Source organism: Pristiophorus japonicus, chromosome 19 (genome assembly GCF_044704955.1).
Source record: "Pristiophorus japonicus isolate sPriJap1 chromosome 19, sPriJap1.hap1, whole genome shotgun sequence".
NCBI classification, from domain to species: Eukaryota; Metazoa; Chordata; class Chondrichthyes; family Pristiophoridae; genus Pristiophorus; species Pristiophorus japonicus.
The window spans coordinates 78,333,582-78,389,165 of NC_091995.1; the positions used below are offsets into that span (position 1 = coordinate 78,333,582).

General features: G+C 43.8%; 1 protein-coding gene across 2 annotated transcripts; it reads left to right on the top strand.

Annotated features, from left to right (window-relative positions):
• Positions 1 to 11,093: 11,093 nt before the first annotated feature.
• LOC139229978 (WW domain-binding protein 2-like) lies at positions 11,094 to 53,174 on the top strand. Of its 2 annotated transcripts, XM_070861674.1 has the most exons (9): positions 11,094 to 11,200; positions 31,203 to 31,311; positions 37,147 to 37,282; positions 39,099 to 39,191; positions 40,868 to 41,101; positions 47,890 to 47,988; positions 48,906 to 48,982; positions 49,893 to 49,951; positions 51,656 to 53,174. In XM_070861674.1, exons 1-8 carry the CDS (start codon positions 11,142 to 11,144, stop codon positions 49,938 to 49,940), a joined length of 855 nt encoding a protein of 284 aa, XP_070717775.1. In that variant the 5' UTR covers positions 11,094 to 11,141; the 3' UTR covers positions 49,941 to 49,951; positions 51,656 to 53,174. The 2 variants fall into 2 exon arrangements, with proteins under 2 accessions (XP_070717775.1, XP_070717774.1); XM_070861673.1 differs by having other exon boundaries at positions 49,893 to 53,174.
• Positions 53,175 to 55,584: the final 2,410 nt, after the last annotated feature.

The following is a 55,584-nucleotide window of genomic DNA, read 5'->3' on the forward strand; positions in this document are numbered from 1 at the left end:
CCGGTTCTACATCTACAAAAGATCTGAAGGCCAGGAAGTGGCGAGTTATGTTGCCGAGCTAAGACGCCTTGCGAATTTGAAGGACATTTGGAGCACATGCTCAGAGACTTTTTTGTACTTGTCATTGGCCACGAAACCATACTTCGCAAACTTTTGACTGTAGAGACCCTAACTTTGAGTAAGGCCATAGTGATAGCCCAGGCGTTCATTGCCACCAGTGACAATACCAAGCAAATCTCTCAATCCACAAGTGCTGCTACAAGTACTGTGAACAAAGTGATGTTGTTTTCAAATCATAACGGACAGGGCAGGTCACACATACCTGCAGCTTCACGTCCACAGATGTCTCAGAGTCCACCATCAAGGGTGATGAATGGAAGGCCATTAACACCTTGTTGACGCTGCGGGAGTGATCATCGTTTCCATTCATGCTGATTCAAAGGATACATTTGCAAGGGCTGTGGAACAATGGGACACCTCCAATGAGTGTGCAGGCGAGCTGCTAGGCCTGCTAAACCTGCAAACCACCACGTTGCAGAGGAGGACAGATCCACGGAGGATCACGACGAAACAGAACCTCTGATAGAGGAGGCAGAGGTACATGGGGTGCACACATTCACCACGAATTGTCCCCCGATAATGCTGAAGGTTGAACTAAATGGACTCCCAGTGTCAATGGAGCTGGACACGGGCATGAGCCAGTCCATCATGGGCAGAAAGACTTTCGAAAGGTTGTGATGCAACAAGGTCTCAAGGCCAGTCTTAACTTCAATTCGCACGAAACTAAGAACTTACACGAAAGAACTGATTCCTGTAATCAGCAGTGCTACCGTAAAGGTCTCCTACGATGGAGCAGTGCACAAGCTACCACTCTGGGTGGTACCGGGCGATGGTCCCACGCTGCTCGGCAGGAGCTGGCTGGGAAAGATACGACGACATCTGAGCGCTATCGCCCGCTGACGACACTTTGTGTGCACAGGTCTTAAACAAATTTCCTTTGCTGTTCGAACCAGGCATCGAGAAATTCCAAGGAGCAAAAGTGCAGATCCACCTAATTCTGGGGGCACGACCCATCCATCACAAGGCGAGAGCAGTGCCATACATGATGAGAGAAAGGGTAGAAATCGAGCTCGACCAGCTACAAAGACAGGGCATCATCTCACCGATCGAGTTCAGCGAGTGGGCCAGTCCTATTGTCCCAGTCCTCAAGGAAGACGGCACCGTCAGAATCTGTGGCGATTACAAAGTAACTATTAATCGTTTCTCCTGGCAAGACCAATACCCACTTCCAAAAGCCGACGACCTCTTTGCAACACTGGCGGGAGGAAAGACGTTCACAAAGCTGGATCTGACTTCAGCCTACATGACGCAGGAACTGGAGGAATCATTGAAGGCCCTCACCTGCATCAACACACACAAAGGTCTTTTTGTTTATAACAGATGCCCGTTTGGAATCAGCGGTGGTGATATTCCAGAGAAATCTGGAAAGTTTACTGAAGTCGGTCCCGCACACCGTGGTCTTCCAGGACAACACCTTGGTCACAGGTCAGAACATAGTCGAGCATCTGCAGAACCTGGAGGAGGTTCTTAGTCAGCTCAATCGCGTGGGGCTCAGGTTAAAATGCTCGAAGTGCATTTTCCTGGCGCCTGAAATGGAGTTCCTGGGAAGGAGGATTGCGGCGGACGGCATCAGGCCCACCAACGTGAAGATGGAGGTAATCGAGAACTCACCGAGGCCACAGAACATGACGGAGCTGCGGTCGTTTCTGGGACTCCTGAACTACTTTGGTAACTTCTTACCGGGTCTCAGCACCCTGCTAGAACCACTGCATATCTTACTACAAAAAGGGGACGAATGGGTTTGGGGCAAAAGCCAAGAAAATGCCTTTGTAAAAGAGAGAAAATTGTTATGCTCAAACAAATTGCTTGTGTTGTATGATCCATGTAAGCGTTTGGTACTAGCATGTGATGCGTCGTCATATGGTGTCGGGTGTGTATTGCAACAAGCCAATGATTTCGGGAAACTGCAACCGGTTGCTTATGCATCCAGGAGTCTGTCTAAGGCCAAGAGAGCCTACAGCATGATTGCAAAAGAAGCGTTAGCATGTGTTTATAAGGTAAAGAAAATGCATCAATACCTGTTTGGGCTAAAATTTGAATTGGAAACTGACCATAAGCCACTTATATCACTGTTTTCCGAGAGCAAAGGGATAAATACTAACGTATTAGCCCACATCCAGAGATGGGCGCTCACGTTGTCCGTATATAACTACGACATCCGCCACAGGCCAGGCACAGAAAACTGCGCCGATGCTCTCAGCAGGCTGCCATTGCCCACCAAGGGAGTGGAAATGGTGCAGCCCGCAGATCTAGCCATGATTATGGAAGCATTTGAGAGTGAGCAATCACCCGTCATTGCCTGGCAGATCAAAACCTGGACAAGCCAGGACCCCTTATTATCTCTAGTCAAAAGCTGTGTGCTTCACGAGAGCTGGTCCAGTGTCCCAGTGGAAATGCAGGAAGAGATAAAGCCATTCCAATGGCGCAAAGATAAAATTTCTATACAGGCAGACTGCATCATCAATGACCTCCACAGTACCCAGCCAGGCATTATAATGATGAAAGCGATAACCAGATCCCATGTGTGGTGGTCCGGCATCGATGCGGACTTAGAGTCCTGCATTCGCAGATTTAATACATGCTCGCAGTTAAGCAATGTATCCAGGGAGGCGTCGCTAAGTTTATGGTCTTGGCCCTCCAAACCGTGGTCCAGGGTACACGTCGACTATGCAGGCCTGTTCTTGGGTAAAATGTTCCTTGTGGTTGTAGACGCGTATTCCAAGTGGATTGAACGTGAGATAATGTCGGCCAGCACGTCCGCTGCCACCACTGAAAGCCTGCGGGCCATATTTGCCACACATGGCTTACCCGATGTCCTGGTGAGCGACAACGAGCCATGTTTTACCAGTGCTGAGTTCAAAGAATTTATGACCCGTAACGGGATCAAACATGTCACATCTGCCCCGTTTAAACCAGCGTCCAATGGTCAGGCAGAGAGAGCAGTGCAAACCATCAAGCAAGGCTTGAAGAGGGTAACTGAAGGCTCACTGCAGACTCGCCTATCCCGAGTCCTGCTTAGCTGCCGCACGAGACCACACTCACTCACTGGGATCCCACCTGCTGAACTGCTCATGAAAAGAGCACTTAAGACAAGGCTCTCGTTAGTTCACCCTGATCTACATGAACAGGTAGAGAGCAGGCGGCTTCAACAAAATGCATACCATGTTAGCGCAAATGTGTCACGCGAGATTGAAGTCAATGATCCTGTATTTGTATTAAATTATGTGCAAGGTCCCAAGTGGCTTCCCGGCACTGTCGTGGCCAAAGAAGGGAGCAGAGTGTTTCGGGTCAAACTTTCAAATGGACTCATTCACCGGAAACACTTGGACCAAATCAAACTCAGATTCACGGACTATCCTGAGCAACCCACCTTGGACCCTACCTTTTTTGATCCCCCAACACACACACCAGTGGCAACCGACACCACAGTTGACCACGAAGCAGAACCCATCATCTACAGCAGGCCTGCAGGGCCGCCATCACACCAGGCAGCCCAGCAAGGCCAGCTGCACAGCAGCCCAGCGAGGGCCCAACAAATGACTCAACACCAACCTTTACACCGAGACGATCAACCATGGCAAGAAGAGCCCCAGATCGACTAACATTGTAAATAGTTACACTATTGACTTTAGGGGGGAATGTTGTTATGTATCTGGACTTGTATATACTCTGTACAGCCACCAGAGGGCTCATTCCCCCAAGTCCCAATCCCTTGGGAGCACAGGTATTTAAGAGTGCTTCAGAGGTTGGAGAGGCACTCTCGACTCCTGCAATAAAAAACTAAGGTCACACATTACTTTGAGCTCAGTGTTCAGTCTGACTCTACAGGGATGAGTTCCCATGTGTTTCAATGAAAGACCTAATATTCCAGGTCCCAAACTATGTGTTGAAGGGTGGAAGATGCCTGAGCGTGGATTTTTTTAACATGTGGTGGCCGTTGCACACCAGCCACCACACGGGCTTGACAGAGCTAGGTCTTGGTCCAGTGGCAAGGGTTAACCAGGACGACTGGAGACCAGCTCTAATGCACGGACCTAGTGAGCACACACATATCGCAGTGTGGGCCCGTGCTGCCCCTGGGCCCTCGCCTCTCCTGGGCCCCGATCACATCCCTGTATTGTATAGATACATACAAATAGTTAACATACAGATAAATGACCAGCTACTCATTATCCTGAAATCAAGTCTCACTACCATAAATCGACTCCCACCATGAAGTACTGTAAACACACAGGTGACCAGATATAGACACACTTCAATGGCTAAATGGCTCCACATCGTCTAGCAGTCTGTTTTGATTCAAACATTCTGTTTTAATCTAAACTTCAATCTTCAACTTTGAACCCTTTTGATATCTCCAGACTGCGCCTAAGCAAAGTGTTTCAGAAATGCGGGCTTGTGCTCCCACAACAGCAGCTTGAACTGGGGGATCCCATTAACTTACACTGATATCAACTGGACCTTGGAAAAGCCAAACTTCTCGGCACAGAGATCGCGAGATCTTTGTCGGAAGCTTACCTCGGGACCAGTGGCAAACGCCTTTGCTTCGTCGCTGACTGGAGCGCACGCAGCAAGGCCGCCACCCAAGAGCTCTTCCGAGTGGTTCTGGCCATCTCGCTGCCTTTGTCGATGGGACATTCCATGCCGGATTCTCCCGGCTCCCAGCAGACCTGGGTGCACTCTATTTAGGGCCCTCATAATTTTATACACCTCAATAAGGTCACCCCTCAACCTTCCCTGAATTACCGAATTCACTAGGCAAATTTTGACCTATGACTAACAGTAACGGTGACTCACTTCCAATGACTACATAATTAAAAAAAAACTTCCCTTTCTTCAACAAGGCTCAGCAAAAATCAGTGCATTAATCACAGACGTTGATGTGCTTATTGTACAGAGCGATTTGTTTATTTAGAAGCCGGCCCGAACTCGTTTGACGCACACCACCAGCCTCGGTAAATGCGGGTCTACTTGGTGATCTTCACGCTCAGCACTCCCCCGTGGTGGGGGCAGCCAGCCCACTCTACACTGCACATGTGGCGGCAGCCCTCCGCTCCCACCTCCCACCTCCCAACAAGCCAGCCAGGAACAACCAAACTGACTGCTCACTCTTGCAACTCCCTATTGAAGGGGCAGAGAGCGAGGGAGGTTCTGTTCAATCTGATTGCAATGCAATTCGCTCGGCCAAGGTGGCCATTAACCGGTCCAGGCTGCGGGCGGACGAAGGGGGGGGGGGGGGGGGTCATTCAGCCCGACTGCCTGCCTCTCATCCGTGGTTACATCCGAGCCAGGGTGTCCCTGGAGATGGAGTTCACGGCCTTCCGCGAGAGGTGGGAGCCGGAAGGACTGGAGTGCATCATCACCCGGCAACCAAATTTTAACTTGACTGTTTATTGTAAAAAGTTTAATTTGTGAATTTGTCCGTTCTAGTCCCCCTTTTAAGGGGAGCACTTGATTTATAGTTTTACTTTAAAATGGTTGCTGTGCAATTTGCTGCTATGATCTGTGTAAAAAAAAAAATTATTGCATCAATCTTTATTTTAAAACCATGGCTTCAGGGGTTCCCACCATGTCATCGTCTACCCACCTCCCGCCCCACTGTTTTTTTTAAACCTCAATTTCACAATTTTTGAAAAAGCTGGAGACATTGTTCAAAAACAGTGTTGCAATACAAAATAAAAACAGAAAATGCTGGAGATCTCATCAGGTCAGGCAGCTGTGTCTGTGACCTGAGACGTTAAAACTCTCCCTCTCTGTCTACAGATGCTGCCTGACCCGCTGAGATTTCCAGCAGTTTCTGTTTTTATTTCAGATTCCAGCATCCGCAGTATTAGCAATCCCAAAATAATAAGAACATAAGAAAACTTAGAACAATGCACATTCAAATTCACTTCTTCTACAAAACTGTCAGAGTCTTAAACTCTCTCTTGCCCAAGATCTCAGTAAAGAACTTGCATTAATATAGCGCCTTTCACGACCTCAGGACGTCCCAAAGCGCTTTACAGCCAGTGAAGCACTTTTACATTGTAATCAATCTTGTAATGTAAGAAATGCAGCAGACAATTTTTGCACAGCAAACTCCCACAAACAGCAATGTGTTATTAACAAGATTATCGGTTTTCGTGATGTTGGTTGAATGATAAGTATTGGCCAGGACACTGGGAATAACTCCCTGGCTCATCTTTGAAATAGTGGCGTGGATCTTTTGCATCTGCCAGAGAGAGCAGACAGAGCCTCGGTTTACCGTCTCATCCGAAACAGCACATCCAACAGTGCAGCAATCCACTGGAGAGTTGGCCTGGATTATGGAGCTCAAGTGCATGGAGTGGGATTTGAACTCACAACCTTCTGACACAGAGGCGAGAGCGCTACCCACTGTGCCATTGGCTGACACTCTGTCATCTAATTGTTGATCAGTGGCCCTCTAACTGAATGGCAGAGCAAGCTCGAGGGACTGAATGGCCTCCTGTTCCTATAGCTCAAACAGATTGTTTCTACATAGCTCTCTCTCTCAACCCCCTTTCGATCCAGTATCCTTTTTCAATGCTGCTGCTGTGGGACCATATGGTGCACCATCTCCAATAGCCATGAGATCACTGGTTACGTTGCAGTTTTATTGGTTGTGCCCCTTTAAGAGGTGTGGGGGGGGGGGGCACTTGCTGTCTCCTAATTGGTGATGGCACCTGTCATCAATTAAAGTAACCAACCAAGAAGAAGTAGTCCGACACCCAGTCCTGGATGAGCAGAAATTTTCTCCAATTGAATATTGGAAACATAAGAACATAAGAATTAGGAACAGGAGTAGGCCATCTAGCTCCTCGAGCCTGCTCCACCACTCAACAAGATCATGGCTGATCTGGCCGTGGACTCAGCTCCACTTACCCGCCCGCTCCCCATAACCCTTAATTCCCTTATTGGTTAAAAATCTATCTATCTGTGATTTGAATACATTCAATGAGCTAGCCTCAACTGCTTCCTTTGGCAGAGAATTCCACAGATTCACAACCCTCTGGGAGAAGAAATTCCTTCTCAACTTGGTTTTAAATTGGCTCCCCCGTATTTTGAGGCTGTGCCCCCTAGTTCTAGTCTCCCCGACCAGTGGAAACAACCTCTCTGCCTCTATCTTGTCTATCCCTTTCATTATTTTAAATGTTTCTATAAGATCACCCCTCATCCTTCTGAACTCCAACGAGTAAAGACCCAGTCTACTCAATCTATCATCATAAGGTAACCCCCTCATCTCTGGAATCAGCCTAGTAAATCGTCTCTGTACCCCCTCCAAAGCTATTATATCCTTCCTTAAGTAAGGTGACCAAAACTGCACGCAGTACTCCAGGTGCAGCCTCACCAATATCCTATACAGTTGCAGCAGGACCTCCCTGCTTTTGTACTCCATCACTCTCGCAATGAAGGCCAACATTCCATTCGCCTTCCTGATTACCTGCTGCACCTGCAAACTAACTTTTTGGGATTCATGCACAAGGACTGCTCCTGGGCACGGCCAAGGGTGCCATCAGCCGGTCCAGGCAGCGGGCGGTCGAGGGGGTCGTTCAACCTGACTGCCTGCCTCTCTTCCGCTCTTACATCCGGTCCAGGGTGTCCTTGGAGATGGAGCACGCGGTGTCCACCGGTACGCTCGCGGCCTTCCGCGAGAGGTGGGCACCGGAGGGACTGGAGTGCATCATCACGCCCGGCAACCAAATTTTAATTTGATTTTACGTTTTAAAGTTTAATTTGTTTTAATTGCCGGTGTTTTTAGTGTCCCCTTCCCTTTTATAGGGGGCACTGGGGAAAAATTGTGATTTTAGTGCCCAAAAAAAACCCAAAAAAAGGAAAAAAAAAAACCAAAAAAAGGAAAAAAAGGGCCTTGTGAATGTCTGGTGTGTCACCCAGTTCGGGTGGCACGGTTTAATGTGTTTTGTTTTGCAGATAAGCTCCAAAAAGAGCTTCATGCACAAGGATCCCCAGGTCCCTCTGCACCGCAGCATGTTGTAATTTCTCCCCATTCAAATAATATTCCCCTTTATTGTTTTTTTTTCCAAGGTGGATGACCTCACATTTTCCGACATTGTATTCCATCTGCCAAACCTTAGCCCATTCGCTTAACCTATCTAAATCTCTTTGCAGCCTCTCTGCGTCCTCTACACAACCCGCTTTCCCACTAATCTTTGTGTCATCTGCAAATTTTGTTACACTACACTCTGTCCCCTCTTCCAGGTCATCTATGTATATTGTAAACAGTTGTGGTCCCAGCACCGATCCCTGTGGCACACCCACCAACCACCGATTTCCAACCCGAAAAGGACCCATTTATCCCGACTCTCTGCTTTCTGTTAGCCAGCCAATTCTCTATCCATGCCAATACATTTCCTCTGACTCCGCGTACCTTTATCTTCTGCAGTAACCTTTTGTATGGCACCTTATCGAATGCCTTTTGGAAATCTAAATACACCACATCCATCAGTACACCTCTTCCACTATGCTCGTTATATCCTCAAAGAATTCCAGTAAATTAATTAAACATGATTTCCCCTTCATGAATCCATGTTGCATCTGCTTGATTGCGCTATTCCTATCTAGATGTCCCGCTATTTCTTCCTTAATGATAGCTTCAAGCATTTTCCCCACTACAGATGTTGAACTAACCGGCCTATAGTTACCTGCCATTGTTTTTGGTCCCTGCCACAAACTTCCTTCCCTAGCCACTGACTCCATCCCGCTCCCCAACTCCTGTCTGAGGCTGAACCAGAATGTTTGCAACCAAATGAGCTTTCGACCACATATCCGCAGCTGAAGCTCTCATCCATGCCTTTGTTACCTCTAGACTTGACTATTCCAGCGTATTCCACTTTGGTAAGAAAAATAAAAAAGCAAATTATTATTTAAATGGGGAGAGATTACAGTACAGAGAGATCTGCGAGTCCTTGTACATGAAACTCAAAAAGTTAGCATGCAGGTACAGCAAGTAATCAGGAAGTTGGCCTTTATTGCAAGGGGGATAGAGTATAAAAGCAAAGAAGTCCTGCTACAACTCTACAGGGCGTTGGTGAGACCACACCTGGAGTACTGCGTACAGTTTGGTCTCCTATTTAAGGAAGGATATACTTGCATTGGAGGCAATTCAGGGAAGATTCATGAGGTTCATTCCTGAAATGAAGGGTTTGTCATGTGAAGAAAGGTTGAGCAGGTTGGGCCTATACTCATTGGAGTTTAGAAGAATGCGAGGTGATCTTATTGAAACGTATAAGATTCTGAGGGGGCTCGACAGGGTAGATGCACAGAGGATGTTTCCTCTCGTGGGGGAAACTAGAACTAGGGCGCATAGTCTCTGAATAAGGAGTCGCCCGTTTAACACGGAAATGAGGAGGAATTTCTTCTCTCGGAGAGTCATGTATCTTTGGAATTCTCTACCCCAGAGACCTGTGGTTGCTGGATCATTGACTATATATAAGGTGGAGATAGACAGATTTTTGAAAGATAAGGAAGTCAAGGGTAATGGGGAGAGGGCAGACAAGTGGAGTTGAGGCCAGGATCAGATCAGCCATGATCTTATTGAAGGCCGGAGCAGGCTCGAGGGGCCAAATGGCCTACTCCTGCTCCTATTTCTTATGTTCCTATGTTCTCCTAGCTGGCCTCCCACATTCTACTCTACGTAAACTAGAGGTGATCCAAAACTCAGCTACCCCCTGTGTCCTAACTTGCACAAACTCCCACTCACCCATCACCCCTATGCTCGCTGACCTATATTGGCTTCCGGTTAAACAACGGCTCAATTTCAAAATTCTGATCCTTAGTTTCAAATCTCTCCATGGCCTCGCCTCTCCCTATCTCTGTAATCTCTTTTAGGCCCACAACCACCTCCCCGCCTCACCTCCGCCGCCCTCCCGTGAGATGTCTGCGCTCCCCTAATTCTGCCCTCCTAAGCATCCCTGATTATCACCGTTCAACCGATGGTGGCCGTGCCTTCTGTTGCCTAGGCACCAACCACTTTGACAAAACTTTTGGTCACCTGCCCTAATTTCTACTTATGCGGCTCGGTGTCAAATTTTTAATCTCATAATACTCCTGTGAAGCTCCTTAGTGCCTTTAATGTAATGAAACGTCCAATCATCATCATAGGCCGTCCCTTGGAATTGAGGAAGACTTGCTTCCACTCTTAACATGAGTTCTTAAATGGCTGAACAGTCCAATCCGAGAACCACAGTCTCTGTCACTGGTGGGACAGATAGTCGTTGAGGGAAGGGGTGGGTGGGACAGGTTTGCTGCATGCTCTTTCTGCTGCCTGCGCTTGATTTCTGCACGCACTCGGCGGCGAGACTCGAGGTGCTGTATAAATATAAAGAAAGACTTACATTTATATAGCGCTTTTCACAACCAACGGATGTCTCAAAGCGCCAATGAAGTACCTTTGGAGTGTAGTCACTGTTGTAATGTGGAAATGCAGCAGCCAATTTGCACATAGCAAGCACCCACAAACAGCAATGTGATAATGACCAGATAATCTGTTTTTGTGATGTTGATTTAGGGATAAATATTGGCCCCAGGACACGGGGGAGAACTCCTCTGCTCTTCTTCAAAATATTGCCATGGGATCTTTTACATCCACCTGAGAGAGCAGACGGGGCCTCGGTTTAACGTTTCATGCAAAAGACCACACCTCCGACAGTGCAGCACTCCCGCAGCACTGCACTGGGAGTGTCAGCCTAGATGTATGTGCTTAGGTCCCTGGAGTGGGACTTGAACCCACAACCTTCTGACTCAGATGCGAGAGAGTGCTACCCACTGAGCCACAGCTGACAAGTTGTTGTTGTTGTTGTAGCCAAGTGTCGTTCGAGGCACGAGGGACCGAACGGCCTGCTCTGCACGTGACGGAGACTCCGTCCCCTCCATTGTGTGTCACCGGTAACCAGGGGAGACAGCTCCTCCCGCCCCTGCTGCGCGCGGTGTATTTTTAAATAAAGCGCGTGACGTCGGCCGCAACGGCAGTCGTCGTCTGAGGGGGGGGAGGGGTGAGAAAAAAGATGGCGCTCAATAGGAATCACTCGCAGAGCGGCGGCGTCATCATCACCAACAGCGAGAGGTAAGGGAACCAGGTTCGCGCTCACCGCCGCGGGGGAGGGGAATATTGCCGCCGGCTCCAAGCCCCATTTTAACCCGCGTTCGGGCCCCCTCTCCCGGGCGGCGAGGCGGGAGAAACGGGGGAAAGGTTTTCAACTGCCGTCGGGCAGGTCCTGTCAATCAACCCGCGGAGCCGCCCCCCTCCCCAATCTCCATTGGCTGGTTTCGCACCCAGCCGAGCTGCCATTGGCGGAGGCGGCCGTCGATCAGAGAGGGACCTGTCCGTCCCACCGCACAAAGATGTAAACATCATATGGGGCATGTTGTCATCAGGCTGGTGTTTGCGAGAGTGGCTGAGGGCCATCCTAATCGGATTTTATTCTGGCATTTGCCAAGTATTTTGTTGCTAAATGAAAGGATTTTGGACCTGGTGATTTTCTTTTCACCTTGGAAGTAAATTAAATATTTAAGGAAGGATATACTTGCATTGGAGGCAGATCAGAGGAGGTTCACTAGGTTGATGATTTTTTAAATTTATCTAGCGCCTTCATTATAGTAAAACATCTCAAGGTGCTTCACAACAGTGTTACAGACAATCTGATACATTTGACACTGAGCCACAGAAGAAATTAAGGCAGATGATCAAAAGCTTGTTTAGAGGTGGGTTTTAATGAATGTCTTAAAGGAGGAAAGAGAGCTTTAGGGAGGGAGTTCCAGAGCTTAGGGCTCAGGCAGCTGAAGGCACGGCCACCGATGGTTGAACAGTTATAATAAGGGATGTTCAAGAGGCCAGAATTTGAGGAGCGCAGACATCTTGTGGGATTGTGAGGTTGAAAAAGATTAGAGATAGGGAGGGGAAAGTCCATGGAGTGATTTGTAAGACATCTTGTGGGATTGTGAGGTTGAAAGTGATTACAGAGATAGGGAGGGGCAAGTCCATGAGGTGATTTGTGAACGAGGATGAGAATTTTGAAATTGAGGCGTTGCTTAACCAGGAGCCAATGTAGGGCAGAAAGCACAGAGATAATGGGTGATCTTGACTTGGTGCAAGTTAGTTCATGGGCTGCTGAGTTTTGGATGACTTCAAGTTTATGTCGTGTGGAATGTGGGAGGCCGGTCAGGAGTGAGTTGGAGCAGTCAAGTCAAGAGGTAACAAAGGCATGAATGAGGGCTTCAGCAGCAGAAGAGTTGAGGCAGACAACGTTACGAAGGTGAAAAAAGGCGATTTTTAGTTATGCTGTTAAGTGATTAGAAACTAATTTCGGGGTCAAATATGACACCTAGGTTGCGAACAGTCTTGTTCACCCTCAGATTGATGCTAGGGAGAGGGATGGAGTCAGTGGTTGGGGAATGAGGTTTGTGGTGGGGACCAAAGATAATGGCTTCTGTCGTCCCAATATTTAATTGGAGAAAATTTCTGCTCATCCAGTACTGGATGTCAGACAAACAGTGTTACAATTTAGATACCAAGCAGGTGTCGACAGAAGTGATGGAGAGGTAGTGCTGTGTGTCATCTGCGTACATGTGGAAACTGACTCCGTGTTTTTGGATGATATCGCCAAGGGGTGGCATTATAGATGAGAAATAAGAGGGGACCAAGGATAGTTTCTTGGGGACACCAGAGGTAACGGGTGGGAAGAGAAGCCATTGTTTGAGATTTTCTGGGTACGATTAGATAGACACGAATGGAACCAGACGATTGCAGTGCCACCCAGCTGGACATTGGTGGAGAGGTGTTGGAGGAGGATGGAGTGGTCAACCGTGTCAAAGGCTGCAGATAGGTCCAGAAGGACGAGGAGGGATAGTTTACCTTTGTCATAAAAGATGTCATTTGTGACTCAGAGCAGTTTCGGTACTTTGACAGGGGTGAAAGCCAGATTGAAGGGATTCAAACATTGAATTCATGGAAAGATGATCTCGGATTTGGGAGGCAACAACACGTTCAAGTACTTTGGACAGGAAAGGGAGGTTGGAGATGGGACGATAGCTAGCAAGCAAAGTGGATATGATTCTGGAGATGAGGGGGTTGACTTATGAAGATAGTTTGAGCAGGTTGGAGTTCAGAAGGATGAGGGGTGATCTTATTGAAACATATGATAATGAGGGGGCTCGACGAGGTGGATGCAGAGAGCATATTTCCACTTATAGAGGAAACTAAAACTAGGGGGCATAGTCTCAGAATAAGGGACTGCCCATTTAAAACTGCGATGAGGAGGAATTTCTTCTGAGGGTTGTAAATCTATGGAATTCTCTGCCCCAGAGAGCTGTGGAGGCTGGGTCATTGAATATATTTGAGGTGGAGATAGACAGACTTTTGAGTGATAAGGGAATAAAAGGTTATGGGGAGCAGGCGGGGAAGTGGAGTTGAGGCCAAGGTCAGATCAGCCATGGTCTTATTGAATGGTGGAGCAGGCTCGAGGAGCCAAATGGTCTACTCTTGCTCCTATTTCTTATGTTCTTAAAATTATACAGAACAGGAGGCCATTTGGCCCATCATCCCTCTGCTTGTGAAAGATCTGTCCAATTTGTCCCTTTCCCCACAGCCCTGCAAATTTCCCCCCTTTTCAAGTTTTTATCCAATTCCCTTTTGAAAGTTACTATCAAATCTGCTTCCACCAGCTTTTCAAGCAGCACATTCCAGATCGCAACAACTCTCTGCATCCTTTTGAAAACAAAGTTCATGCACTCATAAACTGTAAATACCAGTAACATGAAAAAAAGTCTCTGAATGTTTTGCAAATCTCTGGTGGTACATAGTTTGGAAACTGTCCCCCTTGTAGAAACTGACTGCAGTTGGGTGTTAGTAAGTAGTGTTTGGTGAACAATAATATTTCTGTCCACTATAATGTTTATGCCTTGTTGAATACCCCAGTCTGTTTTTGATTTTGCATTTAATTTCTTTGATATTATACATGTCTATTTTATTAGATGCAGTAAAAACTGACTCGGGGGGGGGGGGGGGAGAGAGAGATAGATAGATAGATAGATAGATAGATAGAGGAATTGTAGAGTAGCGACAGGAATGCTGCATATTGGAGCAATTCTGAAAAACTAATTTGGAGTTTGCAATTGATACTGGAAGTGATGTTTTAGGCTCTGAAATAGCTTTTCATTGCCTGCCAAACTTCATTGCAATAGATTCATCTAACCAACCCCCCCCCCCCCGTGTCCAAGGGCTAGTTAACATACTGAATGGAGACAATGAATGTCAGTAGGTTGTTTGAACATAGAGTGGGGATTCACAACAAAGCCCAACCCTATCCTCAACTGACATGTATACATACACTTTCTGACTGGGGCTGGCCACTGGATAGCTTTTGGGATCAGGAACCATAGCTGCTGCTGATATTTATATATAAACGATCCTCCATTACCTGCCATTATCTCCATTCTGCTTGTCGTTAATGGCAATTGACATGGTTGAGAGTGGCCAGATTGATATGCACATATGGGTTAACAATACCTAGATATGGAATGAGGCTAATTCAATAGAAATAACATGAACTGAATTGAATCTCTCTCAGGCCTTGAGGTTGATTTATGTTGGGTAAGAGGAGCTTGCTATTACCGGACTGTGAAATGAGATTTTCACTTATGCAAGGCTTTATCCTCCAGAAATTCTCGGAGAGTAACTGAAGCATTGATAATGAACAGTTTTACTGTACCATATTGTATAGGAATTTACGTTGGGGTTTTGAATTTTTGTTTGGTGTGCAGAATCCTATTGCCATGCTTGAAAAGTCTCCAATAAAAGCTAGTGCAAAATTTAGACGTGAGCTACTGTTTTCCCAATATGGAGTAATCTTTGGCAAATCTGCATTAATTGCCCATCTCTAGTTGCTGTAAGAAGGTGGTCATGGTGGGCATTCTGAATCGCATCAGCCCTTGTGTTGATGGCATTCGTACAATGGTGTTGGAAAGGGAATCTAGGATTTTGACCGAATAGTAATTCAAGAATGGTGGTATATGTCCAAGTTAAGATGATGTGTGACTTGGAGGTGATGGTGTTCTCATGATCTTGCTGCTCTAGTCCTCTTTGGTGGTAAAGGTCAAGGGACTGGGAAGTAGTATATTGCATTCTACAGATAGTACATATTGCAACCACAGTCTGCCAGGGGTGGATATGGAGTCAAGTAATGGGGCACCAATCAACTGGGCTAATCAGTTCTGAAAGGTCTTGAGTGTTGATGCAGCTACACTCGTCGAGGCGAATATTTCATCACTTGAGCTTTGTGTTGAGTGCAAGGAGGTGAGCCACTGGTTGGCTCTATTCAGTGGTGACCCCCCGGGATGTTGATGGTTATGTCAGACTAAACTAGTGAGGAGGTCACTAGCATGGTGTTTAGGTGAGTGTCTGTATGGACTTCCAGGAGGCACTTGATAATGGTTCCGCACACGAGATTATTAGCAAAGCTGAGAGCACGCCGCATTGTAGGTAATTTTGTGAGATGGGTTGGTAATTGGTTGGGAGTTAGCTGATAGAGATCAGGGGTTAAGGGGTTATTCTCTGATTTGGCAGGATGTGACAAGTGGGCCTCAACTTCTGACTATATTAATGACTTGGATGGCTGAATAGAGAGTTGTATATCTAAGTTTGCAGATGACACTAAGTTAGGAGGCGCAGTAAATTGTGCAGATGTGAGCAGGAAGTTACAAAGCGACATCGAGAGACAAAGTGAGTGGCCAAAACTATGGCAGTTGGAGTTTAATGTGAGGAAGTGGGTGTTTATCCACTTTGGATCTGAGACACAAATTGGAATAATTGCCTAATGGCGAGAGGAAAGGGCTTCAGGTGTCCATGTACACTCATCGCTAAAAGCAAGTGCACAGGCACAAAAAGTACTAAAATAGGCTAATAGGATGTTGGCCTTTATCTCAACGGGATTGGAATACAATGAGGAGGAAATGATGCTGCAGTTGCATAGAACCTTGGTCACATGCTATCTGGAATACTGCATTTATTTTGAGCATCACACCTCGGGAGAGATGTATTGTGCCAATTCACCAGAATGATTAAATTATGAGGGCGGGTTGTATAAACCTGCCTTGTATTCTCTTGAGTTTAGACGGTTGCGGAGTGATCTAATCAAGGTCTTTAAGATTATAAAAGGGATTCGATAGCATAGATGCAGTTGAACTATTTCATCTGGTGAGGGAATTGGAGCTAGCCCATTTAGAATTGAATTCAGAAAGCAGTTTTTCGTATGACAGAGTGACTGCTGTCAACATAGAAACATAGAAAATAGGTGCAGGAGTAGGCCATTCAGCCCTTCGAGCCTGCACCGCCATTCAATATGATCATGGCTGATCATTCCCTCAGTACCCCTTTCCTGCTTTCTCTTCATACCCCTTGATCCCTTTAGCCGTAAGGGCCATATCTAACTCCCTCTTGAATATATCCAATGAACTGGCATCAACAACTCTGTGGCAGGGAATTCCACAGATTAACAACTCTGAGTGAAGAAGTTTCTCCTCAACTCAGTCCTAAATGGTCTACCCCTTATCCTAAGACTATGTCCCCTGGTTCTGGACATCCCCAACATCGGGAACATTCTTCCTGCATCTAACCTGTCCAGTCCCATCAGAATTTTATACGTTTCTATGAGATCCCCTCTCATCCTTCTAAACTCCAGTGAATAAAGGCCCAGTTGATCCAGTCTCTCCTCATATATGACAGTTCAGCTATCCCTGGAATCAGTCTGGTGAACCTTCGCTGCATTCCCTCAATAGCAAGAACGTCCTTCCTCAGATTAGGAGACCAAAACTGAACACAATATTCCAGGTGAGGCCTCACTAAGGCCCTGTACAACTGCAGTAAGACCTCCCTGCTCCTATACTCAAATCCCCTAGCTATGAACGAATCAGAAGCATTCTGTGTATAACTGTCGGGTCCCAAATTTGAAAAAAATAACGTTCACCACAACTGACTGAGGATTTGAGACGTGCTACGCCACAAATAAAGGTTCATTAACGTTGGTGTTAATGTTACTATGGTTGGGTTAATGTTACTATGGTTAGTTTGATGAATGTTACTAGGTTGGGTTAATATTACTGGTGATTTTTCCAGTTGAAGAACTGCTGTCTCGACGGACAAACAACAACTTTTAAAAATAAGCTCACAGTTCGAATTTTATTTAAAATAAACGGTTCTGCCAGAATTCTCTAAATCCATTTCTTTCTTCCTCATTTTGGGAAGTCCGGCAACACACACAAAAAAACCCACTGGAACTGCGCATGCACAAAGACTTCTGGTTTGCTGGCAGCGGTCGCATCATTCATATAAAGCGTAGTGGAAATCTAGAACTGTCTCCCCCAAAAGGCTGTGGATGTTGGTGCTTTCAAGGCTGCAATCGACAGATTTTTGTTCTGTAAGGCTATCAAGAGATTATGAAGCAAAGGCAGGTGACCTGGATTGAGGAACAGATCATCCATGATCCAATTGAATGGCAGAACAGGCTCAAGGGGCTGAATGGCTTGTGTTTCTATGATGGAACATCAATGTGCAAGTTGACAATATCCATGGCTTAGGGACCCCACATCTGTGCAGGGATACTGTTGGAGTTTAATGAGCTTTTTAAAAGCATGCAAATCTACGCAGTTTTCCCTTTATGCAACAACTCCACCTCACAGCTTCTTATGTAGATAACGAGAGCTGGAGTTCAGTTGATGTAATGAAAGGAAATCTTGGATCAGTTTTGCAATGTCACCCGACCTTGAGCAAGTTACGTAATCTTTATACGAGGTAAAGTTGCAATGTGTAGGGCTGGTTTATTACGATTGTGGGTGGCAGGTGGAGCAGAGTGAGACGGTGGACAGTCTTGGATATACCCTGCAGTGATTATCTGACTTTTTCCACTGCTTGCATATTTGTATTGATCACAATAATATAGGCTGCGTATGCTCTTTAATAGAAGAAGTTGGAAACAGGTGTGGCACCTTTGGGCCCCTCTCTGCATGTCAATCCTAATTCCTTGCCCTTCTCCATATTTCTTAATACCCTTACATCCCAAGTACATATCTATTTTCCTTTGAAACACCTCCATTGACATTACACCTATACCCTGCTCGGTCAGTGCATTCAAAATTCTCAACAATTTGTGTGAATTTGCTTTTGGATTTTTTTTTAACTGGCTAAGCTAGTAAGATTATTCTGGATTCTCCTTCTAGTAAGAGGTTGTTTCCTTTATATGCTGTCAATCCTGTTCATTATTTTAATGACATTGCCTGACCTGCTGAGTGTTTTCCAGCACTTTCTGTTTTTATTACATCGTTTAAATACTTCAATTCGATCGCCCCATCTGTCTCCACAAAATGTAATCCAAATCCATCCACAATATAATCCTGGTGAATTGTCTCTGGACCTTCTCCAACGCCAGGATATCCTTCCTAATGTGGGGCGCTCCGAACTCCACACTCCCACTGTGGTTTGAATAACGCTCTGCATACAGTAGTACCTTGATTTTATGTATTCTAAACTGCGTGTGATGCATCATGTTAGCCTTTTCTGATTGCTTTTTGCACCTGTAAAATAGCTTTTGATAACATGTATACCTGGACCCATAAAAAAACCCCACTGTCTGTCTCATTAGATTATATTCACCTGCCAATTTTGCTTGCAAAGTGTATACATTATGTTAAACTGCATCTGGCATCATTCTGCTCAATTAATCTAACTGTCCCTTTGCAGGTTCTGGATAACTCTCCCTATGAACTATACTTACTGGTACAAAGCTTGTCTGGCTGCAAAGCCTCACTCCATAAGTCGGAGGTCAAAACCTGTGGCGTTGCTTAGGAGCCAAAGGGAACAGCCGCACTTATCGAGCATTTAAAGAACATAAGAATTAGGAACAGGGGTAGGCCATATGGTCCCCCAAGTCTGCTCCGCCATTCAATAAGATCATGGCTGATCTTTGACCTCAACTCCACTTCCCTGCCCGCTCCCCATTACCCTTGACTCCCTTATCATACAAAAATCTGTATCTCCATCTTTTAAATATATTCAAAGACCCAGCTTCCACAGCTCTCGGGTAGAGAACTCCAAAGATTCACGACCCTCTGAGAGAAGACATTCCTCCTCATTTCTGTTTTTAAATGGGCGACCCCTTATTTTGAAACTATACCCCCTGGTTCTAGATTCCCCCACAAGGGGCAACATCCTCTCTGCATCTACCCTGTCAAGCCCCCTCAGAATCTTGTGTTTTAGTAAGATCCCCTCTCATTCTTCTAAACTCCAGGGAGTATAGGCTCAACCTTTCTTCATCTAACAACTCCTTCATCTCTGGAATCAACCTCATGAACTTTCTCTGAACTGCCTCCAATGCAAGTATATCCTTCCTTTAAATAAGACAAAACTGTACGCAGTACTTTAGGTGTAATCTTAACAATGCCCTGTACAGTTGGAGTAGGACTTCCCTACTTTTATACTCCATTCCTCTTGCTATAAAGGCCAGATTTCCATTTGCCTTCCTGATTACTTGCTGTACCTGCACGCTAACCTTTTTGTTAGCATGCAGGTACAAGAACCCCCAGATTCCTCTGTTCTCATCTCATGGGTAGTCCCTCGAATTGAGGATGACTTGCTTCCATGTAAAAAAGTTCACGGGTGTTTCAATGATGGACCTAAAATTCCAGGTCCGAACTAAATCTTGAAGGGTGGAAGATGTCTGTGCATGGATTTTTTTTTAACGTGTGGTGACCGATGCACATCAGCCACCACACAGGCTTGACCGAGCTAGGTCTTGGTCCAGTAGCCAGGATTAACCAAGACAACTGGAGACCAGCTCTGCTGCACAGACCAAGCACGCACACATATTGCAGTGTGGGCTGGCCCGTGCTGCCCCTGAGCCCTCGCCTCTTCTGGGCCCCGAACTCACGCCTCTGCTGGGCCCTGATCATGTCCCTCTACAATCTCTCTCCGCTCCTTTGCCCCGACCTTGCCGCTCCTGCTGTACCTGCACACGCTCCAATCACCGACCTGGACCTTGGTGATGTCCCTTTTCACTGCCGTTGCTCTCCTGCTCCAGCACGTGGTGCTCGCTGGAGTGGTATGCTGCCACGCTGCTCCTTCTGCTCCCCTGCCTACTCCGATGGTGCTCGCAGGCCGGGGGCCGCTCAGACTGCTGAGTTAGGCTGTACTACAGCATTTTGTAATCACACTCCATTTAAAAAATAATTTGCTTTTTTATTTCTCCTACCAAAGTGGATAACATCACATTTTCCCACATTATAGTCCATCTGCCAAATTTTTCCCCACTCACTGAGCCTATCTATATCCCTCTGTAGATTATTTGTGCCCTCCTCACAACTTGCTTTCCTACTTTTCTGTGTATCATAAGCAAATTTGGCTACATTACACTCTGTCCCTTCATCCAAGTCATTTAATATAGATTGTAAATAGTTGAAGCCCCAGTATTAATCTCTGTGGCACCCCACTAGTTACAGTTTGCCAACCTGAAAATGACCTATTTATCCTAATTCTCTGTTTTTTTTTTCCTGTTAATTAGACAATCCTCTATCTACATTAATATATTACCCCCAACCCCATGAACTCTTATGCAGTAACCTTTTGTCTGGCACCTTATCGAATGCTTTCTGGAAATCCAAATATACGACATCAATTGGTTCTCCTTTATCCATTCTGCTCATTACATCCTCAAAGAACTCCAGCAAATTTGTCAAACATGATTTCCCATTCATAAAACCATGCTGACTCTGCTTGACTGCATTATGATTTTCTAACTGTCCTGCTGCTGCTTCCTTAATGATGGATTCCAGAATTTTTCTCAATGACGGATGTTAGGCTAACTGGTCTATATTTTCCTGCTTTCTGTCTCTCTTTCTTAAATAGTGGTGTTACATTTGCGGTTTTCCAGTCCGCTGGGACTTCTTCAGAATTAAGGAAATTTTGGTAGATTACAACCAATTAATCCACTATCTCTGCAGCCACTTCTTTTAAGACCCTAGGATGCATGCCATCAAGTCCAGGGGACTTGTCCATCTTTAGTCCCATTAGTTTGCCTAGTTCTTTATCTCTAGTGATAGTGATTGTCTTATGTCTTCCCCCCCCTCCCCCCCCCCCCCCCCCCCCCCGCAGTAGCTCCTTGATTATCAATTATTGGAATGTTTTTAGTGTCCTCTACTGTGAAGACTGATACAAAATATTTGTTCAAAGTCTCTGCCATTTCTGTTTCCCATTATTAATTCTCGAATTTCACCCTCTAAGGGAGCAACGTTCACTAGCTACTCGTTTCCTTTCTATAATACCTGTAGAAGCTCTTGCTGTCTGTTTTTATATTTCTTGCTAGTTTACTCTCATATACTATCTTCTGTCTTTATCATTTTATTCCTCCTCATCTCAGTCTTAAATGACCGGCCTCTTATTCTGAGACTTTGACCCCTAGTTCTAGACTCTACAATCAGAGGAAACAGCCTCTCAGCATCTACTGTCAATCCCCCTCAGAATCTTGTCTGTTTCAATGAAATCACCTCTCGTTCTTCTAAACACCAGAGTATCGGCCCAAGCTACTCAATTTCTCCTCGTAGGACAATGCTCACATCCTGGGAATCAAACAATTAACAGGTGCTTTCTTGTTACCATTTCATGTTTTTTATGGAACTGTGTTTCCTGTAAATGGAATTGATCCTCTGTGATCTGCAAACTGACCTTACTGGGGATGTATGCCCCAGGGATTTACAATGATCCTACTTGCAGTAATCTGCTTACTGGCTTTAATGTAGTCTCACACAATGCTATTCAATCAATGGATATTAAAGACTAGGGGCCCGAACTTGGTGGTAGCTAAGTCCCACCCAAAGCACCACCGATATATCTGATAGTACTTTGGGTGGGAGTTTTGTAAAAATGTTCCTGAGAGAACGCCCAGTGACAAAAAAGGGACTTGTGCCGTGAATCTGGGCGATAGCGGGCAGGAGCTCCCAATCTCAGCGGCAAATGCAATCCTTGCCAAAGTGCCGCTGAGGTTTGAGTCAGGCCAGGGAATAAAAATTCACGCAAAAAAAACCCCACTGGAAGACCTTCAGGAGACCCCATTCACCTAAATCGCTGGGGAAAAAAGTCACTAATGTTTTTTTTGCAGGTCTTCATACTTAATGTTGGGGTTAGACCTCCCTCCACGCAGCAGTCCTTCCCCCTGCTGTCACCGACTCCCGTCCAGAGGAATCTGCCAGCTCGGAGGACACTTGCACGCTAGCGTGCATCAGCGGGCGGTTCCTAGCAGTCCTCCCCCTCCCACCGGCGCTGACGGGAGACCACCCAAAAAACTCGGCGGCAGCGGGCAGTAAGACCACCAAATTCGGGCCCGAGGTGGCTTACAGACAAAAACAATTAATATATTACAATTAAGTAGCGATTTTATGAAATTCAGCAAATACTACTGCAGATATATATGTCATCTTCTGGACAAAACATTTTGGATGGAATAGAAAGCTCCTTTATTTTCAAAAGACAGTGTTCAGATTATTAACCTAGAAAGAAAGACTTGCATTCATATAGCGGCTTTCACGACCACTGGGCTTCTCAAAAAGTTTTACAGTCAATGAAGAACTTTTGCAGTGTTGTAATGTGTAAGGGGGTGGTCTCTATGAGGGGGTCAGATTCCCTTGTGACAAACTTGAGCGGTTCGAATCGCTCCCACTCCCTTAGGTTCTAGACTCTGGATTTATTTGGGGGATGTGACAAAGTGCAAAGGGCACTGGTTTAATGCAAAAGAACTTTGATTTTATTACAATCAAGAAAATTACAAACTTATAATTACTCTAAAGAAAATACAATGTCAAAACTTATTCAAACTTAGTAAAGAACAATACCTTACACATCCAGAGGGGGTTACAATAGCTTATAATGACTAATAGAGAACAACGCATTACATTCAAAGGGGGTCACAGTAGAATTACACCTCCAATACCTAATCCAAGCTAGGTTAGACTTCAGGGCAGGCAGGGACTATGCTTACCAATCCTTTTGCCAGTTAGCGGTAAATCGCGGTTTCGGGGTTCACTGGATGAGGTAGGGTCTGCTTGCTGTACCCCGAACGTCGGAGAAGACTTCTTGCTGCGCAATCTTCAGTTGGGTTGAGTCCGCTGATGCGATAAGGCGCTTTTTGTATCTATGGGGTAAGTACCTGTTTTCTTTGGCTAGAAATAGGTTTCTACAGTCTTTTAGGTAATGTTTTACCCGTTAGTAGGTCAGGATTAGATTGTAGAGTGGAAACTTTTCGATTCTTCGTTTTTTTCCTGTTGGAGTTTTGTTTCGAGTTTGGTCGATTGCGGTGGTTTTCCGTTGATACCACGTTGGTGGTGGTCGGTTGCTGCTGCGATGGTGATATTCTTCCTTCAGGAATTCGAGGCTGGAGAAGTTAGTTTACAACTGTCGTGTTGGTTTCTCTCCTTGTCTTGATGGCATACTCACAGTATAGTACCTGGTGTAGTATTTTTTTTACATCAGAACATCTTTACTGGCATTATTTTAGTATGACAGGCATTCCACTAACAGGTAACAGACCTAACAGTATTTAAGCAGCATTTTGTGGTTTGTCAGCTGAATAAAAGTCTCCTAATTACTGTTAAAATACACTGAATATAAACCAACTAATAAATAAATGGTCACCAAAGATGACAAAAATAAAATAAAATCATAGCAAATGGCCCGTTTAAAAGAAAATGCATCTCTATTCAATAATAAAACAATTGCTTTCAGCCAAAAATAACTTTAAGCAATAATTAGTCATATATTACCATTATGGTCAATTGATTGCCCAAATCCAAAATGGATATCTTCAATTAAACAAAGTTCAAAATCCATGCAGCAGTATATTATTTTCAGGTCAGTGGTACCAGCTTCCCTCTTCCACTGTCAATGCTGCATATTCCTGAAGCTTTTGCTCAGAAGCACTTTCCTTCAAGTTTATGTCTAGGTGGCAACTTAGAATTTTCCTTTCCATGATTGTAACTTTGTTCCAGGCCTAATTGGTCTGATACCGACTCTTCAATTTCCTCTCCTTGGCTCTGGTGACTAGTGGCCTGCTTCCCTTCTCCACACACCTGGCCTGGCCCATTACCCCCATGTCCCACCCGGCTCCCTAGTAACTGAGTTCCCTGGTTACCCGGCTCCCTCCCACGCTCGCTCAGTGCGAGGCGCCTTCCAATGGCCACCGTTGCCGCCTCGCTCCAAAAAGCTCGATCAGTTCCCAAGTACGGTGTAGTATGGCATCTTTTTTTATTTCAAAATATACTTTATTCATAAAAAAATCTGTACAGTACATTCAAATGCATTTCAATACATTTAGTTGCGGTCAGCAATCCCGTACACTATTATTTGGGTGCTGACGGCAGTTCCGTTCGTTACATTTCCTTGTTTTCCAGTTCAAGTGCAATTCGGTCCAATACGGGATACATTGTAATACATTCAAACAAATTACATTTCATGTGTCACTATACAGTACACGGAATGGGTGACGGTATATTGACATTTTTCTTTTCAACATGCATTTCGCAACAGACCTTGCATTGTACATGGCGCTACAATACGGTGTAGTATGGCATCTGAGGTAGTAGCAACCTTGCAGCTACTTAGCAACCCAACCGCTGTTGAAAACAGGGGCCAGTTATACGATTTCAATGGTTCTAATCTTGGCGCCAAATCTGTTCAGAATTCTTTGTTTAAATTTGGCGGGCTTGGCTCCTCTTTGTAATATTTTAGCAGGCTCGTTAAAAGTTGATATGTTTTGGGTGGGTTGATGTTCGAAAACTGTTTCCTGATTGCAATTACCAAGCTAATATTTCCATGTCCTTTTGTGCTTGGTTTTCGCATACAGGGTGGCTTGAGCCTCTTTTGTGATGTATATGCTGAAATGGTTTTCCAGATTCATGTTGATGGTTAGCTATCTCTGGGCTATTTGTTATAACGTTAATGTCTCTTGTGGAGAAGGATTCTCAAATACCCATTTCTCCAGACAGGTTACTTTAGACCTCACACCCAGGTTGTCTCCTGTTAGTTCTCTAGGCCTGCCCACAGCCTTGAATTTGTCTTGTAAAAGTTCAAAATTCTATTAAAGTTCAAAGTTTCTTCCATAAGCACTTTAGGGTTCCAAACTTTTCAGTAGATAGTCCCAAATTAAATTTCCTTTCGAATGAGCCCAAACACAGGGGAGGTTCTTGTGAATTTTGCACCCTTCAAATGTGGGAAACTCAGCAGCCAATTTGCGCACAGTAAGCTCCCACAAACAGCAATGTGATAATGACCAGATTATCTGTTTTTATGTTGATGAGGGATAAATATTGGCCAGGAAACCAGGGATAACTCCCCTGCTCTTCTTTGAAATAGTGCCATGGGATCTTTTACGTCCACCTGCGAGAACAGACGAGGCCTCGGTTTAACATATCTCATCCGAAAGACGGCATCTCTGACAGTGCAGCACTCCATCAGCTCTGCACTGGAGTGTCAGCCTAGTCTCTGGAGTGGGACTTGAACTCTCAACCTTCTGATTGATAAGACCATAAAAAATAGGAGCAGGAGTTGGTCATTTGAGCCCTCGATCCTGCTCCGCCATTCAATAAGACCATGGCTGATCTGATTTTGGCCTCAATTCCACTTCCCTGTCTGCTCACCATAACCCTTGACTCCCCTATCGTTTAAAAATCTGTCTATCTCCTCCTTAAATATATTCAATGACCCATCCTTAGCAGCTCTCTGAGGTAGAGAAGAAATTCCTCCTCATCCCCATTTTAAATGGGTGACCCCTTATTCTGAAACTATGCCCCCGAGTTCTAGATTCCCCCAAGAGAGGAAACATCCTCTCTGCATCTACCCTGTCAAGCCCTCTCATAATCTTATGTTTCAATAAGATCACCTCTCATTCTTCTAAACTCCAATGAGTTTGCTCAACCTTTCTTCATAAGTCAAACCCTTCATCTCAGGAATCAAGCTAGTGAACCTTCTCTGAACTGCTTCCAATGCAAGTATATCTCTCTTTTAAATAAGGAGACCAAAACTGTACGCAATACTCCAGGTGTGGTCTCACCAACGCTTTGTATAGCTGTAGCAAGACTTCCCTACTTTTATACTCCATTCCCCTTGCAACAAAGGCCAGTATTCCATTTGCCTTCCTAATTACTTGCATGCTAACATTTTTTGTTTCATGTACAAGGACCCCCTGATCCCTCTGTACCGCAGCATTTTGTAATCTCTCTCCATTTGAATAATTTGCTTTTTTATTTTTCCTACCAAAGTGGATAACCTCACATTTTTCCACATTATACTCCATCTGCCAAATTTTTGCCCACTCACTTAGCCTATCTATATCCCCTTGCAGATTCTTTGTGCCCTCCTCACAATTTGCTTATCTTTGTATCGTGAGCAAATTTGGCTACTTTACACTTCATCCAAGTCATTAATATAGATTGTAAATAGTTAAGGCCCCAGCACTAATCCCTGTGACACCCCACTAGTTACAGTTTGCCAGCTTGAGAATTACCTATTTATCCTGACTTTTGTGTTCGTTAGCCAATCTTCTAATCATGCTAATATATTACCCCCAACCCCTTATGCTCTTGTCTTGTGCAATAACCTTTTATGTGGCATCTTATCGAATGCCTTCTGGAAATCCAAATTCACCACATCTACTGGTTTCCCCTTTATCCACCCTGCTCGTTACATCCTCAAAGAACTCCAAAAATTTGTCAAACATGATTTCCCTTTCATAAAACCATGCTGACTCTGCTTGACCTGTATTATGATTTTCTATAAGGCCCACTACTACTTCCTTTAATAATGGACTCCAGCATTTTTCCAATGACCAATGTTGGGCAAACTGGTCTATAGTTTCCTATTTTTTGTCTTCCCTCCATTCTTAAATAGGGGAATTACATTTGCGGTTTTCCAATCCGCTGGGACTTTTCAGAATCCAGGGAATTTTGGTAGATTACAACCAATGCAGCCACTATCTCTGCAGCCACTTCTTTTAAGACTCTAGGATGCAGGTCATCAGGTCTAGGGGACATGTCCACCTTTAGACCCATTAGTTTGCCTAGAACTTTTTCTTCAGTGATAGTGATTGTTTTAAGATTTTCCCCCTCCCTATAGCCCCTTGATTATCTATTATTGGGATGCTTTTAGTGTCTTCTACTGTGAAGACCAATACAAAATATTTGGTCAAAGTCTGCCATTTCCCTGTTTCCCATTAATTCTCCAGTCTCACCCTCTAAGGGACCAACTTTAGCTAATCTCTCTTTTCTTTTATATAACTGTAGAAGCTCTTCCTGTCTTTTTATATTTTTTGCTAGTTTACTCTCATAATCGATCTCTTTAATAATTTTTTTAGTCGTCCTTTCTGGTTTCTAAAGAATCCCCAATCCTCTGGTCCAGCAGTAATCTTCGCAACATTGTATGTCTTTGTTTTCAATTTGATACCATCCTTTACTTCCTTAGTTAGCCACGGATGGTTCATCCTTCTCTTGGTGTCTTTCTTTCTCTCTGGAATATATATCTTTGTTGAGAATTATGAAATATCTCCTCAAATGTCTGCCACTGCTTATCTACCATCTTGCCCTGTAATATATTAACCAACTCTGCCTTCATACCTTTGTAATTGCCTTTATTTAAGTTCAGGATACCAGTTTGAGACCCAGGTTTCTCATCCTCAAACTGAATTTGAAGTTCTAACATGCTATGATTGCGCTTCCTTAGAGAATCCTTTACTATGAGATGATTCATTAATCCTATCTCATTACACATTTCGATCTAAAATAGCCTGCTCCCTGGTTGGTTCCACAATGTACTGTTCTAGGAAGCGATCCCGAATACACTCTGAACTCTTCCTCAAGGCTACCTTTGCAATATTGATTTGTCCAATCCAGCGAGTGTGCTACCCACTGAGCCACAGCTGATACGTCGCAAGTTCAGATGGTTTTATAATTTTGGAAAACGTTCCGTAATGATGTGATGCATTGTAACGTAACCTATATGTCACAATGCATCAGTCAGGCTAGGACAAGCATGGAGTTATTTGGTATAAGCACATACCAACATTTTGGAAAGAAACGTTAAAACTAATATAAACTCCTGGTTGAAGTCATCCAGTGTGAGAAATCTCAATTGCTGCATTTCCCAGCGCAGACAAATGTTCAAAGACTTGTTTGCATATTTACAGTGCAAACAGTAATACAGCGAGCTGTTTCTTTATTGTGATGGAAGAATTATTTGAGCTCAGTGGGAGCCCTTTAATTGACTTGAGAGGAGAAAAATCAGCCCTGGTTCCTAATTACTAACTGATGCATTGACAGGTTCAGCACCAGCTGTGATGTTCCCTCTGTTTCTCACACGCACTTGAAAAATGGAGACCAGGATAAGATATTGAAAGGTGGTTAGTGCCCATGGATCTGGCTCCAGTAAGAATCAGTGCTTTCATGAGAGGAAGGGGGGAATAAAATGAAAGACTTGCATTTACAGAGCACCTTGCACAACCTCCAGATGTCCCAAAGCATTTTACAACCAGTGAAGTCACTGGTGTGATGTAGGAAACATGGCAGCCAATTTCTACACAGCAATGAAATAAATGACTGGATAATCTAGTCTTGGTTGAAGGATAAATGTTAGCCAGGATACTGGGAGAACTCCCCTCTTCGAATAGTGTCATGAGGTCATTTACACCAATCTGAGAATGCAGATGACCTTGGTTTAACATCTCTGAAAGACAACACCTCTGACAGTGCAGAACTCCCTCAATACTGCACTGGAGTGCCATTCCAAATTTTGTGCTAAAGTCCCTAGAGTGGGACTTGAACCTTCTGACTCGGGCGAGAGCAATACCCACTGAACCAAGCCTGGTGGAGGAACAATTCAAGAATTCGGAGCGAGGAGAAGCTTGTCGATAAACTGTAATGCAGGGAAGCAAGTGTGCAGAGTGGTGACATGTAGTTAGGGAAGTTTGGTGGGTGTGGACTGGGGGTGAGATGGAACAGTCTTTGATACAGCAGCAACCAGTAATTTGTGGAGGAATAGTGTTTTCCATAGATAAACTGGAAAAGGAATTGGCGTTGCAGGAAATTCGCTTCAGTTACTACAAGGTTAAACTTGCTCTGGTCTAATGGGAAATGCTCCGATTCTCTCAAGTCTGGTTAGAACGGTGTCTTTTCATGTCGGGGTCCAGAGGCCAACAAGGTCACTTTTTTTTTTGGAATAAATTATTTTCTGTCTTGCAATGAATGTGGGAACTCATCCAACAAATCCACTCTCAGAATATCTAACTGCAGGTAATTGGTATTACTGCGATACCAATAAAAAAATTTGGCTCTCGAAGAACCTCTACTCTAGACTGATATAGTTTGTTGTTTCTCTTTTCCTTTAAATTGACATCTGCCAGTCAGAGAATTACCAATACTTATGATTTTAAGAACAAAAATACAACACAATGTTAATATGCGTAATGGATTGAATTTATCAAATTTGATTCACTTCCCACATTTTGAAGGACTTGAACTGACCTTTTTGGATTGGCACTAGTTTAACAAGAATCACCAGTAAAGGTTATTTCAAATTCAATACCTTTTCTTTCTCTCTCTCTCCCTGCTCCCCCCATCCCTGCATCACACATGGCACTCCTTTTGCTAATGTATGTGGAGTCTGGCAGTATGTATAACCAGGAGTGTAGATTAAATTCTGGCTCAGACCAAGTAAACTCCAGCCTGTCAGTGATTCCATTTTGTGCCCACCTACTCCATTACTAACTAGGGAAATATATAAAATAGATAATTGAAACAAAAGTCTGCAGTTACAGATGCAAAATTGCATCTCTAATTTTGATTTTAAATTGTCATCATTGGTAGATAGGCCAGAGTAGGAAGGGGAGCTGTGAGGAGTGAGCAGTAATTCCTGTAGTAGAGTTTCTGCAATTTCTAAATGTGAAATTAGCTCAATATAGATGCTTAAATACTCAGATTGAACCATTACAATCAAAATCCATTGGATGCATTGTTTATCCAGTGAGTGAATCCAACAGGATAACCAGCAAATAGTGTTTCAATGAACCATAGTCCGTCCATGATGACCAAGGATTCCTGTTTACTGTGTGATGATTCTTGTTAATGTTGTCAATAATGAACTTCTCATATGGAAATGGGTGTTGCTTTTTAGATTTGTTGACGTGGGAGGCCTGGGGAGAATGTTGTCTGACTAAACAATTTGGAATTTAGTTGTCTGAATTTGTATGTCCATAGAGCCAAACAAGGGTATTATTGAGCCAAGTCTTTTAAGGTGTTAGTTGGCTAAAATATGGTCCAGTTTATTTCCAGTTGCCTCCCTGTCTTTGCAGGAGGCCCTGTCCTTTGCAGAGCTATCATTGCATGAGTACCAGCAGCCCTCTGATGCCTTGTCAACGAGATCAGCCTTCGTCAGTGAGCCTGAGCAATGGCTCTCCAGAAGCTTTTTGACTGTGGACGCTATTGAGGCTGAGCCTGATGCTTTCTGTGTACACCCCCTCCAACAGTGGGCACACAAGCATGGGTACCATGGCTGATTCTCACTCCCTCCCACCTCCTCCCCCCCCCCCCCCCCCCCCCCCCCAACTCACTTACCATCTCCTGCCTGTTGCCATTCTAGACGGGGTGTGGGGGCAAACTGTAGTTCTTCTACTGCCGCTCTGTCTGAGATCAGGTAACTTAGCGCAGAATGCTAATCAAACACTGTCTTGGTTTCATCCATTAGGCTATTGGGGAAAGAAAATCGAACGTCTGTCTCTGTGCACTGAGGCAGTTGGTCCCTCTTGGAGTAACTTTTATCTGGTGCTGTGCAGTCACAGTGGAACATCCCATCTTGCACTTCCCACAAGGTGCACTTCCCAGTGGATGCCACCAAACGCAGTACTGTATTGGCAGAGGCCATGGGTGGTTGGGAAAGGGGTGGGTAGATCAGTTTAAAAGTTTGAGAAGATTAAATCTCTCTCTTTACATGTGGTATTTGTTGGGTCTTTGAAGTCAAATGTATGTTTGCTCATTCTTGTCTTGTTTTGCAGCTTTTTAAAGGAGTGCAAAGATGTGGAGCTCTCGTTCAGTGATTTGGCTGCAAAGTCTGATTTCTTTAAGGGGACCAAGAAGGGGTCGCTGTATTTGACGCCATACAGGGTAAGGCCCAAAGAGTAATATTCATAGAGTAACTGTCTCTATTGCAGTGCTCACAAATAACTGGTCTGCCTGCACAGTGTGCTTCACAAAAACTCATTTACAAAGCGAATGACAATCTGGCCATTGGCATCTGTATCCACTGTTGCTCACTTCAGGTACAATGCAATTTAAATGCAACGTAAAGCTCTTTTCTAATCTGTCGAACATGCTCCTTAAATATTCTTGTTTAAAAATGGCTTCACAACTCCTTGATTGGGCAAATGAGGTCGAGCCATTGTGTTGTACTATGTCGAAATCTCGACTCTCAATATAAGACTCTAACACAATCCGCTCCGGTAGATGTTCCTTTAAGTTTTACTTGCAGTATGGAAGAGTCTCACTCAGTCAGAGGCTAAGCGGAGACTCCCAATAGGGTGTAGATTCACAATGTATTTATACAGTAGAACAACCAAGTTATGGTTCCATCCTGTATTGGTTCTGCCTTTGCAGTCAGCAAAAACAATGAGTTCTCCAATCAATTAATGATTTCCACATCCTTGTCTGAGTCTTTTACATATTTCCAAATGTTTCCTTTGTCAGTATTTTTGGTGGGCTAGCCAGCAGTAACTCGATTAGGATGTGATAATGTGCTATCACTGGTTTTGCGTTGTTTTAGGATTGTCCAGTTTTCTGGCCATCTATTTGGGCCCATGATTTCCATAGTGGTTGATTGGGTAATTGGCTGCTTTCATATGTTGGATGAGTTCTGTAGTTTAGATAATGGCTGGTAATTTAATTTATCTCTTAGGGGGTGAATTGGTGCTGCATCTTTACAATCTTTATCTAGCCCTTCTAAGGTCTGGCATAGCGACAGACTATTGATAATACAGAGGAGCACAATGGGTGGTACTTATCTCAGCAGGACAGTCTTTCTGTTGTCTGGTGGTTATTAATCAGCTATCAGCAGTTTCAGTCAAGGTTAGCATGTTTATGCAAACACTGTTTTCTGCAGAAGCTTCTGGCAGGACTGGGACTCCATTTTGTTTTACTGCAAAAGGGTACAAGAAACAGCCTGTGCAACTTTAAGAGTACATTTCCACAACTATTATTCATAAGTAGAAGTTTTATTTTTCTTTTCTCAAAAATAATACAAATAGCAAATATATCTCGAATAGATGCTCCGTGGCTGGCAGCAATGGAATGCCGAAAGTTAACGCAATAACTTAACTGATGCGAAGAGGTTAGCCGTAGATTGAGTCCATACAATATGTAGTTAGCTGCCATATGTTCTTTTTGTATGTGACGATGTAAGAGCACAGGTTCCTCCCCAGTCCCTTGTCCCCGGTTTACATAGGATTACATATATGGTACAGAAACAGGCCATTTGGCCCAACCGGTCCATGCTGGCATTTATGCTCCACTCGAGCCTCCTACTGTCTTTCCTCATCTAAATCTATCAGCCTAACACTCTATTCCCTTCTCCCTCATATGCTTTTCTAGCCTCCCCTTAAATGCATCTATACTATTTGCTTCAACCACTCCCTGGTAGTGAGTTCCACATTCTCACCACTCTTTGGATGAAATGGTGGCTGCTTGTGCCATGTGATGATTAGGCTAGCTTCTTTCAAGTGCTCTAAGGTTAGGCCTTGAGTAGTCCTACAAACATACAAAAGAATAGGAAAGGACCAACTGGTCCCATTCAGACATAATGTAGTCTTATTCAACCTCCCCGTGCCCCCACCCCCCCAAGTCATGCAGTCATCTGGAAGATGCAGAACAACCGTGGGGCAAGTTAGGGACATTTAGCCCGGGGCAAGTTAGGGACATTTAGCCCAGGCAAAATTCCTCTCTAATCCCTGAAGACAATTAAGCAAGCTCCACAGATTGCAGTAAACCATAAATAATTATAGATACCGTTCACCTGATGTCTTCTGCTCTCAGAACTCATCCAGATTCCTTTTGACGGCTTTTGTATAAATATAAAGAAAGACTTGCATTTATGTAGCGTCTTTCACGACCACCGGACGGCTCGAGGTGCTTTACAGCCAGTGAAGTACTTTTGAAGTGTAATGTGGGAAACGCGGGAGGCAATTTGCGCACAGCAAGCTCCCACAAACCGCAATGTGATAATGACCAGATAATCTGTTTGTGATGTTGATTGAGGGATAAATATTGGTCAGGACACCAGGGAGAACTCCCCTACTGTTCTTCGAAATAGTGCCATGGGATCTTTTACGTCCACCTGAGAGAGCAGACGGGGCCTCTGTTTAACATCTCATCCGAAAGACGGCATCTCCAACAGTACAGCACTCCCTCAACACTGCACTGGAGTGTCAGCCTATAGTTATGTGCTCGAGTCCCTGGATGGGGAATATAGTCAATGGATACACATCTTTCTGTTCCTGGCATGAAGACATGTGCTTTTTAAAGAAAGCATTTCCCCACCTTGATCAGTTAGTCATAACTAAACTCCCTTTGTCCTTCACATCTGTAGCATTTTATTTTAAACAGGAACTGCTGTGTAACTGAGTCTTTACAATTCAGCTTTGTTGCATTGACAGATCCTTGATGGTAAATTATCCTTAGGCAGTTGAGTTAAAAGCTTGGGAGACAGAATCGTTGATTTGATTCTAATAATTCAATCTCAATAACTTGTTTAGTATTGCTAATTACTAGAGATATTTATGTAAAGTTAACCATAATCCTTTGCAACTTGTGTTTGATTTTAAAAAGAAAGGTCTCAGTGATGTTTGGCCCAAGTCTTCACTGATTTCAGCTGGAGTAATACAATTGCCCTCAGCATTTTCAGGCTAATGGGGGTGGAATTCAGACTGGATTCCTACTCCGATTGCAGATCAGTGATCTCTGCTGGAAACACACATGTATAGACATGGGGAGGACAGGATCAGGTTCCGCTGTGATGCGCGCCACCCATATGGCCGAATAATCCACCAGTACTTGCGTTTAAAATTATGCTAAACCTATATGAAACACTAGTTCGGACTCGGCTGGAGTACTTTGTCCAATTCTGGGCACCACACTTTTTAGGAAGGATGTGAAGGCTTTGGAGAGGGTACAGAAGAGATTTAGGAGAGTGGTTCCAGGGATGAGGGATTAGCTGGATAAGCTGGGGTTGTTCTCCATGGAGTGGAGAAGGCTAAGAGGAGATTTGATCGAGGTGTTCGAAATCATAAACAAAAATAAACTGTTTCCAGTGGCTGAAGGGTGGATAACCAGAGGGCCCAGATTTAAGGTGATTGATAAAAGAACCAGAGGCAACATGAGGATTTTTTTTACACGATGAGTACTTGGGATTTGGAATGCACTGCCTGATAGGGCAGTGGATACAGATTCAATAGTAGCCTTCAAAAGGGAATTGGATAAATACTCTGAGAAAATATTGAGGGATCTGGGGAAAGAATGGGAGAGGAGGACTAACTGAATTGCTCTTCGAAAGATCTGGCACAGACTCGGTGGGCCAAACTGGCTGCCACCTGTGCTGTACAATTCTATGATTTTATTTACTGGCAGGTCGTGCACTTGAAGAATGGGCACTTAAGCAAATTACTGGAGAATTGCCTGTACCTTTGGTACTGTACCCAGCAAGAACTTGTGCCTCCAGGAGAGAAAATAAGACGTGGGAGTTTCAAAATTTAAAAAAAAAATCTGAGACTTTTTGGTTTCACTGTTTGTATAATTTGTGTAATGAGAACAAAGTAAAGGTGTAGGGGCTTAATATGGACACTGAATGCTTGCAGGCAACTAGTGCTGTACCCAAGTGGCCATTCTTGCAGCGTGAACTGAGGCAGGAAATGCCAGCAGGTTATTGAAGCATCACAGCTGAGCCGGACCCTGTCCTGTATCCTTACAGTGGAGAGCTTTTACTGATATAGAAAAAGGAAAAGAGTGACTAAAGTAAATGTTGGTCCTTTAGAAGATGAGAAAGGGGATTTAGTAATGGGAAATGTGGAAATGGCTGAGACCTTAAACAATTATTTTGCTTCGGTCTTCACAGTGGAAGACACAAAAATTGCTGGTCACGGGAATGTGGAAAGGGAGAACCTTGAGACAATCAATATCACCTAGGGAGGTAGTGCTGGACAGGCTAATGGGACTCAAGGTAGACAAGTCCCCTGGTCCTGATGAAATGCATCCCAGGGTTAAAAGAGATGGCAGAAGTTATAGCAGATGCATTGGTTATAATCTACCAAAATTCTCTGGACTCTGGGGAGGTACCAGTGGATTGGAAAGCAGCTAATGTAACGCCTGTTTAAAAAAAGGGGGCAGACAAAAGGCAGGTAACTATAGGCCGGTTAGTTTAACATCTGTAGTGGGGAAAGTGCTTGAAGCTATCATTAAGGAAGAAATAGCGGGACATCGAGATAGGAATAGTGCAATCAAGCAGACGCAACATGGATTCATGAAGGGGAAATCATGTTTAACTAATTTACTGGAATTCTTTGAGGATATAACGAGCATGGTGGATAGAGGTGTACCGATGGATGTGGTGTATTTAGATTTCCAAAAGGCATTCGATAAGGTGCCACACAAAAGGTTACTGCAGAAGATAAAGGTACGCGGAGTCAGAGGAAATGTATTGGCATGGATCGAGAATTGGCTGGCTAACAGAAAGAGAGTTGGGATAAATGGGTCCTTTTTCAGGTTGGAAATCGGTGGTTAGTGTTGTGCCACAGGGATCGGTGCTGGGACCACAACTGTTTACAATATACATAGATGACCTGGAGGAGGGGACAGAGTGTAGTGTAACAAAATTTGCAGATGACACAAAGATTAGTGGGGAAGCGGGTTGTGTGGAGGACACCGAGGCTGCAAAGAGATTTAGATAGGTTAAGCGAATGGGCTAAGGTTTGGCAGATGGAATACAATGTAGGAAAATGTGAGGTCATCCACCTTGGGGGGGGGGGGGGGGGAAAACAGTAAAAGGGAATATTATTTGAATGGGGAGAAATTACAACATGCTGCGGTGCAGAGGGACCTGCATGAATCCCAAAAAGTTAGTTTGCAGGTACAGCAGGTAATCAGGAAGGCGAATGGAATGTTGGCCTTCATTGTGAGAGGGATGGAGTACAAAAGCAGGGAGGTCCTGCTGCAACTGTACAGGGTATTGGTGAGGCTGCACCTGGAGTACTGCGTGCAGTTTTGGTCACCTTACTTAAGGAAGGATGTACTAGCTTTGGAGGGGGTACAGAGACGATTCACGAGGCTGATTCCGGAGATGAGGGGGTTACCTTATGATGATAGATTGAGTAGACTTTACTCCTTGGAGTTTAGAAGGATGAGGGGTGATCTTATAGAAACATTTAAAATAATGAAAGGGATAGACAAGATAGAGGCAGAGAGGTTGTTTCCACTAGTCAGGGAGACTAGAACTAGGGGGCACAGCCTCAAAATACAGGGGAGCCAATTTAAAACCGAGTTGAGAAGGAATTTCTTCTCCCAGAGAGTTGTGAATCTGTGGAATTCTCTGCCCAAGGAAGCAGTTGAGGCTAGCTCATTGAATGTATTCAAATCACAGATAGATAAATTTTTAACCAATAAGGGAATTGAGGGTTACGGGGAGCGGGCGGGTAAGTGGAGCTGAGTCCACGGCCAGATCAGCCATGATCTTTTTGAATGGCGGAGCAGGCTCGAGTGGCTAGATGGCCCACTCCTGTTCCTAATTCTTATGTTATGTTCTTATGTTATGTTGGAGTCCCGAACGGCGATCTAAATGCCAGGATGGACTCCACTCCATTTCATCTTCTAACGTCCTCGTGTTCTTTGCGTAAAGAAGCTGCTGAAAAGCTTGGGGGCAAGGTCTGCCAAACCATTGCTAAATCCTCCTGTTTGTTCCAGATGATCTTTCTGGTGAAAGGGAAGGACCCTATGCAGTCATTCATGATGCCCTTCTATCTTGTGAAAGGATGTTCCATCGAGCAGCCTGTCTTCTCTGCTAATTATATCAAGGGGACGGTTCGGGCTGAACCTGGAGGTATGTCACATAATTCTCATTTCAGCGCCGGAAAGGATTGTGATGCACAATGTATTTTTTGGTGAGGGAGGAGAAATTGTAGGACATTGAAGTTGAAGGTAAAGTTACCCATTTATGTAAATTAATAAATCTGAAGTTCTAAGTGACTGACTTTTAGTCACTTATTCATGTTTCAGATAAACTGACTTGAAGAATAAACTCTGCTTCTTTCCCCATCTCAAAAGTAAAATTGTTACCTGAAACTTTATAAAAAAACATATATTCCATATAAGTATAAGATGGTCACTAACAAATCCAATAAAGAATTCAGGATAAACCTTTTTACCCAGAGAGTGATTAGGATGTGGAACTCGCTACCACAGGGAGTGGCTGAGGCGAATAGTATCGATATATTTAAGGGGAAACTAGATAAGTACACGAGGGAAAAAGGAATAAAAGAATATGTTGATAGGGTGAGATGAAGGAAGGTGAGAGGAGGCTCTTGTGGAGCATAAACATCAGCACTGACCAGTTGGGTCAAATGGCATGTTTCTGCTGTAAATTTGATGTAACTCTAGTTATGCTTGAGTCATGCACCTTATCCAGGATAGAAGAGTGGGTGGCAGGTGAGGTGTGCCAATGCCATGCTTGGTCTGAGCATGAGAAGGTACATGAGACTTGCTGGTGTTCCATGTCTGGAGAAGCGAGTGATCAGCTTAGATGGAGGAGCGGTGTTAGTGGGTGGAGATGAGCAATGTTGCAGAGTTGAAAGTAAGAGGTCATGTTGATGGATAGCATGTGGGGTTTAAAGCTCAGCTTGGGGTCAAGCTAGACACCAAGGTTGCATACAATCTGATTTAGCCGAGAGTGGTTGGGAAGTCAGTGGATTCAGCAGCAAAGCATGTTTTTGATGAGGGGGCCGGAGAGTCTGGCTTTGGAGAAAGTTGTGACTCTTCTAGGACTTTGGAGAAAAACATTCTCCATTGCAAACTGTAGATTGTTCCTCCAGTGGTTCTGTAGGTAAATGCAGTGTGTAACATTAAGGCATACAAAACCACAACTTAAATTTAGATAGCACCTTTTGATGTAGTAAAACATCCCAAGGCACTTCACAGGAGCAACTCTCAACCAAAATTTGACACCGAGCCACATAAGCAGATATTAGGACAGGTATGTTTAAAGGAGAATCTTGAAGGAGGAGAGAGAGCCTTAGGGAGGGAATTCCAGAGCTTAGGGCCTAGGTGGCTGAAGGCACGGCCACCAGTAGTGGAGCGAAGAAAATCAGGGATGCGCAAGAGTCAAGAATTGGAAGAGTGCAGAGATTTGAAGCCGATGGGGCTGGAGGAAATTACATAGATAGAAGAGAGTGAGGTCATGGAGGGATTTGCAAACAGTGATTAGAAATAATAATTTTTTGGCAATTAATAAAACATGCAAGTTCCAAAAGATGTTCAGCATTCAAAAGGGTTAGTCTGTGCCTTGTTTTTAAATCAAGGAGTTGCTGGACCAGGAGACAATGTAGGTCAGCAAGCACATGGGTAATGAGTGGATGGGACTTAGTGCGAGTTAGGATATGAGCAGCAGATTTTTGGATGAGTTCAAGTATATGGTCCCAGGTTCGTGTACGGAGTTAGATGATTTCCAGTGGGGTGTTATTGAGCACAGTGATGGCCTGTTTTATTTTGGCATTTTAGAAAGTAAGTCATGCAGTGGCAGTGCTATCGAAGGCAACAAAAACCTACCTTTTTTTAAAAAAAAACAGTTATATATATTGATTTTTAAAGATCAAGTAAAGTATTTGTCTTAGTCATAATTTAATCTTGTGTTTGATTTCCAGGTGGCTGGGAAGGACAAGCCTCATTCAAATTAGTTTTTAACAGTGGTGGAGCCATTGAGTTCGGACAACTGATGTTCAAAGTGGCTCAACAAGGTAAGTTCGAGATGGCACCACTAAATCCCGTCCATTAAGCACGAATCATTTGTGGGAGGATGTTAACTTAGATACTTGAAGTATCTTCTGGACACTAATATCCAAACACAACCCCAGCTCCTCTAGTGAAAATAGTTCTGCAAATTGGGTGCAGGTAGGACAAGTAAATAGGATCAAACTAAAATCGATGTCTCTGACGATAAAAGTAACAAGGAAAATTCAGACATGTTTTAATATGCAGAATTGAAATACATTTTAAGTCCCACCTAATGACCGTGTAAGGTTCTAAGTAGAAATCTTTTTGCTTGTCAAGATGTCAGTACTGGTTAATGAAATGTATTTTTTTTTTAATCGCTATTTATGGACACCTGCTTGTTGATTGTCCTTTGATACTGTGGAAAAGTAGTATCTTTCACTTGTTGGCAATAGGTTGGGCATTTCCAGGTGGGTGTACCATGACCCAGTCTCCTCGGCTCTGCCCCAACGACGAGAAATGTGACATTTTATCACACCAGCTGATCTCCTTACCCAAGGATGGATCTACTTGGCTTAAGAGGGGGTGCAACGAAGGTTCACTAGACTGATTCCTGAGGACAGATTGAGTAGAATGGGCCTATGATTATCTGGAGTTTAGAAGAATGAGGGGTGATCGCATTGAAGCGTATTAAATTCTTAGCACCTACCCTGTCAAGTGCTCTAAGGCTGTTTCCCCTGGCTGGAGAGTCTAGAACTAGGGGTCATACTCTCCAAATAAAGGGTGAGCCATTTAGGACTGAGATGAGGAGAAATTTCTTCACTCAGAGGTGTTGTGAATCTTTGGGAATTCTCTACCCTAGAGAGCTGTGGCTAATGAGTTGTTGAGTATATTCAAGCCTGAGATAGATAGACTTTTGGGCACTAACGGACATGGAAATAGGACGAGAAAGTGGAGTTGAGGTCGATGATCAGCCATGATCTTATTGAATGGTGGAGCAGGCTCGGGGGCTGTATGGCCTACTCCTGCTCGTATTTTTGTAGGAGCTTGAGCACAGTTAAGAACACTTCTAAATTATACTTGCTGGTCAGGCTTGAAATTGAAACGCTAGTGTTGTCACTAGGATTTTGATAAAGTGTAAATGAGCATGTGAAGTTTTCCTTCCACTTGAACTGAAAAATGGCCAGCATTGCAATTCTAGATTTTACCCTTGCATACTTGGATTATGTCTGGAGAGAGCATTTTGAGCAGTATAATGGTAGTGAAGTACTCATGCTGGATGCATTTTGAGGTGTTGAATTAATAAGAATCACACACCAGAAACGCAGTACATAATATTAAAGGGAGTTGGCTGGTTTATATAATGTATTGGTACAGATATACTAGTGACAACAAAATGTCACTTGGTGACATTTCACTGGTGCAACATTTAAAAAAAAAAAAATAATAAAATGGTATTCTTTCATTGTAACAGAATTATAAATAGAGCTTTGTGTTGATAGTTTTTTTTAAAGAGAGCCTGCATGAGAGATTTCCTGTTTGGGAGGTGTTTGTGTACACAGCAGTGTTGGGATACAGCGCTAAGCTGTTGGAACCAGTCATACTCTGTCCCGGGCATAACAGCTACATTGAGACACGATTGATTCTACGCTACAATTACTTCCCTTTGTAAAATCTAATTGTCTTGTTTTTTTCCTGTTAGCCTCCAGGGGTACACCTGTGCACAACAATACTTATGGATATGAACCAATGGCTGATATGGCTTTTGGATTTGCTCCAGCGAATGGCCCCTACGCGGCAAATGGCCCCTACGTGGCGAATGGCCCCTATGCGCCAAATGGTCCATACGCATATCAACCGCCTCCCATGAATGGAGGTTATGGACCTCCACCTGCACCGATGGGATACCATTATGGAACACCTGCACCACAGCCAGGTAAAAGAAAAGAATGTCATAACTTGCTGGTAATAAAATCTTGGCAGCACTAAAGGGCAATCAACTTATTCAGTAGTAGCTCTTTCGAAGGCGGATTGCAAAAGTTTCTATAGGTATGTAAAGAGAAAGAGGTTAGTAAAGACAAACTTAGGTCCCCTGCAGTCAGAATCAGGGGAAGTCATAACGGGGAACAAAGAAATGGCAGACCAATTGAACAAGTACTTTGGTTCAGTATTCACTAAGGAGGACACAAACAACCTTCCGGATATAAAAGTGGTCAGAGGGTCTATTAAGGAGGAGGAACTGAGGGAAATCTTTATTAGTCGGGAAATTGTGTTGGGGAAATTGATGGGATTGAAGGCCGATAAATCCCCAGGGCCTGATGGACTGCATCCCAGAGTACTTAAGGAGGTGGCCTTGGAAATAGCGGATGCATTGACAGTCATTTTCCAACATTCCATTGACTCTGGATCAGTTCCTATCGAGTGGAGGGTAGCCAATGTAACCCCACTTTTTAAAAAAGGAGGGAGAGAGAAAGCAGGGAATTATAGACCGGTCAGCCTGACCTCCGTAGTGGGTAAAATGATGGAATCAATTATTAAGGATGTCATAGCAGCGCATTTGGAAAGAGGTGACATGATAGGTCCAAGTCAGCATGGATTTGTAAAAGGGAGATCATGCTTGACAAATCTTCTGGAATTTTTTGAGGATGTTTCCAATAAAGTGGACAAAGGAGTACCAGTTGATGTGGTATATTTGGACTTTCAGAAGGCTTTCGACAAGGTCCCACACAGGAGATTAATGTGCAAAGTTAAAGCACATGGGATTGGGGGTAGTGTGCTGACGTGGATTCAGAACTGGTTGTCAGACAGGAAGCAAAGAGTAGGAGTAAATGGGTACTTTTTCGGAATGGCAGGCAGTGACTAGTGGGGTACCGCAGGGTTCTGTGCTGGGGCCCCAGCTGTTTACATTGTACATTAATGATTTAGACGAGGGGATTAAATGTAGTATCTCCAAATTTGCGGATGACACTAAGTTGGGTGGCAGTGTGAGCTGCGAGGAAGATGCTATGAGGCTACAGAGTGACTTGGATAGGTTAGGTGAGTGGGCAAATGCGTGGCAGATGAAGTATAATGTGGATAAATGTGAGGTTATCCACTTTGGTGGTAAAAACAGAGAGACAGACTATTATCTGAATGGTGACAGATTAGGAAAAGGGAAGGTGCAACGAGACCTGGGTGTCATGGTACATCAGTCATTGAAGGTTGGCATGCAGGTACAGCAGGCGGTTAAGAAAGCAAATGGCATGTTGGCCTTCATAGCGAGGGGATTTGAGTACAGGGGCAGGGAGGTGTTGCTACAGTTGTACAGGGCCTTGGTGAGGCCACACCTGGAGTATTGTGTACAGTTTTGGTCTCCTAACTTGAGGAAGGACATACTTGCTGTTGAGGGAGTGCAGCGAAGATTCACCAGACTGATTCCCGGGATGGTGGGACTGACCTATCAAGAAAGACTGAATCAACTGGGCTTGTATTCACTGGAGTTCAGAAGAGTGAGAGGGGACCTCATAGAAACGTTTAAAATTCTGACGGGTTTGGACAGGTTGGATGCAGGAAGAATGTTCCCAATGTTGGGGAAGTCCAGAACCAGGGGTCACAGTCTAAGGATAAGGGGTAAGCCATTTAGGACCGAGATAAGGAGAAACTTCTTCACCCAGAGAGTGGTGAACCTGTGGAATTCTCTACCACAGGAAGTAGTTGAGGCCAATTCACTAAATATATTCAAAAGGGAGTTAGATGAAGTCCTTACTACTCGGGGGATCAAGGGGTATGGCGTGAAAGCAGGAAGTGGGTACTGAAGTTTCATGTTCAGCCATGAACTCGTTGAATGGCGGTGCAGGCTAGAAGGGCTGAATGGCCTGCTCCTGCACCTATTTTCTATGTTTCTATGTTTCTATGAACACATTCTCTCCTATTGACAAAACTTAAATCACAGGAACTGGCTTTTTCCCATTCAGGCAGTTGCATGAAGCAGCAACTGAGAATGAGGTGATCTTATCGAAACGTATAAGATTGAGGAGGCTTGACCAGGTGGATGCAGAGAGGATGTTTCCACTGATGGGGGAGACTAGAACTATAGAGGGCATGACCTTGGAATAAGGGGCCGCCCATTTAAAACTGAGATGAGGAGAAATTTCTTCTGAGGGTTGTAAGTTTGTGGAATTCGCTGTCTCCGAGAGCTGTGGAAGCTGGGACATTAAATACATAAAGAAATGGACAGTTTCTTAAACGATAAGGGGTTATGGGGAGCTGGCGGGGAAGTGGAGCTGAGTCCATGATCAGATCAGCCATGATATTATTGAATGGCGGAGCAGGCTCAAGAGACCGTATGGCCTACTCCTGCTGGGTGTTGTGTAATGAGAGAGGATTAATTAGCAATCCCGTTGTGCGAGGCCCCTTGGGAAAGAGTGACCATAATATGGTGGAATTCTGCATTAGGATGGCGAATGAAACAGTTAATTCAGAGACCAAGGTCCAGAACTTAAAAAAGGGTAACTTTGAAGGTATGAGGCGTGAATTGGCTAGGATAGATTGGCTAATGATACTTAAGGGGTTGACTGGATGGGCAATGGCAGACATTTAGAGACCGCATGGATGAACTACAACAATTGTACATTCCTGTCTGTCGTAAAAATAAAAAAGGGAAGGTGGCTCAACTGTGGCTATCAAGGGAAATCAGGGATAGTATTAAAGCCAAGGAAGTGGCATACAAATTGGCCAGAAATAGCAGTGAATCCAGAGACTGGGAGAAATTTAGAACTTAGCAGAGGAGGACAAAGGGTTTGATTAGGGCAGGGAAAATGGAGTACGAGAAGAAGCTTGCAGGGAACATTAAGACGGATTGCAAAAGTTTCTATAGATATGTAAAGAGAAAAAGGTTAGTAAAAACAAACGTAGGTACCCTGCAGTCAGAATCAGGGGAAGTCATAACGGGGAACAAAGAAATGGCGGAACAATTAAACAAGTACTTTGGTTTGGTATTCACTAAGGAGGATATTAACAACCTTCCGGATACAAGAGGGGTCAGAGAGTCTAGTAAGAAGGAGGAACTGAGGGAAATCCTTATTAGTCGGGAAATTGTGTTAGGGAAATTAATGGGATTGAAGGCCGATAAGTCCCCAGGGCCTGATGGACTGCATCCCAGAGTACTTAAGGAGGTGGCCTTGGAAATAGCGGATGCATTGACAGTCATTTTCCAACATTCCATTGACTCTGGATCAGTTCCTATGGAGTGGAGGGTAGCCAATGTAACCCCACTTTTTAAAAAAAGGAGGGAGAGAGAAAACACGGAATTATAGACCGGTCAGCCTGACATCGGTAGTAGGTAAGATGATGGAATCAATTATTAAGGATGTCATGGCAGCGCATTTGGAAAGAGGTGACATAATAGGTCCAAGTCAGCATGGATTTGTGAAAGGGAAATTATGCTTGACAAATCTTCTTGAATTTTTTGAGGATGTTTCCAATAAAGTGGACAAGAGAGAACCAGTTGATGTGGTATATTTGGACTTTCAGAAGGCTTTCGACAAGGTCCCACACAAGAGATTAATGTGCAAAGTTAAAGCACATGGGATTGGGGGTAGTGTGCTGACCTGGATTGAGAACTGGTTGTCAGACAGGAAGCAAAGAGTAGGAGTAAATGGGTACTTTTCAGAATGGCAGGCGGTGACTAGTGGGGTACCGCAAGGTTCTGTGCTGGGGCCCCAGCTGTTTACACTGTACATTAATGATTTAGACGAGGGGATTAAATGTAGTATCTCCAAATTTGCGGATGACACTAAGTTAGGTGGCAGTGTGAGCTGCGAGGAGGATGCTATGAGGCTGCAGAGCGACTTGGATAGGTTAGGTGAGTGGGCAAATGCATGGCAGATGAAATATGATGTGGATAAATGAGGTTATCCACTTTGGTGGTAAAAACAGAGAGACAGACTATTATCTGAATGGTGACAGATTAGGAAAAGGGGAGGTGCAACGAGACCTGAGTGTCATGATACATCAGTCATTGAAGGTTGGCATGCAGGTGCAGCAGGCGGTTAAGAAAGCAAATGGCATGTTGGCCTTCATAGCGAGGGGATTTGAGTACGGGGCAGGGAGGTGTTGCTACAGTTGTACAGGGCATTGGTGAGGCCACACCTGGAGTATTGTGTACAGTTTTGGTCTCCTAACCTGAGGAAGGACATTCTTGCTATTGAGGGAGTGCAGCGAAGGTTCACCAGACTGATTCCTGGGATGGCGGGACTGACCTATCAAGAAAGACTGGATCAACTGGGCTTGTATTCACTGGAGTTCAGAAGAATGAGAGGGGACCTCATAGAAACGTTTAAAATTCTGATGGGTTTAGACAGGTTAGATGCAGGAAGAATGTTCCCAATGTTGGGGAAGTCCAGAACCAGGGGTCACAGTCTAAAGATAAGGGGTAAGCCATTTAGGACCGAGATGAGGAGGAACTTCTTCATCCAGAGAGTGGTGAACCTGTGGAATTCTCTACCACAGAAAGTTGTTGAGGCCAATTCACTAAATATATTCAAAAAGGAGTTAGATGTAGTCCTTACTACTAAGGGGATCAAGGAGTATGGTGAGAAAGCAGGAATGGGGTACTGAAGTTGCATGTTCAGCCATGAACTCATTGAATGGCGGTGCAGGCTAGAAGGACTGAATGGCCTGCTCCTGCACCTATTTTCTATGTTTCTTTGTTTCTATGTTTCTTTGTTTGCTCCTATTATCATATGTTCTTGTAATGGAGTTGTTGACTAATCATAGCAAGCAATCTATCAGTTAGTCTACAACCGATGCAGACATGAGGCGAGGAAAACCACTAGTGATGGAGAGTTTTGGGAACCATCAATCTAAAGTTGCCTGTTCCTCCCAAAAATGCTATGTCATGTTGCAAATTATACACGTACTGGATCCCAAAATAGTATTTTCTGAAAGGAATTTATCGAACTTGCATTTGATCTGCATCCACCGTCTCCCTAGATTGATCACACTCTCACTGGAATAATGGCCGCAATATTTACAGGGGGAGGAAATCTGGAAATGCGGGAACACAGAGATGCTGCCGTTAAATTCGGCAGGACCTTATCATTTATTTACTCTGTTTCCCGCCTGGCAGCGAGCTAGATTGAGCGGAAACATCGGGGAGGGAGAAGGGAAATGAAGTGGTGAAGGGGACAGTTGGACCAACAATTAGGAGGGAAGGGGAACCAGGAGAGTGTGTGTTTTTTTGGGGGGAGGGGGGGGTGGGGGAAGGGTACTGGTGGGTCAGCCGATCGTGCAGATTTACTTGAGGGGCAGTGGGGAGAAAGCGCTCCTGCTCCTGGCCCACAAGAAGTGTTAAGTAAAGCATTTACCTGCTGGATCCGGCTGCTCCCACTTCCCTTTAGCTGCCAGGTTTCCCAAGTTCTGAGTTAAGTTCAAGTGGCTGCCAAAATCTTCAGAATTTAGCCTCATTAACATATAATCATGACCCACCTCTCCAAAGCGGGTTACGAGGAAGCCCCCAAACCTGCCGCGGTGAAACCGGAAATGGGCACGTTCGCAGCGGGTTGGGGTCGGGATTATTTGCCGTTCTTTGGTCACCTGTCTGAATATCTTATGTGGCTCGATATCAGATTTTGTTTGCTAACACTGCTGTAGCACTTGGGATGTTTTGCTACATTAAAAGCACTATATAAATACAAGTTGTTCTGCTTAGAGCTTTCTCAGAACAGCAGTGAGATGGGAAAACGAACTGTGGACTCTGGAGAATTGATGCCAGCCACTTTCTAACACCATGTCACACTGTTCGAGTTCCTGCCTCCAGAAAATTACTGTTTGTATTCCGTTTATAAAAATTGCTTCAAATTACTTTAAGAAATGTCCACGTGTAAGGGTTAGCTTCAAACCACCACTCGGAGTCCATTAGCTTCAAAGTAAATGCAGTTTTATTCATTAATACAAGCTAGCAGGGGAGCTATTCCGAAAGGAACATTCAGCTAAATGACACGAGACTTGTCCTTTATACAATTTCAGATTAAGTCATTATGTAATTACACAAATTACAATTAATACATGATTGATTAATTGGTACAGCGCTTCCTCCAATCTGACTTCCACATGCCTTAAATGGTAATTCTGGATACAGTTACTGTCATCCATTCTATTCTATCCTTATCTTGTAATTCAGTTCAGTTCCTATGTTATCTGCCTGTACTTTTGCCTCCCAAGGTCTTTGGTCTGCGAACTGGAAAGTTTTGTTTTCTCCTGGAATCTTTCCCACAGTCTGTAGGTTCCATTTTAAAATATGTTAGCTCTGTTTCAAAATGCCACAATGTTTTACTATTTTAAAGATTTGTAATTTATCTCTTCACCATGGAACCCATTATAAAAGTAATCAACTTTAACATTCTTTTGCCTATATTTTTAATTAGAAACTCAGTGCCAATTACCTCATTGGGAGGAACTGGTTGAGAGTTCCTGAACATATTCATGTGAGAAGAATTGATGAACATTAGCAGAGGTGCAAGGCACTGGCTTGGGTTGTTTCAAATGCATGGTGTCCGTCTTTTTACATTGTCTCCCTGGGTAACTCTTCCCAGACAGTTTCCCATTGATGCCAGCATAATCTATTGGAACAACATTCTTTTTACAGAGTTAGTTTTTGTAATGATTGCTGCCATTGAGACCCCTCAAGTGGAATAAGTAATATTAGAATTGATTGTAATCTCTATATATGATGTGTAATTTTAGGAAGCTATCCATCTGCCCCTGCAATGGACATGTATATGCCTCCCCCACCTCCCTATCCTGGACCACCTCCAGTCAGTGTGGTGGAAGCTGGATTACCTGGTAGGTACACTATACCTTTTAACAAGAACGGAATATCGTTTTTAGTTCATTTAGATGGTAATGAGCATCATTAACATGGCAGTGTGTGTTATTGAAGCTCGGGGAGAGCCTGGCTTTTCTTTGGGAGCCATCTGGGGAGTCCAAAACTGGAGGCCATCAATATAAGATAGTCACCAATAAATCCAATAGGGAATTCGGGAGGAACTTCTTTACCCAGAGAATGTGAAACTTGTTACCACAGGGAGTAGCTGAGGTGAATAGTATAGATAGATTTAAGGAAAAGCTAGATAAATGCATGAGTGAGAAAGGAATAGATAATGCTGATGGGGTTAGATGAGGAGACTCGTGAAGCATAAACAATGGCATGGACTGAGTGACCTGTTTCTGTGCTGTAAATTCTATATATCCCACTGTTAAATTGTGAGGTGGTTTTATAGAAAGGGCTTTGAATGTACCACCATTGATGAGGGGGCCGTAAGCAATTCCTTGTGTATTGAATGTTCAGATTCTCCCTTTAGAACCATTACGGCCTGAGTTTTACTAATGGAAATGGTTTCAGCTCCTGCCTGCCATATGCTGGCCAGAATCACCAAGTTCTTAAACGATAAGGGTTATGGGGAGTGGGCGGGGAAGTGGCCCTGAGTCCATGATCAGATCAGCCATGACCTTATTAAATGGCGGAGCAGGCTCGAGGGGCCGTATGGCCTACTCCTGCTCCTATTTCTATGTTAAGTAGCAGCAGCCTCTGGTGTAGTATTGAGGGAGAAGTCAGAAATGGGGCTTTGGCAGGGAATGGGGAGAATTTAGGGTGGTTTTGTTTGAGTTGGGAAGGGAGACTGTCAGCTTGAACAGGGGGAGGGGTTTGAACAAAAGTGCCAGTTTGAATTGTGTTGCAACTTGTCCCCTTTATCTTCCAGGTGGAGCTAAAGCAGCAGAAGCCGCTTCCAGTGCGTACTACAACCCGTGCAATCCTCACAGTGTCTACATGCCCATGGTAAGAGTTCATTGCTGCTATCTTAAAAGTTGAGTCAGTGCTATAACTTCTGTTTCTTTTCCTTTCCTTTCCTTTCCTTTCCTTTCCTTTCCTTTCCTTTCCTTTCCTTTCCTTTCCTTTCCTTTCCTTTCCTTTCCTTTCCCCAACCTGGGCTACAGCTACATTACCCCAGTGCTATGTCTGCAATTCAGTCGAGCAAAAGTTGACCTCCCTTATTTAAATTGATGCTGAATTGCGGTCCTAGATTAAATGTGGGGGAGTTGAACATTTGCCCATAGTTTTCATTTAATGATGGCCTCAAGCACTCTGGTGTATAAAGGATAAAGCGCATGGCCTAGAAATTCAATGGCACCACGCCTGTTTTTCAGATGCTAAATAGGTGCCTAAGCTTCCAGTATGGTGGGCAGAAAGCCCTTTGCATATGCAAATAAAGGGCCTAACTCCTATTTGAGCCCCCCCCCCCCCCCCCTCTGTAATATTGGTTTGCCTAAAGCAGCCAATGCTGGCTACATTCAGGAAAACCAGGTGGTTCTTAAAGGGATGGCTGTCAGCTGCCTCCAAAAAGGTACGTTTGTTAAAAGATACCTGTATGTGGAGCCATGAGGAGCACCTTCCCTCCAGTCAAGTCTTTGTCCGCTGCACATAGCCTCCTGTTTCACGTTCACAATACCTGACCCAGCCATTGCATTTCCTATTTGTGCGAAAACACTTGCCTTTTTAACTGGGAAGATCTTCTGCCCCTGCCTCCACCCCAGAATAAAAAGATTATCTCCTTGGGAATTGCTGGTGTGATCATGCAAGCTATCACCACATAACCAGACAGTACCCCATCCATCCAGGGACTTGTACATCTGCCTCAATATTCACATGCATGACTAAGCCGAGTGACTGCTTGTATTTTCTGTTGTAGGATCAGCCCCCACCGTACACACCAGCAGAAGAGAAGAAAAACAACTGAACCTGTTTGAAGTGCGGATTCTTCCAATTGTTTGTGAATTGTTTACTTTCTAAAAATTCTGTTGTTAGAAGCTGCATTTTATATTAGACTTCAGCCACTTCATAGTCCCTTTCCACCTCCAGCAAAGGAAATGAGTCTTGGATTGCAGGCTCCTTCTCGATCTCCTGATGATGGCCTTGTGCAGGCAATGGGAATGATCACCTGTGCATTGAAACAGACACAATGTCATTATCATTGAGTCAATGCACACTATCTCCTCTCCTCTATTTCACCGCCCCCCCCCCCACCCCCCCGCCACCGGAAAAAAACCTGTCTGGAAACATCACTGTACTCCATACACTGTCGTCACCATCGCCTGCAAGCGTTGAAAAAATGACCATACTCCCCTCGAGTTCCAGCTTGAGCCATGCCTGCTTAAACCCGACAGGATCTTTTCCACTGGAAAACTGAATTCCTGACCACGTTGGGAGCAAAAGTATTGACCTAATCTGACCAGTCCCTAATTTTGAGATATTGCCAGTGTGCTGTAGCTGTCTGGACCCAGCAGCCAGTAAGTGTTGATGAATAACATCCTTTTAAATAATGCAAAAATGCAGTTTGTATCTACAACATTATAGTGTATAATATACTAGGAGAGTTTAATTATAGAAATTACTTTGTGTAATACAAATGGACAAAGACATAACGCATTCCTATAAAATCACTGTTATTTTAACTAATGCCTCTGTTATGATAGAATAATTTCACAGTGATGCCCATTGGCCAGTAATCATGCGTGTCATTTCTAGGCTTTAGAGTTTATGGATATGGAAAGGTTGGAGTGATTCAAATCTCTTTTAATGTTCTCCATATTAAATAAAACATTTTTTCTAGCTGAAAATAAATGAGACTAATATTGTTAGCAACATTACGGCATTTTGAAAGTTTGGCAGGAGGGGAAGGGAGAAATCATTTCTGTAATGTTTGTTAAAAAGATTGTTTTATAATTTATTTCTTATGGGGAAAATCAGATTTGCGTGTTTCTAAACTCACCAATCCAGTCTGGGTTGGTCCAATATGGTAAATTTTGTATTAAAATGCCCACCTGGTCTGGTCTAGTCTGATCCAGTGCAATCTAAAGGTATTGTCAAAACCGATAAAGAACACTATGTACAGGCATTTGAAACCTGTTAGCCTGGGCATTGTGACTGGGTTATTTATTTAGAGAATACCGATGCACCTAAACTAATACACTAACTGTTCATCATCTAGGATTGTCCCCACCGCAACCAACATTTATCCATTAATACTTTAATCCAGTGTTAATAAACGGCTCCCGTCAGACACACCTAAGATTGGAAAGACAAGATCTGTAATTTTACTGCTGATATTCTGCCACAGTTCAAGTGATATATTAAAGATTTGTACTTTACTGAAGGTAGTTGACAGTATTGGGCTGCACTGGTGGCTCTTGCTGGTACCAGTGGGCACATGGTCCACCATTGGTCAGCTCTTGTATTGTTCATTTTTGAAAACTTCTCGCCGTGTGATGAGGCTTTTTATTCTTGCTTGATTTGTGTGTTAAATTATTTTTTTTTTAAGGATGCTGTGATGTACAGTGTTTGGATTGGGTTGTTCTGGAAGCATACTGGAGCTTGCAAGGAGCTAGAAACAGCATTTGGCCCTTTTTGGGAGTGAAGTAGCCCCTAACTTGTAGTTTTCCATATTTCTTGCAGGACTGCATCTCTCGACTGACCCACAATCTAACCTGTTAGAAAGGAAAATAGCTGTGCACTTACTGATTTCTCTGTCCCTGCAGTGTTCTTATACTTGAAGCTTTAAAACTACTGGTCAAGACAACCAGGGCACAGGCATGATGTGTAATTTTCTAAGAAAATCATTCAATAAATTAAAAAGTCACCTGATTCTGATCCAGGGATAATGGAGTTGCTTCCTTTTATTTCATCCTGTCTTCCCTGCTCTGCTGTGTAACTTAATCTTTCATCTACTTCAACCTTGTGATTCTCTTTTCAATAGAGAGGACTGTGGTGAAAAATGCTGCAGGTTTCCAGAAGCTAGACTCTCTGAAATGACAGCCTGGGGCCATTGGGATGCTTCACTCCTGCTCCGATTGCAGGACCGTTTGGCTGTCTTGACTCTTTGCCTCAGTTGGGCAGGAGGATTCTGTTTCTCTTCTGTGCTCACCTGGCAGCGCATTGCATCGTAGTGAGGCCTCCTGGTGACAGGAGAGATGTCACCTTGTCCTGCTGGCCAATTATAGACCAATCCTGAAGGTGGTTGTACAGAAATTGGCACCAAATCAACTGGTCATCCTGCTGGTTGAGCAGCTTGGACTATTCCCTCATTTTCCAGCTGCCAATTCAACCCCACTTCATAAGCAGAGGTTTAGTGAGCAGATGCTCTCTTGATTTGCAGTCGTATATGAAAGGCAGTGGAGGAACATAAGGAGGGAGAAAGCCTTTTGAAGTGGATGGAGGATGGGGATTGAATTCAACTAATGGATGGAATGACACTAATGCTCGCCAGAGCAAATTTGTTAAAGGAGATTAATTGAACTGTAACTGGTAATCCTTCACTGCCATAAACCTATGTACCATTAACTAACTATATATATCAACTGTTTGTGGCTATAAGGCAAAAGGCCCTTGGATGTGGCTTTATTCTTCTCGCTAGCTTTTACTGAGCTACAAGTGGTGATCACTTAAAAGCAGTGTTTCTTCACAATAGCATGTTCTTTAGTTTGATTTTATATAGAGAGTACTGGAGGGAAATCACCAAAAAAAAATCCTTGACTTTCTCTCAAATCATAAAATTAATCTTTTTCAATTATACATTCTACTGATCAAGATAAAACAATGTGTCACATGGCTGTGAACAAAGTCTGACCTCTTTAAAATGCATTGCACTCATTCCCAGTGAGGGCTGCACGGCTTTTGGCCTGCTGTGTGCACTTTGCTTGCTCATTCTGTGAATAAAGAAAGTGGAGCTGAATTAATAAGCAAATAGAGATGTTAAAGAGTTTCAGTTTGATTATTGTTAAACTTCTGTTGGTGCTGAGTGAAAACAAAGCATCTGATTTACAATCAAATCAGAATTCAGTGCTGTACTGATTGCCCAGAGCAGCGCTGTTAGAATGGGCTCTGGAGCAGGAGACGGAATTGATTTAATATTGGTCAATTTTTTAAAAAAGTAATCACATTGTGTTCAAAATTAATAAAGGGTCTTTTTTTGAAAGTGATGTTGTGCCCTGGTGTATTGACAAGTTATTTTACTATAATAAAAATATAGTCTGGCGCATAAAGCCAGTTCAGCAGATCCTCTCTAACACTCCGATACAGAGCACCACCACTAATTTAAACACATGACTGCACATCTTAATTCGAAGGTATGGAAAGCACCTCTAGATTGAGTGAGCGAGTCCTTTTTCAAACTCCCCATTGTAATAGTTGGCGAGTGATCATAGCAACGTGTACATTAGCTAGTTGGACCAGTCTAATGAATTCAGACAAACATACACTTTTTACTAGAATTTAGGGAAGGATTCTAATTGCTCTGTGCTCTTTCAGCAGTTGTAATGAATTGGGCTGGGGAGCAGAGAAGGGAAGGACAGGCATTGTGTAAAATGTTTGAATTCAACAGGAGTTTAATGAGTTCATAAGTTTGTAGACCTGAGTGGATCTTGTGGTCATTAAAGGGGATGTTGGCTTAAAAGGATCTGTCTTTACATAGTTTATAAATAGTTCACTAATTTTACTTGCATGCATTGCAAGTAACAGTATGAGAGGAAATTTGCACGATGCATGTTAAAGCTGCTCTGCCTTGTCTCCTGTTTACACTAGTTTTGGGAGTTAGTCTGGTTGGCACTAACACAATATTGAGGTCTCTTCTCAACCTGAGGCCTCAACTTGGAAAGTTGATGGCAATTATGTGCTGTTGCCTCAGAAAGCAGCGCTGCAAATCAAGTACAGACACTCTGTGCCAGCACCAGAATAACACTATTGCTCTTGGATGAGGAGTGAACAGCCACAACTAGTTGCTGCCAGAGTTCACTTTGAGACCAAAAATTGTGTAAATGGGGCTTTCTGGGGGACTGTTTAAAAATTGTCAGTAATTATTCTAATCCATAAAAACAAAACAAGCTGGCTTACAAAGGTTGAAGTGGGGGAATTCCAGCAGCTGTTTAGACTTTTGACAAGTTGTTTGCTTCCAATAATCTCTTTCTCCCATATTGCATTTGGTTTCCTCCAGATTTTTTGAGTGGGGTGAGGGGTGGGTACAGCTGGGGTTAAAGAAAGCAATTTTTTTTTAAATTGACAATTTTTATAAATGTCCCTCAATTTAAAAAAAAAAAGTCATTCTTTTGGGAATGATAAAATGAAGGTGTGTAAAATATAATGTAAAATAGTCACTGCTACTTAGTAATATAGGAAAGGAAAAATATTGTACTTGGTAAAATAGTCTAGAAGACTCAGCAATTCTTTCCTTCCTTCTATCTCTTGAAATACAGAATTTCTGCGAACTCCAGCTGGGTAAGCTCATCAATATGTTGTTCAACCTGCCGATGGTTTTTATACAAATTGGCCAGCTGTTTCCTTGGCCTGATCTTCAGGCTGTCCATGTGCTGATTTGTGCAACAGAAGGAATAAGTATTAGTTAAAATGATTTCGGGTGACCAGACCGTGGAGTATATAGCCCTGGAATCAGGTGCATGTTGAGATGTAGCAAATAGGAGATACTACAGCTTTAAAACAACTTGCTTTCTTCAATTTGAACTGGGGAAGTGGGGGGGGGGGGGGGGCAGGCAATGAAATGGGATTCTGGGAGAATGATAATGCATTGCTTTTTATTTAGCCTGAACTTTTGTATTAACTGGAGAATGGACTGATAACTGCTTGATTTATAAAATGAATGTGAATGTGTTCACTCATTAATGTGTATAAGTCTGTATGTATGCTTCAATAAAGCTTTACAAATTGTTAATAAACGCTTTCATAAGCACCTAAATAAAGACATTTGTGCAATGTACGCGTGCAGTTTTTTTTTGTAGGACATGACTGATGCAGAATGGATATAAAAGAGGATTAGTGGTTCATCTCGGTTCTTTAACAGGAAAGTGGGACAAGTCTCCGCTGTGAGATCTATGGGAGCGTGGAGCATCCAGTTCTGTCGTTGAATGGTGTGTTCTTCATTTAAAGGATATGGACACAAGGTAGTCTGTATAATTTTAGGGGTGGGGTAGGAAGAGACTGAAAGAAATAATTTTGTTGAAGCCAGGAAAGAGATTGTGGGGCAAGATGGTTTTGGAAGAGAATTCCAGAGACGAACATATAGGCTGAACAATTGACCTTGCAGCACAAGGGAGTGAGGAATAAGCTAGTGTAGAGTCTCCAATATCTTCTAATTGTCCCATGAGAGGGTCAGGATCAGGCCAGCACACCAATATCTGGCAACTGTTTCAGGAGAATTCCTTAACCTCAGTTCAGAATTTTGGCATTCTGATTCCTATGCCCTGATTCTTGCCAGGAAGTGTGTAGCTAAGGATGATGGGTGAGGCATTATCTGTATGGTCTTATGGCCTGCTGACACTGCTAGGGTCACAGATGAAGAATGGCACGGAATGAGGTATTAGGTTATGAGGCAGTAG

Coding starts and splice junctions, on each gene's coding strand:
- LOC139229978 (XM_070861673.1), top strand. CDS start 11,142: ATGGCGCTCAATAGGAATCACTCGCAGAGCGGCGGCGTCATCATCACC. Junction 39,192..40,867: donor GTTCAAAGTGGCTCAACAAG/GTAAGTTCGAGA, acceptor TTTTCCTGTTAG/CCTCCAGGGGTACACCTGTG. Junction 47,989..48,905: donor GGTGGAAGCTGGATTACCTG/GTAGGTACACTA, acceptor TTTATCTTCCAG/GTGGAGCTAAAGCAGCAGAA.